Raw genomic sequence first — 72,089 nt, forward strand, 5'->3', positions numbered from 1 at the left:
GTCAAGACTGCAGTGCTCCATAGAACATTAAAATATGAGCATGATAAACAAATACTCCTTAGTCAATACATTCTTCAGGAATTTGATATCATCTTATACAAATTCTATATTTTGGAATCCTTAAGGATTTTCAAAAATCCTACAGGATTTCTTCTTCTGACAATCCTGAACGATGATTCAAAAATATATTAAACTCCTCAAAGAATATTTTGACTAGGGGTACACAATGCACAGCTGAGGTACAAGGCAAATGCCAAAAATCAATTTTGTATCCAACAACAGATATGAAATTTTCTTTCTCAATTATGTGCTATGAGACATTAGAAGAGTTAATAGAAAGCAAATGCGTGAATTCTCAAACAACAAGTACAATGGCTTTTAACAACTTATTTCATTTTGCAGCATTCTGATGCCTTCATGTGTTTTCTTGAAGTAAAAAGGATTCAAAAAGGTTGAAGGTAAAATTGGCATCATCGCTGTTCTAGCAAGCACTGAATGTAGAATGAGCCACATCTTCAAAGACAGCTTCGACAGCCTGGATCTCAACCTGGCTGAATAAGTCCACTAAGTGCAGGTTGCCAGTGGGGATTTCTCTCCTGGAATTTCTTCAGTACTTCCACCACAGCAACAGTACTGTCTTCCTTAATCAGCATGACACCAACAACCACGTCATACACACTGGTGCACAGAGAGAGAGAACAGAAGGAGTGAATAGCATGTGCTCCAGTATGTTGCATCCAGCAAATAGATATCTTGGCCATACATCAGAGGCATTTTCTGTTGCCTATCTGTCTGGCAGCACAACAGGAATGTCTCTAATTCTGTCTGTACCCTCAGCTGGAACTTGTTCTGTGGTGCCTCACGAGTCCATGTCTGAAACAGTATCTGTTGAGGAAAAAAAGAAAAGAAAAAAAAACAGAAAGGGCTGGATTTGCACTTGTCATATACAAAGGCAAAGTAAGGTCAATCTTTAGCCATTGAGATTGCTCACAGACAACTTTAAGCATCTGTAGAGTAACAGACATGTACATTTCCAAAAATATTTACAATATTTTTGACCTACAGGTTGACATGATCAATGTTTGAGGCCTGACTTTGTTCCCTTGCCTTTGATATTTCACGTTTATCAGTTGGGAAAAAGCATCTTCTGGCTAGAGATGGTGAACCTTGCTCCCTGAACACCTCCTTTCTCACAAAATGGGCAACATGGTACCTCATATCACTGCATTTGCAAACCCTTGCTTGGTGAGGTCTGATATGTAAACCTCAACTGTTTTGTCAAATGGTTCTCGCATACATGCTGAAATACATGAGAATACATGAGAAAACTGTAGTTCTATTCTAGTACAATAGTTAAGGAAAAGCTATACAGGTCATATGGCTCTTATGTGGATAATAGCCTAAACCTATACTTGTATCAAGTTGTGGGCCTACATTGTTGGAAATTTTTTATTAGGAATAACCCCTTGAGATGTACCATCTCGTTTTCGAGGGGGTCCTCAACGACAATAATACAATATAGACACAATTAGACAAAACATTCAACAAAACAAAAAACAAGATAATTAGGCCAAATGTGACAAAAAACAGTAAATATCAAATACATACAAATATCAACAAATATCAAAATATCAAAGACATACAAAGTCAGGAGATCATATTCCAGACAGAGCATTAAAAATGGATCATTCATTCATAGATTATAGAAAGGTATTAATGTTAGTGATAGCGTTAAGTTATAAAGTTATAAAACAAATCATAATTATAACTTAATTATAGATTATAGAGGTGTTATTATGGACATATACAACTGATCCTATAATAAGAAGACAGGGCATTTTTGAACAAGTTGAAAGATGATATAGACCGAATATTTACGGGTAGATTATTCCAATCAGAGGGAGCTTTAAACATAAAGGCTTTCTTAGCTATTGACTTAGAGACTGCAGGTACAGAAAAAAAGGGCTGTATAGAGTGTCTCAGTTGATAATCAGAGGAAAAAGGTACCATAAACTTTTTTAAAATGTTGACGGTAACTGAAATGTATACATTTGAAAATAAACTAGAGCCAATGTTGCTGTCTTATGATGGGAGAGGGCAAATTAAGAGTTTCATACATTGTACAATGATGAGTTGCGAAAGGACAGCCAAGAACAAATCTGCATAGTCTATTATAAACTATATTTAGTGGAAGAAGATTAATTTTCGATGCAGTCTGATATACAACATCAGCATAATCCAATATTTGTAAAATAAGTTGTAACGCAAGCTTCTTTTTAACAGTAAGTGAAAAGCAGTTTCGGGAGCGAAAAAAGAACACCGATAGCTAGAATAATTTTCTTCACAGTATAACTAATACGGCATTTAAATGAGAGTTCAGAGTCAAGCCATAGGCCCAGGTATTTGATGTGTTCAACTCTTTGCAGTGGCGTACCATCAAGACAGGCAATAATACATGAATAAGCTTTAGTTTTGTATTAAATGTTTAGGTGAGTTCCAAAAATCATAGTGTGAAATTTAGTTTTATTGAGTAGTAATTTATTAGCTGCAAACCAGTGTTGTAGGGTATTAAAATCAGACTGCAGAGCTGATTCAATCTGTATTAAGTTAGGTTTAGACGTGCGTATTACCGTATCGTCTGCATAAAGTTGAAAACAATTAGTACAAAATCGAGGGGAGGTCTATTAATTAATAAAAATGGAAAAAAAGTGGACCAAGATTTGAGTCTTGAGGCACACCTCGTTGCTGTACTAATGTATCAGATTTGTTTCCTTGTATAACAACACATTGTTTTCTGTTATGAAGATAGGAGTTGAACCAAAATAAGGCATTACGTGACAGTCCAACTGAGTGAAGTTTATCTAAAAGAAGGTAGTGATCAGCCAGCTCAAAAGCTTTGGTCAAGTCAATGAAAAATGCACCTGTTAATTTACTATTGTTTGATGCGCAAAAAATAGTTAATAAAGTTAGTTGGTTAGGCAGTAGTTATGGAATAATTAGATCGAAAGCCAGATTGAAAAGGTGATAGGGTATTGTACTTATTAAGATAATATGACAATTGATCATAAATTAATTTTCAAATACTTTTGCAGTAGAACAGATGATTGAAATTGGTCTGTAGTTATTGGGTTCAGGTACATCACCCCCTTGTGTGTGATACGAGTGATACGTGAACATTTCCATATGGCAGGTATTTCACAAGTAGATAAAGACATGTTGAAAAGATCACAAAGAGGGTACATGAGAATGTGGGATGATAATTTGAGAAATTTGGTTTCAATGCCATCTAACCCAGCATTACTATTTACTTTTAGATCATTAATGGCATCCGGTACCTCTACCTCTAAGTGTTATTCTCCTGAAAGAGAAGGAACTGTGACTAGACAGTAAATCGTTAAAATCACCACCAATAGAAGGATCAGGCATTATGGCAGAGCAAACCGAGGAGAAATGCTGATTAAATGCTCGAGCGACTAAGAGTGGATCATGCAGTATAACATTATTAACTCTTAACTGATTAAGTGAAGTTTTATCAGATGCATTAATTATTGTTTTGATTTTATTTCAAAATTGTTTAGGATTTTTAAAGTCATGAGCAAGAAATTCTTTAAAATAATTGGATTTGGCATTTCTAGTCATAGTTTTGCTCATATTCCTCAACTGTCTGTACTTTTCCCAATCAGCAGGATCCTTGGACTTTTGAAATGTGGCCCAGGCATTATCTCTCTGCCTAAAAATACTAAAAAAATAGATCAGAGGTTATCCAGAGAAGATGCCTTCCCTTAACTTTGGTAGTTTGCAAGGGACCATGTTTATCTATAACTTCAGTGAGTTCAGAATATAAAAAGTCCCAAGCATCATGAACATTTTGGTATTAGTTGATACCTGTCCCAATTAATTGAAATTAGGTCATTAATAAATCGATCTATATTCATTTTCTTATAGTGCCTGATTCTGATTCTGATTCTGGGTGGCAATTTGGGTAGTTTAATTTTCCAGATGCAGTACACAATTGCATGATCACTGAGATTTATAAAAACAGGGGTTATGTCTATTTGGGTGTGAGACCAGTATCCAGTCAAGCAGAGATTGGCTTGTAGGTGTAACATGAGTGGGCTCACTAATTAACTGAGTTAGGTTCAAACTTCCAATAATGTTTGTTTCTTTAGTAGAAGATTTGTCAATCCAATTCTTATTGAAGTCACCTAATATAATAATTTCATTTCTACAAGTAATAGAATTTATAGTAGAAATCATACAGTTAAAGGATTCAGCAGGTGCAGAGGGAGGTCTATAAATGTTTCCAATAGTTATGTACTTAGTCTCATGCAGTTACCTTTACAAAAATACACTCAAAATTTAAAGGCTCAACATCAGGGATAATTAACTCAGAAACCAGATTAGAGGACACATATGTGGCTACGCCACCACCCCTAGTGCCTCTGTGACATAATTTGTAAGTTTAATTTCATTGTTAGATATTCTGTTAGTGAGCCAAGTTTCTGATAAAGTAATAACATTAGGTTTGTAATGTTCAACCCATGCTCGAAATAAATCAATTTTTGGTATAAGGCTTCTGATATTCAAGGGAATTATTTTTAGTCCTTTAACACCATCCAGTTTGACAGTTGCGCCCCCCGCTCACCCTGCGCTCACACCGGCAGCGACTACAAGCAACAAAGCGGCCGGAAGTCATTCATTTCCAAATGTCGCTGGGCGAAACTGAGCGACATGGCGTGTCGGGTCGCCTGGCGACGTGATCGCCGCGACTTGGCGACTAAATAAAAGTTAAGCTAAGTTTAACTTTATGCAAATGAGCAGCGACAGAGTCGAGTGACGGCCAATCAGGGCAGATGTGTTCCTTCTTTCGCCGTGAAACGTTTTCTTACACTTTAGTTCCTATATTAGCATTTTACTTCCCATAGCGGCGATTGCGAATGCTATTTTGCGGTCCATGGTGAAACGGTAGTGTTTGAAGCAAGATCACACTCTTATAGGAAAATAAATTCCCTCCTCGTACCAGAGCCATGTAGCGAGAGAGTCGCGCCATCTCCGTTCTCTTCAATGGACCATTTTTTACAGCAATGGCGGATTGTGGAGCGATCAATAGTTCCCAGAAGTTAGCAGCAAATACTGGCAGCGCAGAGTTGCAGAAGAATAGACCGTTTGTGATCCACTTTTAAAGGGTAAGACGTTTAAAGAAACAGATTATATATTATCAGCACATCTGAATCAAATTAACATGTGCATAAAAGCATGTTAGTGGATTATCTCCCACTAAATTAGTAGATTTAGGGAGCGTTAACCGACAACAGATTAGGCTAGGTAGGATATTGGATAAAGTTAGCAACACATAACATTAACCGCGAACAGCCTATTAATTGTAAATTCCGTTCTCTTAAAGCCATTTAGTAAAATTGCTGAAAAAAAAAAATGAATGCCAACCATTTTTTTTCTCCTCTCTGTGTTAGTGGGGAATCCTTTCTCCGAGCGATTGTAGCATCCCCATGCAGCATAGCAAACCATGGTGGAGACCATATGCAAGGACAACACGGAGGAAAGGGCACAGTTTCTTAGAGATTTGTGATGAACTCATGACAATCATTGACAGTCACCTGTCGGTCTCCTTCTGTCCTATCTGAAAGTCATAGATTACGTTAGTCATTAAATCAAAGATTACTATTTAGGCCCTTAGTTACCATGGGATTACTGAAACCACCATGAATGAAAGAAATGTGAGAAAGTTAATCTGATCTGAATTTTGAAACATTCCTTCCCTTCCCCTCCCTCTAAATATATCAGAACACATTAGGATATGATTGCTCTTGACTACCATAGGCCTACAAGTTTAAGAACATCATAATAAAAAAAGAGAAAGAATTCAAAGCAATAAACAGCAGCACGCGCTCTACCCAAGGTAACGTTAGCCTAAAATATGTCAACACGGCAGGTAACATTAGCTGTTCACATTAATCCTCATTTAGTACTCAAAATTGCAGGTCTGTCTCTGTATTTACGCATTCAAATTGCCCGCCAAGAACTTCCTGGAACTATCTGAAGTCTAGGTGAATCGGCCAGCAACATGGCGAGCTCAGTGCACGTTACTTTGAGAGCTCTGCATGTTTGTCCCCCAAAGTTTAGAAACTAGTCCTTCTTTTTAACGCAAAACTTGTCTTATAGATATTGTTGTGCAAAGACTGAATTCCGACTTTTTATTTAACGTTTTTCTCGCCACCGTTTGTAATGCCGAAACCTAACCAGACGAACATTACTGCAGCTACAGCAATGTTCTTGCACAATTACTGTGGTAATGCTAGCGACGAGGACATGGAGACCTCATCCTCAAAGGCACGGCGCCCCCTGCCTAAAACCCCAAACAAAATTCCGGTCACACTCAAGAAATCAAAAGATGAAGCGGAAGTATCTAATGCCACCATACTTGCCACTGTGAACAACCTCTCTGCTATGTGTAGAGGAGCTGGGGTAATGATTAGAGCTTTGTGTCGACTACGCCACCTACTGGAGGTCTGATCACTATGTAGGAAATTAGCCTGGGTTGGAACTAACCACCGGTTACCAAATACAACCAGCTTCTCGTATAATACACACCAAGGCACACAGGTTTGTGCAAGGATGAAGCAGAGACAGGGTTCTATTAAAATTGTACATACACTTTATTTTATTTATATTATAGGTTACACTTTAATTAGTGGGGCTAAACACCCAGTTGGACAGAGGAATATTGTACTGATAACAGATACTAAAGGCGACACAGACACCAACATGGACACAAAATAAACTAAAATGAGCAGGAGCGGAGCTTACCAGAGGGAGACCTTGTCTGGAAGGAGGGTCAGAAGGACCACACATGGCTACACACACACTGCACTGCACACCCCGGTGACACTACACTGCAAATGACGGTGGAACAGAGACACAAATACCCACCACCAGGTGTCAAGCCTCCCTGCTGGATGTCCCCAGTCCTGCCAGAAAAGAAAAGAGAGACACAATAATGAGACAACATAGAAGGGCCCCACCAGTTAGGTCTGAGCCCACAGGGCTAACCAATTCGCAATTATGGACACAGGTGATAACACACATCCAGATCACAACAAATAACGCATCCCCAATGGGCACAGCAAGGCGCCTTAACCAGGCCTGGAACGTGTGAAAACTGAAGGTGAAACACACGGGCCCAGGAGGGCAGACTAGTCACAGATGGGGCCTAGCAACAGATGCAAGACACCCAAACCGAAAATAACAAACAAAAGAAAACAACAACCAGAACAGGTAACAAGGAAAAATATGTTTTACAATCCAACACAACAGTAGACCATTCCTCATGCTACCCAACAGGGAACCCCATACCCACTGTCCACACACACACACACGCACAAGCATGCACCTTGCACCAACACTGAGCACGTCTACACACACCCAGCACTCTCAACAATAACTCACACAATCACCTGCACGCACACACGGACCAACAAACACAATCACACGTTACCACTCGGATGCTCCGGCCACCCTTGTACGGTGCCGCCGTGGTAGAGCATTCGCTGCACAGGAGTCATAAAACGAAAAGAATCATTAAAGACAAAACAGCAGCCGGTGAACAGAATGCAGCCTTGATCTTGTGCACTTCCGGTAAACGACCCACCACGGCCAAAGACGAAAAGAGATGAACCCCCGTTGCGAGGTAATGACACAGCAAAGCAGCCGGTAACTTAAACAAGGACACGCACACACCGATTAAGTTGTACCCCAAATACGGCACACTGCGAATCACAATAGGGGCAATATTCCAAATGTTTTGCCCTTCACGGTCGAGACGTGGGCACCCAAATACTGCTCGACAGCGATAGCGACTGGAGCAGAGGACGCAAAATGCCAAATAGAGCAGAATTCAAATCGCCTACCTGGCTGCAGCACTGCCGGGCTTTTAAAGGAATCCCACGGCAAACAATTGGCATGACTAGCGTCGCATACAGTGACGTCAGTTGATGCGACACCGCACTGTTGCTGTTGCTTCTGCTTAAAGGTGCAGGCACTCCGTTACATATGCTACAAGAACTTAATGAGCAAATGAAGAACAACACTGTCATATTTGCAGAAGTGGCCAAAGGCGTGGAGCCAAAGCAATAAAATTCTGTCCAAAGCGCTTACTTTGGAAAAGGAAGTTACAAAAATCGGGACAGAGAATGCCAAAACTGAGAGAATCCTGGAGCTTGAGCGTGATAAACGCCGCTGGAATTTGAAACTACACAGGCTCAAGGAGCAAGAAAATGAAAACACGAGAGAGAAGGTGTCACAGATTCTAGTCAAGATCGACAGTATTGTTGACTCGGTACATCGGCTGGGCAAAAAGGAGGAAGGCAGGCATCGCTATGTCGTTATGCAGTTCATGAGGCACTTCAGAGATGAGCTCTGGCGTCTGACCAAGGGCTCTGCAGTATGCTGAATGTAAGCTTTGCATAGCACATCCTACCGGCTGACAGGGAGGCGAGAGCAGCAGTTTGGCCACAAATCAAGCAAGCCAGAGAAGCAGGTCAGCGAGCGTATTTCAGAGGGACGGCTGGCTACATTAATGGTAAAAGAATTGTGGTTCCCTAATTACCTATTCATCTAAGTTCATAACTCAAGCCACTTTATTGACCAAATACTTGGAACTTTTTTTTTCATTTCTAAGAAGGACATTTCAGTTCATTGCCTACAAAGGGACATTGCCTTATGTTCATATCCTAAAACAGCCTTTTCCTGCAAAAAACCTCAAGTTATTATTTTTACATTGTAAGCTGTTCTTTAATGTTCTCTGTTAATTCAATTTTGTTTCATTTCACTTAATGCAAGGGGCCTTAGAGACAATATTAAACGAAAGGCAATTTATCTTTTTTGCAAAAGCAAGAAACTGCACTGTGTTTTGCTACAAGAGACTCATTCTAATGAATCTGATGAAAAGTTCTGGACCAGCCAATGGGGTGATAAGAATTTATTTTGTCATGGAACCAATGGCTCTGCAGGTACTGCAATTCTATCGAACAAATTCCCTGGGAACATAATTACTTCAAAAAAAAAAATATTGATGGACACTGGATCCTAAGTGTTTTGTGAATTGAGCATTCTTTTATTATTTTAGGGAACATTTATGGATACAATAATATAAACCAGAATAAGAGTTTACTTTCCGAAATCTTATTAAGGATCTGAAACTTAGATACTAGTAATATTGTGTTAGGAGGTGACTTCAATATGGTGTATAATGAGTGGTTGGACCGGTCACCCACCAAATTTCATAACAATCAATATAATCCTTATCTAGTTAATTTTTGTAGTAGTCACAATCTGATTGACTCATGGCGCATTATACATCCTAATTTAAAATAATTTCCTTGGTTTAAGCCAGATGGTTCAAGTAGGTCTAGGATTGATTTTTGGTTAATTTCTGAATGTATAAAAGAATTTGTTGCTGATTGCTCTATATCTACCACTCCATTATCCGACCATTGCTTTATTAGTTTAACTTTGAAACCTACTAATGCTTACAAGCAAAATAAGGGTTATTGGAAGTGTTACATTCTGAGGTCTACTGTCAGGGGGTTATAGACATTATTACTGAAGTTTCTGAAGATGCCAGCCTTTCTTCTTATATCTCCAAATGGGAATTTTTGAAATTTAGAATAAAAAACTTTTCCATATTTTTTAGTAAACAACTGAAACAATCCACTCAGCTAGAAGAGGCCAAATTGACTAGAGAGATAAGTCTGTGCTGCAATAAACCCACAATTGATGATTCTGACAAAATGAAATTACTCATAATAATAACCAAATTGGATGATATTTACACAAGGAAAACAACTTATATTAGATCTAAAGCAAAATGGATCAAGGAAGGAGAGAGAAATTATTCTTATTTTTGTAGATAAAAAATTTTTTGTAGAAAAAAATATGGGAACATTGATCATTAATGTTAATGAATGCTCAGACCCAAAGAGAATTGCCAATGAAACATTTTCTTTTTGTAATAATATATATTCTTCTAATGTCTCACCTGATGCAGCAGAAATCTTTGATAAAATGAAAGATTTTACTCTTCAAATAAATAGTGATTTCAGAGATGACTGTAAGGCAGAGATCTCATATGAGGATCTAGAGAAAGCAGTACAGTGCTTGACTCCTGAACGCTTTCCTGGCCTAGATGGCCTTACAGCTAATTTTTATAAATATTTTTGGGAACATATCAAAGTGCTTTTATTTGAAACACTAAAAGAAAATATAGAAAATGTATCACTCCCATGGACTATGAGGCAAGGTATAATAGTAAAACCAGGTAAAGATCCCAAAGTATTGGATAACTGGTGACCAATAACGCTACTCAACAATGATTATGATTACAAACTGCTAACACACATATTTTCAAATCGTCTCAAAGAAGGGCTTTCTCAAATAAGAAGTGACACCCAATCAGGATTTATGAGAGGTAGATCAATACATAACAATGTGCGCCTAGTCTTACACTTACTTGAATATAGTGATTATATAAATGATGATGGCTTCATTCTTTTTCTTGATTTTTATAAAGCTTTTGACATGGTAGAACATCCTTTTATTTTCAAAGCATTGGAATTCTGTGGTTTAGGAGAGAATTTCAGGAATGTAATCACATGCTTTTATCATAACACTAATAGCCCAATATCTTTATCAGGTGGCACTTCCCCCCGTTTCACAATTAATAGAGGTATAAAACAAGGCTGCCCAATTTCACCATCACTCTTCTTAGTTGCAGCAGAAATGCTCTCAATTCTTATCAAAAATTCAGATGTTGAGCAATTGAGTCTCTTTGAGAACCAAATAGTCGTAAGTCAGCTGGCAGACGACACAACTTTGTTTCTGAAAAATGTTGTGCAGGTTCCAAAGGCTATTCAGATTATAGATTTATTTTCCAAAGCAACACACAACGCACTGGTTCACAATTGAACTTGGAAAAAGTGTGAACAATTACCTATACATGACTGCCACCTTGTGGCAGCTTGTGGTATCACCATTAAAACTGCGGTCAAATACTTAGGTGTGCATATTACAAAATATACTAAATTAAGTGAAACTTTGAATATCTGGAACAAAATGGATGAATGCAAATCAAGGTTAGACAGATGGTCAAATAGAGATCTTTCTCTTTTTGGTCGTATTTATATAACAAAGAGGGAAAGCTTTTCAAGGTGCATTTATCCAGCTTATTCTCTTCCCATATCTAATAAAGCGGCAAAGACCATCAACAAGTTAAACCTTGATTACATTTGGAAAAGAAACCCTCATTATTTAAAGAAAGCACCCATGGTAAAAAAAAAAAAAAAAACTATGAAGATGCCAGTTGACAGGCCATTGACTTTGACTGTATAAATGGAACCTTAAAGATCAAATGGTTAAGATCCTTTCTGGTAAATAACAACAGCCTTTGGTATTGTGTTCCCAGGGAAAATTTCAAAAAGATTGGTGGTATTGACTTTCTTTTATGTTGTGATTTTTTTGTTCATAAATTACCTGTAAAATTATCCTCATTCCATTCACAAATACTCTTATATTGGAAATTACTGTACAAACACAATTTGACACTGCATGATGTTTCCATCTGGAATTGCAGATTCATTCTTTTTAGGAATAGGTCTTTATTGTGAAATTTAATTTCCAGTGCAACCGTAAACAGTATGGTAAGGTTATTAAAATCATACCAACTTCTTTTATTTTGATGGCTAAAAATGCACTACCTGGTCCCCCCCCCCCCCCCTTAGCTTTGATCACAATAACTGTATTTTCTGTGATGAAGAAATAGAAACTACGGATCCCTTTTTTTTCTGTCTTTCTGGTGTACTTTCTGGCAGGACACGTATGATTAGCTAGAATCAAAAATCTTTTCTCTCTCCCATTTTACCAGAAATGATATTACATTTGGAGTCATAATGGAGGATAGAAAACTGAATTTCTGTTGAATACTTTATGTATTTTAGGTAATTTTTTATCCATAAATGTAAATGTAGTAAAAGCAATGCAAAATAAATGCAATAAAAGACACAACCCTTACTGGTGGTCTTTGTAAGAGAACTAGCACTGTACCACAAATCACTGAAGTATATGGAAAAGAAAACAGCAGAAAAACTACTGTACATTATTGATGCCCTAAAATTATTAGAAGAGACTCCTTAGCTATTTTGAGTCTCAACTGATGTGTCGGGTTTCTTTATTTAAGTTCATCTCAGCAACAGTTCGTTCAAACGGCAACTTAATTCCATATCGGCAAATCACCGTACAGCACCGTGAAAACTATATCCAAACATACAAACGACAACTTCACAACCCTGTACCACAACCAAACTGAAAATATCAACAGCGGCGAAGTTTATCTACATTGTACATCAATAAAATCGTTCACACGTTTCCATGGTTATACATTTTATGAAATAAATAAATGTCATACCTCGCTGCGCATACCAAGGAATGCAGACTAAAAATATGATAATCCTGTTTTCTGTTGTTAAACGTGCGTCAATTCTACTCTTTTTCACAAAGTGCAAATCCACTTTAGGCCCAAACATATCAGCGTCCCCCATTCAGACCCGCCAGCCAACTTTTAAAGCTCATCTCACCTGATGCAAAAAACTGTGGTGTCACCAGGACAATTTTCAATGCTACAGGTGTACAGTCAAAGTTTACACACACGCGAATCACAAAGACATTCAAATTACAAACATTTGTTAAGTTACAGAATAAATTGCACAAATATCTTATCCCAACCCATACTTATTTAATAATAAACAGCAAAAAAACAAATTGCAAGGAGCAACAGGTGTATATGCAGTGTGTATACATTCACAAACACTCCCCAATCACTCTGCCCTCCCCTCAGCCTGCATCCATCCTTTATGCCTTTTCTCACTCCTCCTATCCCAGACCACAATTTCCAACTCCTCCCAGGCTCCTCCTTCAAGATCATCCCATTTTCCATTTTAATACACCATTATTTAATTTTTAAGCTGTTACATTTACCCTGCCTGGAAAGTCCCATAAACTCCATAGTCATTAATTGTATATTATTTTTAAACATAACACCTCTGAAATTTCCCATTATTTTCCACTCCACACCTATATGATTTCTAAACATGATTAAATAATACAGAGTTAATTTTATTTTTTAGCATATATGCCTGAAATATTACCATTATTTCCAGGCCCACGTTTGAATAATAAAAAAGGTCAGATAACTCAGTTAGCCAGACAGCGGTGCTGCAGACTGTAAGAAGGCACACAGATATCTATGTGCCATAAGCTACAAGGTTAGGCCTTAAAACAAAGGGTTAATGTAAGAACTAGGCCCCGTCTGGACACGGCCCAGGAGATGGGCCACAGGAACAAGACAAAGAAGAATTAAACCCCGCGAAGGGGGGCCGTTGGCTCAACACTACTATGACGGGCAACTATGACAAATTGCAGTAAATCCACATACAGTTCACAAGCATTTGTCAGTAGATGTCAGCTAGGCCAAAGCTGTATGACTCCTAAAAGAAAATATAAAACTAAAATGGGATGCATATGTTAAAAGGAGGCAAAAACATGCTGACACGCTGTAGGGGCATGTCAAGGGGAGAAGATACAATAAGCGAGGGTGGCATGACTATGAGTCAGAGGAAGAAGATTCAATAAGCGTGACTGTAAAACAATAGGAGAAAGTGGCATGACTATGAAATCAGAGAAAAAAAGATACAATAAGCGTAGACCGTAAACAAATAGAAGTGAAGGGAGAGAAGATACAATAAACGAGGACCGTAAACCAATAGGAGAAGTGAAGGGAAAGAAGATACAATAAGCGTAGACCGTAAACCAATAGAAGAAGTGAAGGGAGAGAAGATACAATAAGCGTAGACCATGAACCAATAGGAGAAGTGAAGGGAGAAAAGATACAACAAGCGTAGACTATGAAACAATAGAAGTGAAGGGAGAGAAGATACAATAAGCGTGGACCATGAACCAATAGGAGAAGGTGGCATGACTATGGAACAGCAACATAGTGCACAAAGGTTCTGGGGTGACTTCCAGGGAGGGCAAATGCTGAAGGCAGTGTTCCTTCTCCAAGGTCACCCACTGTCCTGTAATAGCCCCCAAGATTAATCCCCTAGCGGTGTCTTACAATGGCCTACATGCAATGTTGGGGTACCTTGGGTAACCCCCCAGCATTACTTAGGCATGGAGTCACATCATATTACTTTTCAGTAGTAGTGCTTAATGCATACAATATTTTCCACTATACAAAGTATAATAAAATACATATTATTTAAGGCTAACATATTAGATTGCCTGGTTTCCTTATACACTTCCAGACCTCCACATCTATAGTAAAGATAAAGTAAATAGCTAATGTAATATATCAATAACTTCAGTCAATAACTCTGGTTAAAATCAAAAACTAACATCTGTTGGCAGGCCCGGCCCAAACTAATTTGGCGCCCTAGGCGAAAATTTAGGTGGCGCCCCCCTTGCATCGGAGTAAATTCGACTGCTGGTGTACATACTCACAAGAAACTGAATAGCTTTGTCTTCGACATTCTTTTATTTGCGATTGCAAAATCAAAACACTTGGAACAAATTAGAAAGAAATACAATAAAAATATGAAATGAATTTTTGAAATACAATATGAATAGCTTAAATAAAGTATAAGATTTAAATAGCCACAAAATAAAAAAAGTGTAAACCAGTGGCATAAAATAAATTATAAATACAATATAAATAAGGCACTGCACACAATAAGATGTTAAAAAAAACCCAGTATTGCCAAAAAAAAAAAAAAAATACAAGAATATCAATAAAAGGGGAGAAAGGGGGCTCTTATAAAGACATCTACTGGTGCTTTTTGGTACTGCATCAAAACTACACAACCACCTACTCAACCTCATATCACCTGCTGCTACAGCTTAACTCTCCTGCTCTTTCTTACAGCAAAGTCATCTATAACATCATCGTATGATAGCTTACTTGAGACCACATTATTTATACTAATGATGGCAAGTCCACTTAGACGTTCCTACATCATTGTAGCTCTCAAGTAGGTTTTTATCAGTTTAAGCTTTGAGAAGCTTCTTTCTGCAGTAGCCACTGTGACAGGAAGAGTGGCAAAGATTCTCAGAGCAACCCACATGTTGGGGTAAATTTCTGCCAGCTTCTTCTCATGCAGGAAGGTCAAGAGTTCCATGTTTGTCACATTCTTTGATGGCAATGGTGGAAAATTCTGCATTTCCTTTGCAAGTTCTGTGCCATCAATGTCCGGCTGGCTGATGCTGTAGATGACCCAAGATTTGCAGGGGTGGGACTGAGAAACCTTAACAGCGCATCTGAAGAGAGAAGAGGAATATATTACACCAATCTAATAATAAATATGATATGATACATAATATGATTTTAAGAATAAACTGAAATATGACAAATTAAAAATCTAACGGATATGTGCATGATGACTACGCTGTACATGTTTAATACTTTTCTGATATGCAAATGATATAAGATTCAATTTTTGTCATTACAAGGAAATGCTGATTAGCAGAATGCAAAGAAGTAGTAAACTGCACTATAATATAGAATGTAGGAATGCTAAGGTATGCTATAACAGGAATGATGTGCACTGTGCAGGCTTAAAACTATAGGAAAAGGAATAACACGTTAGCTTTTTGATTAAGGCTAATATTGCAAGCTAAGAAAACGTGAGCTAACCAGTTTTCAATAAAAATGTAAACAAGTTTTATTTTAATTTTAACTCTTGCTGACCCTATAATATTTACATATTTGGAAGCTGGGTGGGAGTGCCATTTTTCATAACAGCTTTGGTCCTTCGTAACATGCCATTAGCCTAACTGAAGTTAAAACAGTTCACGCTAGCTATTTATTGATTAGCAAACCATGTTTGGTTAACAACGTGTCGTTGTTCTCCTACGTACAAATAATGTCATGACATCACCTTTATTGTAACATTACCTCTGTCTTTCTCTCTTTTTTCCTCCTCTTCTTTTCTTTTTTTTTCCTCCCCTGGGCATCAGACAGTTTGGGACGTTTTGACATGTTGTTGTTGTCCTGTCGTCGTTGTCTTGTTGTCGTGGTTGCTTTTGGGGTCACGTCAATGCGTGCCCCCCTCCCCCCTCCGCCAGCAGGTAGAGCCTAATTAGTCCGGGGGAAGGGGGAGCATCTCAGGAAAGTAAAGTGTGATCATCATTTTTATTATTATTTTTATTCATATTTAATAGGGTTTGCTATGCAGTTAGATATTTTTGGCTCATTATCTTCCTATTAAGATATATAATACCAACTAGTTTTAAGAAGAGTAATTTTTTTTTCTCTCCCGTTTTTGGCGCCCCCTGGATGGTCGGCGCGTAACGTAACATGCCAGTTAGAGAATTTATTGTGATAACAAAATACCATCGCTAGCCACCTAGCATCTCCTGTAGCATAGTTACTCGGGTCCTTATGGAAGTCACTTCCGTTTCCGTCCCACAGCGTTACTTAGGTTTAGGTAGCGTTCATTTTTCTAAAGTGAAACAATACCACTGAATGAACTGAATTTAATGGAAGATGTGAAAGTTTCTTGAATGTTGTGATCTTGGGGCTAACAGCACAACTTACACGTAAAGTATAAGTGCCAAAACATTACGAGAACAAAGCCTTCAGGCTAGCTAATTAACTGTCTCTGTGTATTAGCTAACAATGGCAAGTCGTTATTCAGTTTAGCTATTTATGTAAATACCGGTGCAACACGATAAATAAGATTAGCGTGCCTAAGTCAGACCGCTAATCAACGTACTAGTTGGCCAGCTACAATACCAGTTACACACGTAAATGCGAGGCGACGGAAGTGAGCGACAGAAGGACCTGAGTATGTTTGTGACAGTAGGGAATAAATTCGATGGTGATTTTGGTGGCGACTCTTATTGTAGACCAATGATACCCCGACTTCATCACAAGAAGGACCAATGAAAGTGCCAGAATCTTGAACGGCTATAACTAACGTAACCGACGTAAGCATACTGCAGCAACGGGGTGGCGGAACATGGCGGCGTGCGTGTCCTTGTCAATGTTTGTTACGAGGAATGGGGCAACTTTAAGAAGTATTAGAAAGCTTCACTCGGTTTCTGTAAACCGGGAGCCTGTGTATCCTGTCATCCAGCCATCTAAAACCGCAAAAAGTAAATCTGCAAAGCGCCGAAGAGAAGAAGACTACTTAAATGAAGTACGATCCGCACAGACAGTGCAGGATAAGCTTCGGCTTCTTACTAAGCGGCAACGAAAGAAATACGTGCTATACCCGCAGACTTTTTCACTCAATGCGGACAGATGGTATCAGCATTTTACCAAGACCGCATATCTACCTGGGCTTCCCCATAAATTTTCTGTCGAAATAGACAAAAGTAGCCCCGGGGAGTCCAACCTGCCATTGATGTCAGTCCAGTCCTGTCCAGCTGCCGTTCATGATGATGTCTTTTCTGAACTACGATCCGTGGTTTGCAATTCGATTTTACAAGAGAACTTCTACTTGCTGAAAGCGAAACCATTTCTACAGAAGGGGATGCAGGGTTTTGTCGCACCGTTCCTGTCAAACCTTGTCTCTGGTGTCACAAGCACCTTAGTCAAACACAACCCTCTACTTCAAGTGTCGAACCTAGGTAAGTTAGCACAAATGCATCGCCGACCGATAGCAATTGTGTATTTGTCTTCTAATCATGAACGTGTCCACAGTTATAAACGCTTCATCAAACTCGTCATAAATGCGCTCACCGTTACGAAAGTATAACTAGTCGCTGGTCGATCGAGCTAATAGTTTTCAAAAGCATATTATATAGACTGGATACTTATGAGTTCGATAACTGAGCAGCAAAGCAGTTTTGCATAGTCATCAGACAGACAAAATACTTTATAACGTTTTAATACAAATTGAATCGATGTAATGTATCGAAGTAAAGTGTAGGATACTCGTGTGAAGAATCTATGAAAATAAAATACAGTATCTTGTGAGATACATTTCTTAGGAAGTGTGTTGAATGCAAATTGTCAAATACACGATAGTATTTCAAATATGTATTTCAAGTAGGTGTAATAGAAATACTGCCCATCCCTGATAACCAGCTAACAGTTAAATAAATGATTTTTTGGTTAACCCATACCCATATACAAAGTCACTACCAAATTAATTTAATAAGTGTGACGGCCACCTGACTGGCTAACCTTTTTCTAGATGTCAGTCCTCAAGTGAATTTCTACTGGATGAGGGGAGAATGGACCATTCCAAGGGGGCACCGGAGAGGTCGAATTGACCCGGTTAGGTTTCAGATCGACGACAAACCACACTCTCAAATCAGGGTGCCTCAGCAACTTCCTGAGGTAAGTAGCTAGCTAATCACTGAACAGAAGAGTCTTTCTAAGTTTTATAGTGCACAGGATTCTGGAAAAATTAATTGTGCCTTTTGTGTTTTTCATGAGGTGTTCTGAATGGATTACAAGCTTTGTAACATGTCAGTGTACTTTGGGGAAAAAGCAGGATACATGAGTAAACTCTTCTTACTGTAAACTTTTGGACTCTAGTCAGGCTTCGGTTAAAAATGACATTTTTACCAACACCACTACCCTGCCCCCACCCCCAAAACATGAGTTCATATGTTGTGCAAAGGTACAGAATCTTCATAATCTGAATTTGATCTTGATTGTTTCAGTTTTTTTATATTAAGGGGACATTGAGAATGCAGAATTTAATTAACCCTATAAAATCTTTGCCTCCAGTTTGTGCCTCTGGGATTGGAAGTTTCTGCAGAGGTCCCTGAGATAAGATACCCTCCATATCTGCTTCCCATGTTCAGAAGACAGTATGATAATAACATTTTCACAGGTACCACACCTCTAGGCATAAAATAATTTGGATATCTTAACCTGACAATGTTTTATAATCCTTAGTAATTTGTATGCAGTGTATCACATCATGGTTTTTGTCAGTATTTGTCAATCGGAATATAATATCTGTAGTATTAATATTTATTAACATTTACATTTATTCATTTGGCAGGTGCTTGTGTATATATATATATATATATATATATATATATATATATATATATATATATATATATATAATGTATGTGTGTGTGTATATGTCTAAATATATTTATTAATATAGACCAATAACAGTCTGATAGTCTATAGTATCTGGTTACAGACAGGCTGGGTAACAGCCATAATACTGAATTATGCTTGTGTGTTTATTTTTTATTAGGGTCCAAGCTTGCTGACCCATGCAGCTATGGTCACACACAGTTCCACATGTTTATGGACCAGTTTCAAAGAAGCAAACTGATTATGGCAAACCTTGTTGATCAGATTGAGGTTAGCCTGAGAGCCAATGCTATTGCCAGTCTTTTCGCTTGGACAGGAGCACAGGCTATGTATCAAGGTGAGTGCCATATTTGCCTGAAACACAAATACCCACACCACTGCACTGTGAATACTGTGGTTAGAAGCAGTGAGTGCAGTTTTCCTGAGGAATCCCTCAATGAAATGTAAAAGCAGCTTTTCAGCATAATTAATGAACCACATTCACAACACAAAGTACATATTCCAACTCTAGAATTTTGTTATATTATATTAATGTTAATTAAATGTTAAAATGTCATACTTTATTAAGCATTATAGGTGATCTTCCTTTCATTGGACAGAGCAAAGTCATTGTTCCCAAAAGATTACTTTTATTCCAGAAAGGTAAAGGTCACCCGATGTACTTTGTATTTATTCCTCCTTTGGCATGGATTACATGTAATAGATGCTTCATTTGGGGTTTTGTAAGGGTCTGGAATTTCTCAAGTTCAGACCGTTTATCCTGGCAAAATTGATGTTAGGTTCTTCAGAACATTTTGGTTTTCAGTTATGGACCACTTTTAGTTTGAGCCACAAATGCTGGATTGGATTGAGGCCTGGAAGTTGAGCTAGTTGCAAACATTCATGACCCATTTCTGAAGATGTGGATGAATGCTAAGGGCAGAAATGTCCATTTCTGGCCAAGTTTTTTTGGCTTAAGAGTCCTGAAAAATGAAGCATAATTGACCCTTTGCCATATTTCATAGTGGCCATGGATTTTTCTCAACATAAGCATCATTCACCTTTTTTTCCTTCTGCCCATAGAGTCCTTGCTAACCTTACACTCACAATAGTTTGCCATCAAGGGATTCTCAGGGACTAGGTACAGAGCTTTTGGGATATACTCATAGAAAGAACAAAGGGAGTGGCTTTGTAGTGTTTGGCTTTACAATGTTTGTGTTGTATTGTTCTGTATAACTAATTCAGCATCAAGCAGTACAGTTTTGAAATCACTCAATTTTATCTGTACACATCAAAAATGAGAAATATATCCTATCCTATCCTCTATGAATAAAAAAAACGTTTTTCAACAAACATGCACTTAGCACAGTAAGGCGGATGTAGGACTCTGACATGGCTAAAAAGCCATGTAACTTCAAAGCTGTAGGAGGAGAAGTGATTTATTTTTATTTTTTAGAAAATTGTAAAAATAGGAATATGTAGAAGGTAACCTTAAAGATAAGTCTTGGTGTGTTTCACATGCAGAGTAGAGTTATCAGCACATGGGATGTTAGGAATGACAAGGAAAACAAGAAAAACATCTGAAAAAGAAATCAAGTGAAGTGGGAGGTTACCCTAAAACAAACACCTTTATCACCTTCATAATTAGACTATCCCTTACAGTCCCATTGCAGCACTGAAAAAATATTTTTCCTACAAGACAGAAGAATAATTCCTGGCACGTTCATGAACAAATTATGTCTATAGAGTACTTCTTGCATTTATTTTAATAGATACCACAACTAAAAATTAGCAAGGATTGTAGTAAAATAACTCTTAAACGTCCATCGGCTTCCTTTATCATTATCTGATGGGTGATTTGGTCAAAATGGCTAGCATCTCTTACAGTCTAAAATGAATTTACACAGTCATCTTAAATTTACATTTAGTTGTTTGGCAAATGCACGTTTGCACAGCAATGTGCAAGAAATGCATTCAATAGGGATTAGCAATTAGCTGCACAGATACTGAATTATTAGTGCCATCCTTGAAATATGGTGCCATTGTGGGAGATCTTGCCATTGAATTCTATGATGACAGTGCTTTAGGGGGCAAATGTAAATCTAACGGCAACAATTTGAGATCTCCAAAGCAAGGCATCTACAGCAAACAAAGTATAGTAATGTACCATTTGAGGTATCTTGCATGAACATGGTATTCATGGCTGTGTTGCAAGGAATAAGCCTCTTTTGGAGGCAGACTACAAAGAGCCACCTTGTGAATGACAAGTAGCAGCATACACCGATGACAAAGATTTTTGTACCTAGGTTTTATGATGTTTGGCCTCAAAAAAGCATATGTTGCATATGTTTTATATTTTGGAGTCCTGGAAGCTTTGGTGCAGTGGTCCTCAACATAATCTAACAATTCGCCTCATCAGAGCACAGCAGGTAATGACACCAATCATTGAGTGAGCAACGTGTCGCAAACACATTTATATGCAACACAGAATTTAATTCCTGCATATGTATGTGTGTCTGGTGAATAAATTCACTAAATGCTGAAAAACAGTGCATTAAACTATGAAAGAAGAAATGTTTAGTTGTCAGTTCATTTGGCAATTCAGTTGGCAATTTTAGTCCAATTTTCCATTCTAGAACATGCTTGCCTCTTGCAAGCACAAACATGCTTGTAGGCACATCTTGGCAGACCACTGATACAGAGGGAGACATCATCTCCAGCATTTTCCTGGACATTTTGTTCATGATTCTGATCTCCTTTGCCAAGAAGCCAGCATGACAGTGACCCAAACCATTAAACCAAATCCACAAGTATATAGTTAAGTGATGACAACGGTTTTCAATATGTGAGACCAGACCTCAGTCCAGTTGGGGATCTGAAGAAAGCAGTTTGAATGACAATTCCTAAGGTCAAAATCCCACCTTAGAGGAGCCAGGAACACATAAAGTACTATGCAAAGAATCTTGTCATTGTAATTCATCCAGGAGTCACAAAACACCTGCTATGGGGGTGTGAATAAATGTGACTTTTGTGTTCTCTGGAATAAAATTTGTGAATGACTTGTCTTTGCTCTGTGCAATACTGTCAAGATTGAAGTATGAAAAGTTAAAAAAAAAAAAAAAAAAAGCACAAAGATATCCATTATGTATTTTTTTCCTGTTGCATTTGTTTGTGTTTTATTAGGGATATGAATAAGTATAGAGGACACTGTACCTCAGATAACAAAGTAGATGAGTTCCATAACTTACTCAGTATCAGACACTTAATATCCAGAGACAAAAATAACATCACATATACAGGACTCCAGAAAGTGGGGATGTTTACTACAGTTGCAAACCAAAAACTATGTTTGAGTCGGTCAAAGTTTAGAGTTGGGAAAAATGCTGGAAAAGATGGGAAATTGACACAAGCAACTCATGTTTGATCTGTGCACTGATATGGCTTAGCAGTACACAGCAGTTTGATACCTGCCTCAATGCTATAGCTACATCAACTGTATTTACAAGTATATTTACCCACATCTGGGCAGGTTCTGGAGGGTTTGCATGTTCTCTTAAACTATGTAGATACTAGGCATATGCTGATTTCGCTAGTTGTAGTTATGTTATATCCATCAATGTGTCATCAATGTCATGGTTATAGTTGGGTCAGAAAAACAAGAAGTACACAAAACCAATGCGTCCTGACAATTAACAGCTAGACAAAGTTTTTTTTTTTTTTTTTTTTTTTTTTTTTTATTAAAAACACTAAAAGAAGTTTTTTCCATTTGACTATTGCTTATGCAATATTATTATGCATTGATCTTATATGCAATAATTTGCCTAAACAAAAAATGCTGACAGAACAATTGCTCAGATTTGTTTCAGCTTGTGGATTAAATTTAGCTGTCATTTTTATTGTCCTCTTTTATGACCGTATAAGGGCATCCAAACATTGGGCTCTCCTCTTTGGCCTACTAACACTTAAGAATGCTTAACACTTAATATCCAATTGTCTCAAGGCTGTTTTGGATGAAGAAAGTTCCAGCCATGTCAGCTTCTCACCTCAGGTTGAGATCTCTTCTTTACAAGTCAAGGTCACAAAGTCATTTCCTACCTCTCTCAGAGAAATCACAAACTATACACACTTGCATGCTTGCCAGCTAACTAGCTCATTTACATTTACATTTATTCATTTAGCAGACTTACATAGGTTGCAGTTCTTTACAATGTTATCCATTTATGCAGCTGGATATTTACTGAGGCAATTGTGGGTTAAGTACCTTGCCCAAGGGTACAGCAGCAGTGTCCCAGCGGGGATCGAACCGGCAACTTTTCGGTTACGAGTCCTGCTCCTTAACCACTATGCTACACTGCCGCCCTGCACTACTGCTTGTGTAGTGTTGAGTTGAAGAATCCACAATTCAACCACAAAACAACTGCCACAGTACTCTTCTAATGAAAGATTTGATATAGTAAGATATACAGAAAATGAACTGAAATTACAAACTTGATGGATTAAGCAGTTTTCCGTCATCTTTGAAAAGATTCAGCTATGGTTTTCTTGAAAAATAGTCATTTCATAGTTGTCAAAGGCAATACCCATATTTTCTAACTAGCCAACACCTCTCAATGGATACTATATGACAAAGGTTCCTGGTATCAATATCTAAACAAGTTAAAGCAGTATCAAATGACTGAAATCATTCTTTTCTGTCACCTGAAAACAATACATTTGACAGGCAAAGTCCAAGGATTTGTGTTTCATACAGTAGTGGCACATGTATAAATAACATGGTCAACTTTAAATGATAATATTGGTATGCTTTGTAATACTTTTCTTTGCATATAACCAGAAAATGGATAATGTTTTGATCCCTGTGCATCTTTGTCATGACCTTGAACATACAGGTACCAAAGAAATAGCCATATGTTATGAATAACCATTTATGCCCTAAACCTGACATGCACAGATGTGTACATAAAATAAATGTGCACATTTTCTGTGTTACAGGTTTCTGGAGCCATGAAGACTTGACACGACCATTTGTTTCACAGGCTGTGATCACAGATGGAGTGTACTTCTCTTTCTTCTGCTATCAGTTGAATACTCTGGCTCTTACGGTGCAGACTGACTCTGAGAACCCTAGAAAGAACCTTTGCTGGGGTACAAAGAGCATGAGGCTGTATGAGGGGATAAAGAATGGGGATGTGATTGGATTCGATGACAGGGTCCTGAAGCTTCTGGTTCAGTTTTTGCTGAACCGGGCCTAGCCAATATAAATGCCAAGAAGCAGCAGCTGCTGTAAGTCAGTTACTGTAGATTCCATCTGAATGAAATGTTGTCAACACAATACATTGTGATATTCCAAGTTAATGTCAGCCCTTTTATTTACATATTTTTGAGGATATATGCTTATGAAATACACACAGAGTTGCAGGTTGACCTTGATTTCAGTACATTCCCCAGACGAATTTAAAATACTTTGAAAATATTTTGAAATTGTTGGAATGATTGTAATCTGGTGGTTTGTAATGTGTATTTCACTTTAATGACAAATAAAATGAACCACCAGAGACAAGTGTCAAGTTTCAAATGACATTTCATGTACCAGAATTCAGGTCTTAGATTGGGTTTATATGAAGTGTGTACTTGGTGGTGTTTTCCCCAAGGATCTGTTGAACATACAACAAAGTCCCCACTATATTACCATCTTCAATTTAGTTTAATACAGACTTGATTTCATGCCAGCTCTATGTGGTTAGGGGAAAGACCTGTAGCAGTAATGATGCACTTCGTCTGATTGAAGCAGGAAATATAAGATAATATTTTTTTTCTGTAGGGCAGATATTAATTGACTGGAAATTGTGGGTCAAGTACCTTGCCTAAGATTACAGCTGTAGTGCCCCAGTAGGGGAAAAAATTAGCAGCCTTTTGGTTACAAGCCCTGTACCTTACCACTGCGCTGTACTGCCAGTGAATATCCCATCATGCTTAGCATCATGTCTAAAAATGCTGGGCAAGCTGAGTTTCCCATTATTTGGCTATCATACCTATAGGAGCAAATGACAGTGACTTTGAGAGAGGGCTGATTTGGGGCATGTTTGGCAGGAGCTCCAGTGATGCAGAACACGAAGAATGTTGGTGTTCCACTAGGAACAGTGGCTAAGATGATGTTGGCGTGGAATTCTGAGGGGAAAGATATGAACTACGGACAAGTGGACAAGTGCCTGTGTGGAGCATGCCAAAAGAAACTGAGTGCTTGTTTCCTACAGTGAAGGTTTCTGGTGGCTCTGTTATGGTGTGGGCTGCATTCTTATGGCATGGTCTAGGAGAGCCACACCTTCCTAATTAAAGGAATATTAAATACAGGTGTGTGGCTGGAGAGCAGGAGGCTCACTTTTCAACTGTATGCACAGGGTGTTTTTGTTTGTTGGTTCTTAAAATAAATGATTGGGTTTTTTTGAACATTTGCTCTTTCTGTTCATTTTTGTTGGAAGTGTCAGCCAACTACCCCACATAGGTCTCACCTACTTAATTATGGTGCGTTTCCACCAAGCAGCACAGTACAGTTCGGTACAGTACGGTACACAGTTATTTGTGTTTCCATCATCAAAAGTTGCGAACCGTACCAAAATAAGCGTACCGTACCATACTGGTTTTTGGAACCCTTCTGTTGGGGTACCAAGCACGGTGGTACGGTTTGTAAAGGATGGAGCAACACCCACTGCCATCCATTGATTGGTCGACAGAGAGTCGTCACTTCCGTGCGACAACGTGAATACAAACTAGGAGGGCTGTCAATATATCTGGAAACTTTAACGTGTGTTAAAGTTGTGTGTTTAATGTTTTAACGCAAATTAATCATATTTTCATGTTTGACCGCAACTTCCTTCCGTAATTCCAGCGCGGATATCTACCTGGCTGAATTACTGAAAGGCGTGGCAAGCGCAGATTTTTTTTCGTGCAGATGAAAATCGGCGGTGGGGAGTACTAAGGCCTTGAAGTATGCTAATGTTTATATAGGAGAACACAGGTTTGTATTTATTATATTGATACCTTTTCTCCTTTATGTAGTCCTTTCTTGAAATCATCAATTGCACATTTGGCGTGCCTCCCCACAACTGTGTCCACAATCTCTGTAGTTGTGTTGGAGTGCTGAAGTGAGATGATTGTAATAATTTGATAGCTTTTGACTGTTTGCTAATGTATTTTTCACACAAGTCACAGACTGCACCAGTTAAGTTGATGTCAGCTGAAGGATAGACACCAATCCACTGATGTTATCAAAGTAACTGAGAAATCACAAGAAGCTTGTGAGAAGTGAGAACCTGGCCAAACTCCTCACCCCTATCCCCAATTGAACCAAGCCAGTTTTTTTATGGTCATTCTTTCCCCAGTCGGTCAGTCATTATCAGTAGATGAATTGGCTAGTTTTGAACTGTGGTCAGTATCTTGCTGATTGAGCGATGTGACGGGACCACCAGATGCCTTTCGGTAGCAGAGCGTGGTTGTTGGGAGGGAACATACGCTTGTAGTAGAGCGTTCAGATAGGTAGGTGCCGTTTTGTTGGTTGTTCTGAATGCAAGCGACACAGGCCTTGAACTTGATGTGGGCAGCTACGGGGAGCCAGTGGAGTGAGACAAAGAGGTGTAACATGGGCCCTCTTCGGCTTAATGGTGCATGCAGGAAGGCCAACCAAGAGAGCATTGTAGTATTCCAGTGTTGAGATGACAAGGACAAGTACCTGTGCAGCATACTCAGATAGGTAAGGCCTGATTTTCCAGATGTTGTACAGTGCAAATCTGCATGATCTGGCTGTTGTCACTATGTGGTCCTTAAAGTTTTAGCTGGATATCAAACACTACTCCCAGGTTCCTTGCAGACCTAGACGTAGTCAGTGAAATTGAGCCACACTGTACGGTGATGTTGTGCTGCATGGCTGGCATGACGAGGGCCTCCGTCTTAGACAGGATGAGTTTAAGCTCGTGTTTCTTCAACCAAGCTAAGATGTCTGAGAGGCAGGCGGAGGATGAGGATCCCTGCCAGCTGGTCTGCGCATGCCTTGACCACAGCCCCCCGGGATGCCGTCAGGTCCAGCAGCTTTCCTGGGGTTCACTGCTCTCAGTGTCCTCCTCACCTTATGCTCCTGGAGAGAGGGGGGGGGTGCTGAAGGTGTGGGGAGGCAGTGTGTCCAGGTGTGTGGTAGTCTCAAAGCGGGCAAAGAAGCTGTTCAGCTCCTCTGCCAGTGTGCTGCTGCTGCCGATGGCCATTGGGCTCTGGCCTTTGTAGTTGGTTATGGCCTGGATGCCCCTCCACATCTGCCGAGGGTTGTTGTCCATGAGGTAGCCCTCCATCTTCCTCCTGTAGGCCTCCTTGGCATGTTGGATGCCTCTCCTCAGGTTGGCTCTGGCAATGCTATACAGTGAGCTGTCTCCCGTCCTGACGGCAGAGTTACGAGCTCTGATCAGAGCCTGGACTTCATTCGTCATCCAGGGTGAGGGAGAGCATTTTCAGGCCAGGTTCTGATGGTTTGTGTGCTCGGTTTTGTTTGCTTTCTGAGGGGGGTGTAGGCCGGTATGAGGAGCAGAGAGAGATGGTTGGATTGTCCTAGGTGAGGGAGGGGTGTCGCTCTGTAAGCATGCTTAATGTTGGTATAGACATGATCAAGTGTATTTTCCCCCCTAGTAGGACACTTGACATGCTGGTGGAGTTTGAGGAGCACAGTCTTTAAGCATGCTTGGTTGAAATCCCTGGCGATTATGTGGATGTACGAACGCCATGCTAACGTTAGCATCGGGCGGGATATAGACAGCGGTAACGATGACTACAGTTAGCTCCCGTGGTAGATGGAATGGTCTGCACTGGACAGTCATGGCCTCTAGGTCCGGTGAGCAGTGGCTCAATTGCACAGTTCTCTTTATTGTCTTAAAACTAAAATCGCAACCATGCCAAAAAGCTGTTGCGTGGTGGGTTGCACGGCAAATAAGTAACTAACCCCGATTTAAGCTTTTACAGGATTCCAAGACGCAAAACGGAGCCAAAAAGATGTCATTTTTGGCCTCCCTAGCCACGGGACCTTATGGGATCTCGATACTATTCACTTCTGTGTGTGCAGCAGAGATTTTGTGTCGGTCAAAAAGTTAATTAATTCTCTATCTGAGAATTCGTTGTTTAAAAATTGTATATAATTGATTCCAATTCCCCAGATATATTCGTTTAGCTATTTAGCTAGCTATCTAGCTATGGTAGCTTGCTCTAGGTTAGTGAAGCCCTGTAGAAAATATAATGGTTAAGTTTCTTTTTGTGTTTTGTATGTATACATTTGTATGTACAGCAGACATCTACACAGTATTTTTGGAATTCTTTATTTTCGGTGAATTAATTTTATGCACAACTTTATAGGCAGGAAGAGACTAATTTGTTCTGTTTTCATGTGGAAAATGTGAGTTTATAAAATATTTCATTTGTATGTTTAATGCGTTTGCATGTCAATCCACCAATCACTGAACGGGGTGAGAGGTCATGCGGTGACAAAATATGGGAACAGTAGAGTTCTAAGTTCTTTTCGGCTGTAGACCATGTAGGAGAGAGCGCATTTTACAGAGTAACGTAGCGAACGCTACTTATGTTCTTTAGTGTACTTAGATATTGTCAAAGTGAAAATCAAAGCTTTACTGCACTTAAAGAACGTATATTGAGTGATATTTGGGCTAAAGTCTTAGTTAATGAAATGCTAGTGACGGTTAGCATCTCGCTAGCTGTGTGCAGATTGTACGTGTGGTTATCTTGCCAACGAGAGAGCCGTTTGCTGACACCGGGAGTGCCCGGAGGAAGACCTGTTGAGCTGCCGGGTTTAGGCCACTGACTGACGCTGCATGTGGAACTTGGCTGGCTAAGCCAAGACTTTGCCAGGACTTGCTTCGGGACTGCTTTTCAGAACCTGAGAGAGTTACTTTTTTTCTGCGCAGTTCCTGCGAACCGGGCTGTTTAGTTTTAAGGCCTCAACGCTCATTAGCATCGACTCAGGCCTGCAACGGGACATTTTTATTTGTAGTTTTTTTTTTTTTTTTACTTCAACAAGTGCCGGTTTAGCATTTTAAGTGTATGGGCCCAATAGGTTTATTTAGCTGTTAAGGAGAATTTACAGTATAAGGCATGTTAAAACATTGTCGTTAGTTATATGAATGTGATATCTGTAACGATTTAAGTTAATTTATTTTTTATTTGTGGAGATTTTTTATTTTTCAACACATTCAAATGTTTATATTTTGATGCCTGTAAGGGGGATTCTATTCTTGTAATATAGTAAATAGTTAAACTTTATCTCTTGTTTGAAATTCATTGTTAGTAAACTGGTTATTTGATAATGCTTAATGACCCATAAGGGATATGTGCAGGATATGATTTGATGTTTAGAGAAAATAATTTGTGGTTGTTTAATACATGTGAGGTTTAGATTCCGTATAAATAGGTTGTAAGTGTAAACCAGTGTTTCTCAAACTTTTTCAGACCAAGGACCACTTTATCATTAAAAAAAATCACGGACCACCTAACCCGTGGACCAGCACCCCCCCCCCCCCCCCCTCCAAAAGTCTGGAGTCTGGGCCGCCTGCGTCTCTCCCCCCCCCCTTCCGCTCTCTCTCCTGACGCAGGTATCCCGCGGCGCTGCGTCCCGCCTCCTTGTTCCGGCCTGGCCAACCAGAAACGGGGCGCCATTAAAGATGCTGGATTCTTGGTGTGCTCGCTCGCTGTTTTGATCCTTCGTGTTCAACATTTGCTTACAAACTTGCCTGTACTGTGTTTTTGATTTTGCATCGTTTATTTACTTCGATTGTGGATCTTGTCTCAGTTTTTTCACTGTGTTAGGGTGAGGTTAGAGGCGGGTGCCGCTTCTGTGTATTTTTGGTTAAGTTAGAGTAGGTAGGTTTTTGTTTGGCTCTGCCACCCCTTTTGTTTTTTGTGTTCAGTTGGATTTGTATAGGTATGCAGGGTTGGTTTTTGTCTTGTTTTGTTCTTTTCTTTGGCACTGTCTGTTGTCCTCCTTCCCCCCCCCCCCCCCTTTTCCTGTGAATGTTTGTCATTGTATATCATCTTGTAAATACTGTAGATATATCGTGCTCCCCTACATTGCTCCCGCGTCTGTGCTTTCTTTGCCCCCCTGCACTGTCCAAGCCAGCGGGGGCTGATTGTTTCCTGTTGTGTTGCGTCCCGCATCCATACCCCTGGACGCCATTACCCATCTGGGACGTAACACCCAGGCACAAAAAACTGCGATGCTTCCTTCCTCATGTGTTGCTTAAGCTCTTCATGTTTTCTCTCAAAAAATGCCACAGGTTTGCAGATGTAATCTTTGTGTTTTGTCTCTAAGTGCCGCCTGAGTTTAGCAGGTTTCATTGCTTCATTGGCCAATATGTCATAGCACAGAACACAATGGGGTTTTGGATCCTCAACATCCCCAGTCCAGAAAAATCCAAATTTTATGTAGTCGCTATGGTATTTTCGTTTAACTTTCGCACACGATTTTCCAGAATCATGTTGTGCTAGCTCCTGCTGCAAACTATCCTGGGACTCGATGCTAACAGAATCAGCATGTCTTTGCACCTCGTTGCTTACATCAAACGTTTCTTGAACTTTTCTTTTAACTGACCCTGTCTTCAGCCACAGATCCTTTGGCGTATTGTTAGTATAACTTTTGAAGTCAGTTTAATTCTAACTTGGTCACTCCTAAAGTTTCTGATTTCATATTCCCTTCACACTCAGAAGTCACTTTGATATGACAGTGCTGCAGAACCTAACTAGGCTGTATAGAGACAGTGTCGCAAAACAGTGGGTTTGTGTAATGTCAGACAAATTCAATAAAAGGCTACCGTCTCAATTTAGGCTACGTTTGACTAGTTTATAATTTAGAAAACAAATCTGTACTCATAACTTTGCTTTGGGAGTCAAGTGGGGGTGATTTGAGAAACACTGATATAAAATCTGATTTTTTACGACATCCTCTCGCGGACCACACTTTGAGAATCACTGGTGTAAACAAAGACACACAATTGACAATACACATTCAGTTTATTTACAGTTTATTGGATTAAATGATGTACAGTAAAGAGAACATTAGAAACATTAGATTTAATGAAAAGGTTTATAGAACCCATGGCATCACTTGCAGTACCACATATATGGGCTGGGGGCACTACATTAGCTAGCTAGATAGCTACCAAAGTACTCAATCTATGGATTGCGAAGTAGATGGGCTCCCCCTCTGACCCAGGCTTTGCTCAAGGTTTCTTCCTATTAGTCAGAGTTTTTCCTTGCCACTGTTGCCTTTGGCTTGGTCTGTGTATCAATACCGATGTAAAGCTGCTTTGTACTCGTTGTAAAAAGCGCTATATAAATAAACTGAACTGAACTGGTCGATCTTAATGTTTGCAATCACTAAATGGCTTATCCTCACCTGTTTTTCACTTCTAATAAAGCCTTCTGGAAAGTGCATGTGGAGAATAACATTGTAATCAGGGTTTGACATTAACATTAACAGCTACCAGTCACTGTGGCTAGTTGATTTTGAAAGTTAACATTAGTCGCCAGTCATCATGTTCACCAGCCAAAGTCTTAATGCCTCAAGTGTAACTGCAGTTTATATTTTTATATTCATTATTTTAGACCTGAGCATTTGATCTTACATGACAATATGGCAAGTTCATACGACATTGAGTCAGATTGATAGAGAACGAGGGTAATGGTAATAGTAGTGCTACTAATATGTAGCCTAATAGTAGGCTATAGACTTGAGCATTTTGATCACAACATTAGCTAACGTTAGCTATCTAGATGACAATATTGACTAGCTTAGCCTACCTTGTGATTCGATCAGGTAATGGTACAACTCAAAATAAGTGACGGCTGGCCACTTTGTGGGGTCATTTTTCCACACTGATTTTGGGAACCACTAGGCTAAAAGGGACACTGGGAGTCAAATCAGACTTAGTTTCTCTACATATCTGGCCCTTGCTTTGGGCAGAAAGGTATTGAAATAGACTGGTGTTGACATTTTATGTTAAAACTGTGTTAAGACGCGGTATCCCACAATTTCTCCTTTTACTCCCTTTCAACTTTGCGGAATTTTTCCCCAAAGAGGGGCGTGGTTTTCCCTCCGATGATGTGTTGCGCTCTGTCTCTATATACTGTGACTGTGTGCGCGTGCGTCTTTAGCTATGTTTCTCCAGAAAGTTCTTCACTTTAATGCATCTAGCTATCTATCTATTAATGTAACTTAGACTACATGCAAGATGATTTAAAGTAAAAGTGAATTTGCTTTGTGTAACAGAATACAAGCCTGGGTAAACTTTGTATTAGTAAAATAGGAAGCTAAGTGTGAAAATATGACAAGTGATTGTGTTTTCTGTGAGATATTTTTTGTATTTATTGTTAATGGAAATAAGGTGAAATTATATTTTTGATACATTCAAGGAAAAAGAACATTGAATATACAGTGAGATAAAGGAAGACCTAACAGTTCCTTGCATGGTCAAGGCAGGAGGTGCTCGTTCTGCCAGACATCGGCGTTTCACCTAGATCGCTCCCCAGTGGTGGATTGAACTCCCTGTCTCGCTACAGACAGCTTCTTCACCCTATTCCTTCAGACGGGGCCTGAAGACGCACCTCTTCAGACTCTACCTGGACTGACCCAGCACACAATTGCTGCCCCCCCCAATCAGTGCTGTTGTAAATTGCTGTGCTCTTTAAATTGTGCTTTTTAAATTGTTTCTTGTTGCCGCCTTTACCCTGACGCTCATTGTGCCGTTTGAAGTTATTGTAGTTTGCCGTTTGAAAGTGTATCGTATTAGTTGCCCTATAGTGTAGGGCTGTAAGGCACAAGTCTGCTTGGCAATAGGCTTGGTCAAGGGGTCGCATCCTCGCACAATCTCCCGTCCTTGGTAGCATTTCACATCTCTCATGCGCACTCCCATGCCACATGTCTTTGTGCACTATTGATTTAAACCAAACAAATAAAAAGACTTTGTTTTTCTTGGGTTGTAAAATCTGAATGACATCTGATAATATCATTATAAGAATTCAAAAATATGCTTTGAGTGGCTCCTCAAATGTATTAACGTGGCTCACCTCTGACTAGGGGGTGGTATACCACTTGAAGCATGGTCTCTCAAAACAGGTACTCTCCTCTGCTGGTCGCTTACTGGCATCACACTCATCCTCCTCATGGATCTGAAACTTCCCGCTTGTGATCCCAGCACATAGCACAATCCTCCTCTTCACACCTCGTCCGCATGTAGTGTTGCACTGTGGAAAAATAGGCTGTTTACAATAATGCGATGTTGACTTCCATTTTATACCTTTTTTGTCTTTATGCAACCCTATTTTTTCAAATAACCTATTGCATATAGTTGCAGGCTCATCTCACAGTAACAACTTTCTGTACTTGTTCAAGGAACACTGAGATGACACAATCCGATACATGCACATGCAGCCAACTATAATATTCACACTGCAAGTTACACAATTCACTACAGTGGAGTGGGCTGGGGATAGGTGCTACTCCGTTCACTTTATATAAGCTACTTGTAGGTGCTTGACTAATTAGAGTGCCTGAGAATACTAAGATCAGCAACTCCTGCCAATACATTCACTGCTATCCCAGGTGGAAAGAAGACAATGTATTCCACTGCTGTGGGCTCCCAGTAATCGTTGGCTTATGACATGGCTGGGAACTCAGGGCAAGGAGTTTAGCTTTTGCCAAATGCCCTAACCACTGAGCTACTCAGTATAACTATTCATCACAAAACATTGTATGTTTTTGTAAAAACTAAAACAGACTAATTTAATATGTAACAGCATTTTCATGCCATCATTATAAAATGTGGCATTGGTTTTTCCCAATTCAGGCTAATTTTGCTGCTTGCATTGACTTTATAACATGACTTATAAATGCTTGCATTTCACTATAGCATGTACTGGCAAGGCTATAAATTGAGGAGAAAGGTTCTGGAACCACTGACCTACAATGCTTTGCTTAGATATCAAATGTTTGATTGTGGTGAACTTTTACAGTTTTCACAAAGATGGCAAAATTAGCTTTTTAATTCTTAAAAGTCAACTGCCGGGCCAATTGGCACAAAACTTAGTATGAATAATCCTTGCATTAACCTCCTGCAAAGGAATACCTGCTGCACCAAATACCATGGCTGCTGCAAGCCCATGAAATTATGGCATTTACTAATTAATATGCAAATGAGCCAATCCCATTTACCAGTAAATCAATTGTTCTCATATCTTTTGTGCATAATGTCAAAGAAACAGCCACCTAATGTCCCAAATTTGAAATTGCATGTCACATGATTTGGCAGCCATGCTGAAACAGCTGTCAAACACTAATATGCTAGTTCGTCATGAACCGATAAGCTGATTGGGACAAAATGTTATATGTGTAATATTTGTATGTACATCTGAACTCGGTAAAAGAAGTCACTACACAAAACATCAGAGCTGCTACAAGCCAATGAATTACTGGCATTTGCAATAAATGTGCAAATAAGCTTATCTCACTCATTGTTAGGTCAATTGTTCTTGAATTTTGTGTGCAGTGTGAGAGCCACACATTAATAGTGCTGCATGTTTGAATGCAGTCTAGATTAGGTAACAGCCCCCAGGCAATTAGGCCAATTTGCTATAAATCACTGCTTATAGGTATATCTTTTATTTTTTCCACCACTTTTCTACCAATGGCTATAAAACCCAGAGTTAGGCTGATTGCCACAAACTTTGGCATTCACAATCCTTGTACTAAGCTTTATCTAATATGCACAGGCAAAGGAGAAGTAGCTACATGGAAAAAACATGGTTTCTACAAGCCAATAAATATGCAGAATTCTCTACCAAATATGCAAATGAGCCAATTTCATTCACCACTGAATCAACTGTTCTCAAATTACTTGTTCACAATATCAATGCTACATCCAAATGATGTTTTAAACTGAAAAACAATCCTTTGAAAAACATGGAGTCTACAAGCTCTTGAAAATGCACATTTTTCAGTAAACCTTTAATCTGTCCAAAATTACTTAAAATTCTTCTTGTGGGTCTTTTGGCTATGCTCTATGTAACTTGTGAAGGGATAGTTTCTACATTACATAATACTACAGACACATGCCAATCAGTTGATGAAGATGGTTAGATTAGTGTTTTTTAAACTCAAACAACTCCTCATGAACCTTCAGGGCAGTAGGCCTAAAATTTGATATACACAATCATTGTACAAAGCTCTATTTAAAGTGGAAAAGTTGCTGCATGAATAAATGATGATACTTGTGAATAAATACACAAATTAGCTAATGTTATTCACTGTTGGGTCAATTCCTCTTAAATTTCAAGGCTGAACATAACCCAATTAAAGGTATCGTCAAGAGAAGACATTCAGTACTCATAATTTTAAATAATAGTTCTAGATTAGAGAAATTGTGCTCTGGGAAGAGGCAGAGGGGATGTTTAATTGCTCAATCTAGACGCACACATTCCTAGACATCGTGGGATATCATCTGCATTAGGGGCCGGTGGTGCCCGGCCCCACTACTAGATGGTGGTATTGAGTTCTTTCATTGAATTTCTTATCTCTCAGGCAGAGCAGTTCAATGAATAAAATTCATGTTGAATATCTCATCCTTTGATAGATATTATCCGTAATATGTCTTTTAAAATGCACTCAAAGTAATAAAAAATGTTTGTGCTGTACTGTATGTACTGTACCCTAAGGCGCTTGATGCTGGCAAGTATCTGTCAGTGGGGCCAGCCCTATGACCCATGGCCCTGACAATATGACAGGGAACCCCTTCTGCGCATGTCATAATGGATTTTTTATGTTGGCCTGTGGGGCCCGATCGTCTCGGTCCCATGTTTTATAGCTATGTGTCAATTGGCTCGCTAGCTGTAGATCTTCTCCTGACTGTAGCTGTAGTAGCTGTCTCCTTACGATCGCGTTATTGATACGAGATTGCCTTAGACTCTTGTAGTAGCCTAGCTGTAGCTGTCCATAGCTGTAACTTTTCAAATAGCATATTACCATGAACGAGGTTGAAAACCACCACATTCAGTTCTATCTTTTGAAGAGAAGCTGGTGATCAAAAGGTTGGGACCCCACTAGCCAGAAAATATTAACATCACCCAAGGAGGAAAGGATAAAAACCGCAGTTTCAGTCCGGAGTGGTTCCAGTAGAAACCCTGGCTAACAGCTAGCACACAAAATCGCTCTTCTGCTTTCCTTGCCTTATTTTTGCCATTTTATCAATTGAAAATGAATACATTAATGGACTGACGGACTTCCACAGCAACGTTAATAAAAAGTTTGTCCACATGAAAGAGACCCGAGCCACATTCCTTTTCCAGTAGTGAGGTGAGTCAATAATTGCGCTTTATGGCTGTGTGCTCATCTTGCACAGTGTTGGCTATCTATTGCATTAGCCTCCCCGTTTGGTAATGCATGATTTACGATATTACATGGATTGGCCTCCCTGTTTGGTAAAGAAAGATTTACAGTATTACATGCATAAAACATTGTAGGCTACACAAGATTAATAGGCAAATAGGTAAGCAATATTACTTTAAACAAAATTAGTATGTTTGTTGTCCATAGTATGTCCGTCGCATTTTAATGACATTAGAGGAGTTTAAATTAGCCTACGTGTAAGGTCAACAATTGCATTGCAAAAGAGATTGTTTGGTGATGTACAGTATGTGACCAAGGTCCTGGAAAAGCTGAGCTGGGATTCCAAGCAGAATTGCAGCTGCACAGAGGCCGGAGCAAGTGACGTAGTACAAGGAGTATGTGGAATTTAAATAGTCCTCACAAAGGGAAGTTGGACATTGGGTAGCATGTTAATGAATGTTCCTCCCAAACTTACGTTTGAACCTAATTTATTTTAAATGATAGGCCCATCTGCGCTCCCCCGCTAGACTACTTTCTTGTATTTTGCAGGTAGCAGCTAGGCGTGATAGTGTGTTATAAGGAAAATGGGCCTACACTTTCCTCAGAAATGATGGTAACTGATAGAGCACACGCCTCCTTGGACCTCTAGCCAATCAGAAGTGTCCGGGCGCCAAGGCCCACCCACGGGTGAAAACAAAATATAGAGTGGTGATTTTATCTTGTCTCAAAGGGTGGGAAATGCAAGAACGAGCTGAATATCCATTTTTTCGTTTTTTTGTCCAAATCTCAAAAAACGAAAAAACAAGCTGAATTTCCATTTTTTTGTTTTTGACACACAACACAAAAAACGAAAAAACGACTCGTTTTCTCTTTTTTTATTGGGTCATTTGTGTCCAGAAAACAGACTAGTAAAACGTACCTTGGTCGCTGTTGTTGATAGCCACATTTCTCCCTTCATGAAACCTGTTGTGGAGATTCTAATCATGCACCAGATGTTGACCATAATGAAAAGTTAGATCTTTTTCCATGAACTGAGCTGCTTTTGCAAACTCACCCAAACATTCCAGTGCTGTAACCCAAAGAGAGTAATGTTTGAAAGTGCTCTTGAAACCAGGGAGATCTAGTAGAACAGGCTATCAAACTCCATGACCATGACTCTTGTGAGGACACATACAAATTCACTCCTGGTAAATTTGCCTTCATTATGTCCTCTTGTGTGAGAGTGGTAAACCAGCAAAAAAGATCTTGGGAAACAATTCAGTTTTTCATTTTTTTCTCCCCAACACACTGAAATCACCTTAAAATGTTTAATAACGCTGAGAGGCATACTTATGATACTGATACATGACCTATAAGATATTAACATGGTAATATGTATTTTCCATTCAATAAAAGTGTCACATCAGAGGTCTAATTTAAGGTGGTAACAAGATATGTTCGTAAAATTAAGAAATAACAGGATATTTAAGGTGACCACATGCATTTTTTGAGAGTTTAGACTATCTATGCTGTTGTTTGAAATAACAATTATTTTTTAAATCTTTTTTGCCCAAAACTTCAACTATCCATATACAACAATATTGCCCAACACATACAATGTGTTCACATGAAATTTAAAGCAACAAATTACATAAAATCTAAATCATTAATAAGTCATTTATTGCCCAAGAAAATTCATTTACATTCACAACCCACTGACTAAGTGCTAAGCACAAACAGGTACAAAATAGATTGTGAGTAGCAGAATATAATAATAATTTCACAGCACAGACAGTACACATCATCCCACTGCAAAGATAAAGCTTTGTAAATGAGCTTTGTCACATGAATTATTGTGTGGGTGTGGTCAGGGTGGGACATAGTGATAACCATTTCTCTCTCGTACTTTCCCCTTTGCTGATTTCAGCATGGAGGAGGTTCAGTTTGACAGAATTTGAGTTACATTTGCAACAGAAGAAAAGGTGGTCATGAAAGGGATCCAGGCATGGCAATGACTATGTTTACATGTACACAGTATTCTGGATAATGGCCCTTAACTGGGTTATGGTCATTTTCTGAATAAGATGTTTACCTGCACCATGAAATACCAATCGTTGCTAATTTTCTTGTGCACAGGATAGCCTTTTCCAAACATGCACCTAACTAGCAAAGAAGCTAAAAGTAGCTAGTTGTATGATCATGTTAGCAGCTAATGTAAACAAATATGACTTCAGGTTCACAGAAACTGGTACACTGGTTTTCATAAGAGTGCAAGCTTACGCAGCTTAGTCTGTATGGGAGACAAAGCCTAGTCAGATCAGAATGTGTGGGATTCCACAGCTAATGTTCAACAAAGTTAAGTAATGATGGTATGAAATCAAACATCTTCATCTTAACCAAACCCGGAAGAAAACACCAACTGTCTCATTGTAGAACTGTACACATCCTGTCCCCGGTCTGCCGCTATACTTGCTGTATGCACTTTTGTAAGTCGCTTTGGATAAAAGCATCTGCTAAATAAATAAATGTAAATGTAAATGTAAACAGTTGCACTTGCTGAAAATATGTTAAAGATTATTCCAGAGGATTCCGTGCAGTGAAGCCATGTCTCCTTGTCTGATCATTTATCCTCTGTATTATCAGGACCCTAATACCTGTTGCGCCAGTCTCAATGGCGCATTATTTATTTATTTATACATTATTTATGACTGAGTTTGATCTGATAAGTCTTCACTCACTTGAGCTCTGTCATGTTGATAATCAAATGTGTTCCAGTACATTCTTTTGTATTCATGTCTACTTTCTACTAGCACACCCTTAAGGAAAGCTTTGCCGAAGCATCAGAGTGTGCTGGTTTGTTCACCATATTGGAGTTTTTTGAAGAATTAAAGTTTTATGAAATTTTGTGTGTTCAGTTGTAATTTTTGCAATTGTTTTGAAGTATGCAGAATCAATTACCAGGGAATCTTGACAAGACACCCTGAAGGTCACAATGATGCTGAGGCAATTCAATAATGCTTTATCATTATGGTGGGCCAAATAAATGGCTACAGTTGTAAAAGATATGGAAAAGGTTTATTTTAGTGTCAGTTTGGCTCTTATGATATTACTATAACTCAGTTTCCCAAGCTGGCTTTTTTTTTGGCTTTTTTATGGAACTCAAATTTAAAATCAATCAGTTGTATACTAGGTTTGTCTCATTATGACATCCTTTGTGCTCATGCCACAACTGCCACAAATGCTGACGATACCTGCGGAAAATAGTTATGGAAGGTCAGAAACATTAAGAAGGTGTTTGTATCTCTGAATTTGTTAAATAGTGTGAAAATTTTTGTAACCTTTTTGTTAATTTTATGACAAAAATGTGTCACAATTCACAAATATGACAAAAATTGAAATCACAATTTACACACATTGTTGAAAAAAATCAATGTTCATTTACATTTTATAAAAATTATAGAAATTACCTTTCACAAAATTAATAGCATTTGACCAGTTATTGAGTCTTCAGAAAAGTCTTATGCACTTTAGCTGTTAATCTCTCATTTTAAGAGTATTTAATAATTGAATGTTCCCAATATTTTTTTGAATAGGAAAGATATAAAAATGACTGTGTATTACAATATTTGAAACTGTGTAACTTCTGGATATCCGCCAAAGCATTAACATAGATTTTTTTCCAAATAGCTTTTAATAGCATCACAATAATATTATATTAACTAATGTGTATGTGTAGGTTATCTGATATGACAAGCTGGTTAATATTAGGGGAGACTTGACAGTCATTTCATTGTGACCATGCAAGAAATTGTACACCTTACAAGAAATTGACTAAGTCAGATTAGTTTTATCTTATTAACTAGTTAAAAATTCAGTCTGAAAAACTGGTATGACTGAATAGTTTAGCTGGCAGGCTTGCTGTTTAATTAGGTAAACATGTCTGCTGTTAAATTTTTGATATTGCTGAATGCGTACAACAGTAACCCTATAGCAACTCTGTCCCATCATTGCAAATGAAAATGTGCTTAAATTTAGCAAATCCTAGTGCCATCATCTTGAAATAAGGCTATATGTTTAGGACAGGGGTGTCCAACATGTTGCTTGCAAGCTTCCCATTTCAATCCAATCAAATATACAGATGTCCCACCCCCCCTCCAACACAAAATGATATCAGCTGTCAATCAAATAATTTAGGCTACTGTGAAGTTTGCCAACACGTCGTCACGTCAGATAGCCTGTAGGCTAGCTACTGAGGAGTTTGGTGGTGTTAGCAAGCCAGTTTACCTTATAGCTTATAATTAGCCTATATAGCTTATTAAAATAGCCAGATTTATGATGAACAAAGAAAGTGGCCAGGCCAAAAAAAAACATGCTATTTCGATGAAGAATGGGAACGTGAGTTTTGTTTTTTTTTTTTTTCCAGCGAATGTGAAGGACAGGTGTGTGTGCCTCATCTGTGGTACCAGCATTTTAGTCGGTAAAAGATGCAACGTTCAACCACCACTTCAGGGACATTCAAAAGCACTTAACGTGAAAAGGCTTAACGATGGCTTAATGTTCCTAAACAGCAATCAATGATCACCAAAGTTCCCTCGGACTTGTCTTGTCATAAACACTTTCACCTGTCAAAAAATTAAAATCGAAATACTATGAGTATGGACGTTTTCTTACAGTAACCGTTTTCCTCTCTATTGACGCCCATTATGAGGAAAAGGCTTAACGTGTCTTAATGTTCCAAAATAGCGTCCAATGATCACCAAATTTGTCTGACATCTCACGTCATAAACACGTAGTAATGTTTTCTATCACTGATGTGAATTTAAGATGTTTTGATATGTGAGCGTGACAGAGTGCTGTCACTATGAGTGTGCACTCTGACTGCCATACCAACGAGCCTGGCTCTTTGGTGTCACGGTCAAGGTGCAGTTTGGTATCCCGTAGACCCGGGTTTGAGCCCAGGTGGGGTGACTGTTCTCGCCTTTCAGTGAGCTTGACACATTGAAATTTTAAACATGGATACAGAACATTTGACATATTATTGATGTGAATTTGAGATGCTTTTGATCCAAAATATGAGCTTTGGATATTGACATTTGATACATGTATATACAAAAAGTAACTGAATTCAGCTGGTTAATGTGAGTGTTTTGATACGTTGACACGTATGTGAATAAGTGCGAGTAATAGTAGACCTGAGTAGCTCTCCGCCACTTTAATTTTTTTCAAAGTCGCTCTCAGATGAAAAAAGGTTGGAGGCCCCTGGTCTTTTAAAGCTTTTTAAAGCAATCTTGTAATTTGACCTGGCTAAGGTCCTGACTCAGGATATTTCAGTATCAGATGAAAATATTAGCTGTTTGGATTACAGACTTGTTTGTACAGTGCATTAGTGATTGCACCATATACCTAAATAAGCCATCTGAATCTTTGTAAAATACTGGCTGTGTACAATTTCTTTGAGGTTGTTTTAAATGTCTGTTGCATAAAATGTATTAAGAATCCATTTAGATGTACAAAATTATCACAATGGGATTTCTGCTTGTGTTCATAACCACATGGTGTTGGCCAGATAAATGTTAATGGCAACCTTTATTTTCCAAATGAGATGTTAGCAAAGTGCTCACTTTAACTTGTTAAAGGCTGAGACTTTAACAGGCTGAACAGATAAAGTCTGTTCTTAAAGCAATAGTTTGACTTTGTTAAGTACTGTCTTTGTTCTGCAATGTATCTATAGGAATACATGATATGCTTGCTGTGCTGTGGTGTAAGATTAAAAATAAAACAGTGACTTCCATTTGGTCATTATCTGTTCTTTATAATTAGCTTTATAATTCTGGTAATTCTAGTTTAAAGCATTTCAAGTTACTCAGAACCAGTAATAAAATCTCAGTAACAAGTTATCTTATTAAGATAATTAAGGACAAAAAAGCTTGAAACAAGTGAAACGCTCTAACATAAAAACTGTCTGGTAAGAAGAAATATCTTGTCAGACAAAAAACAAGCATACATTGCCTTGATTTAAGATATTTCTTCTTACTTAGATCTGCGCTTTTTGAAGTGATAACATTAAACAAATCAGCTGGTTTTCAATAATTTTGCAATATACTTTTATTTTAGCACTAGGTCAGAAAACCATAAAAGTATATTAATGAAAGGCATATGACACAGACATATTGGGTTGTAGGGAATCCTAAAGACTTTATTAATGAATGGGGGCTCAGTGTATTCACGTCTACCCCCTAACAAACAAATTAATTAGTTTCAGATAAATGCTTTGTCTTAAAAAGTGTTGTTGGGCTTTTACTGCAATCCTGTGGGCTGCATAGGCAAATACCCACAGAACATTGAATAACAGTATTTGGGTGGAACAGTTGTAGTCCTTGTATATAATGTCAGACATGAGAAAAACAGCAGATATGGAAAAAACAAGACATCTCCCTAGCATAAAAAGTTTTAATCTTCAAAAACACAGGTGTCTTGTTTGTTGTACTCTTAAGGGCCTTGTAGGCATATACACTTTTGTCAGTGTTTGTCCAGACTTGGCTACAGCATATGTGGCAGAGCTGAAGTGAATAGCTTGTGTAAGCCCTGTGTAAAAGCCTAGGTAGCGGGTAGCAGGCCGAGTGGTTGCAGCGCTTATGTCACTCCCTGAGACCTGGTTAACTAGCGTTGTTGCCAAGAGGCTAGGGGCAATTTGCCTTTAGTTCAACTGGCAACGACGCTGGCCGTAAGGGGTTGGCAGCGAGCAGTGAGAACTCCGGTTCGAAACTCGCTCGCTCCCTGACCCTTGTAACATCTAATACACAATGCAGCAAAGATACACCCGTTACACATACAAGAGGCGTAGAAAAACAAGTGATCTGTCACCGGGAGTCTGTGTCATGTGGTGTGTAACATTTTTTTATTTTTGTCCTGCACGCAATCCAGATGGGGTTTGTTGCTGGGCTGTGCTGCAGTTGTCCTGTGTTTCTGATGTTCTGTTTTGCTTCTGTTCAGTCGGGCCCTCCTGATGATTATCCACTTAAGGGGATGAGTGCAGACAGGTGTGGATAATTGACCAAAGAATTCTGCACTGCGGGTTGGTCAAACCGGTAATTGGTATTGGAGAGACAGGGAGATAAAAGGGCTGACCTGAGGTGCAGCAGCAGAATGCTAAAAGATAAGAGACTTCTTCTGACCACATTCGCGTGTAGGCTGTGCTGGTCGAAGGCGGCTGAGTGTTGCTACTAAGGCTGTTGCTGTGCGGCTGCGGGGGGAGAACGATGAGGAGGAGGTGATGACCGTGTGGCCAACAAGTCTGTACAGCGCTCACAAACTTACCTAAAGGGACAGTGATCCCCTTCGTTCTTTTGTGGATGGTTATATTGTGCCTAATGTACTGTAGCCTACTTTTTTAGAATTTTTTTTATTGCCATCACTTGCGGAGCTGAGGTGGTCTGTCCTACTTCCTGGTAGTTGACCGGGGAGCAACCTCATCACGCCATTCCCACAGCAGCACCATTGCGCATCAAAATAAAAGTTAGGTACAGACTCACGTTTCCTTGAGTTGGAGAATCATGGGGGCGGCCCTGGTGGGACTGAAACGTTTTTGATCAGGTTACACCCTGACTGAATGGACATTTTTTTCTTTTTATTATTTTTTTCCTCTTCATTCTTTTTTTTTTTTTTAGACTTGTCCATTGAGCCTTCCCTTGTTTGTCCTGGCCATATGCATGGCCACCTTAGACTGAGGTTAGCATTGAGGGGCAATATGAATGAAATGGCTCTTGGTTTGTATAGAGTTTTCCTGCTTGCTTGATTTGCACGTTGTGGTAGCTGTGTAAGGGGAATGCGTGGCTTTTGTGAATAACTGCATGATTTGTCCTATTCTTGGAGTGCTTTCTTTGACCTAGAGTGGTGTGGTTTGGGGTTAAACTGATTTATAGACCCTGGTTGGACCAGAGCTACTGAACACCAGCTACTCCCCTCTGGCTACTCTCATCTGAGTTGTGTATAAGAATTTGTAATAGAGATCAATTTTTATCGTAATCTGGTCTGTGTTGTGGTGTGTACTCTGGGATTCCTGGGTCATTAAGCCGTAGTGGTTGGCAACATCTGCAGTAGTTGTAAATGCTATGTACTGTTTTCAGGGTAGGCAGGCTAGTGCTGTTACTAGCTAGGAGTTTTAGTTTTGTTAGTGTGTTACCACTGTGTTTTGTCGATCTTTGGCTAGAAATTGCTAGTTTTGTTTCTTATCAATCTCCGTGCTTAGAAGTGTTAATTGAAGTGCTACAATTGCTATCTTGAGTGGTACAGTTTTAGTGACGAGAAAGTGATTCACGCATCAGAACTTCTGTGGTAAATAAAAGGGCATCCTCAGCACTTGTAAGACTATATAAACTGCCAGGGCCATTTGTTACTCCAGGACAAGAACAGAATACGGTACTAATTACCACCTTCATGTGTTTGATCCAGCAGGTAGGCGTGTGTATACTTGCCTTGACACCCATCTAGAGAGAGCAGCTTAAAGGTCATGGATAGGCCTGTGAATGTCTGCCTCTTAGACCATCTGTGATGAGGGATTTCACCTGAGCACACTGAAACCCTGTTTCATTAATACTCTTTCTTTTGTGCCATACATACTATAGGTAGACAGTGGTGCCTATGTTGTCAATTGGGCTGCACTAAAGGAGAAGCAAGACTTGGTAAGGTGAAGCATTCAATTCAATCTCACTTGTTTTGGTGAGGAGGGTCCTCCTGTAGTTTGAACCTCCTTTTAATTGATACAAGTTTTGATTTTTTGATACAGTCCTCTATGTCTATGCCGTACAAACTGTAAGCAAGGCCGGCCCGCGCCATAGGCAGTATAGGCAAATGCTAAGGGCGCCGACCATCCAGGGGGCGCCAAAAACGGGAGAGAAAAAAAATTACTCTTCTTAAAACTAGTTGGTATTATATATCTTAATAGGAAGATAATGAGCCAAAAATATCTAACTGCATAGCAAACCCTATTAAATATGAATAAAAATAATAATAAAAATGATGATCACACTTTACTTTCCTGAGATGCTCCCCCTCCCCCCGGACTAATTAGGCTCTACCTGCTGGCGGAGGGGGGAGGGGGGCACGCATTGACGTGACCCCAAAAGCAACCACGACAACAAGACAACGACGACAGGACAACAACAACATGTCAAAACGTCCCAAACTGTCTGATGCCCAGGGGAGGAAAAAAAGAAAAGAAGAGGAGGAAAAAAGAGAGAAAGACAGAGGTAATGTTACAATAAAGGTGATGTCATGACATTATTTGTACGTAGGAGAACAACGACACGTTGTTAACCAAACATGGTTTGCTAATCAATAAATAGCTAGCGTGAACTGTTTTAACTTCAGTTAGGCTAATGGCATGTTATGAAGGACCAAAGCTGTTATGAAAAATGGCACTCCCACCCAGCTTCCAAATATGTAAATATTATAGGGTCAGCAAGAGTTAAAATTAAAATAAAACTTGTTTACATTTTTATTGAAAACTGGTTAGCTCACGTTTTCTTAGCTTGCAATATTAGCCTTAATCAAAAAGCTAACGTGTTATTCCTTTTCCTATAGTTTTACGCCTGCACAGTGCACATCATTCCTGTTATAGCATACCTTAGCATTCCTACATTCTATATTATAGTGCAGTTTACTACTTCTTTGCATTCTGCTAATCAGCATTTCCTTGTAATGACAAAAATTGAATCTTATATCATTTGCATATCAGAAAAGTATTAAACATGTACAGCGTAGTCATCATGCACATATCCGTTAGATTTTTAATTTGTCATATTTCAGTTTATTCTTAAAATCATATTATGTATCATATCATATTTATTATTAGATTGGTGTAATATATTCCTCTTCTCTCTTCAGATGCGCTGTTAAGGTTTCTCAGTCCCACCCCTGCAAATCTTGGGTCATCTACAGCATCAGCCAGCCGGACATTGATGGCACAGAACTTGCAAAGGAAATGCAGAATTTTCCACCATTGCCATCAAAGAATGTGACAAACATGGAACTCTTGACCTTCCTGCATGAGAAGAAGCTGGCAGAAATTTACCCCAACATGTGGGTTGCTCTGAGAATCTTTGCCACTCTTCCTGTCATAGTGGCTACTGCAGAAAGAAGCTTCTCAAAGCTTAAACTGATAAAAACCTACTTGAGAGCTACAATGATGTAGGAACGTCTAAGTGGACTTGCCATCATTAGTATAAATCATGTGGTCTCAAGTAAGCTATCATACGATCAAGAGCAGGAGAGTTAAGCTGTAGCAGCAGGTGATATGAGGTTGAGTAGGTGGTTGTGTAGTTTTGATGCAGTACCAAAAAGCACCAGTAGATGTCTTTATAAGAGCCCCCTTTCTCCCCTTTTATTGATATTCTTGTAATTTTTTTTTTTTTTTTTTTTGGCAATACTGGGTTTTTTTTAACATCTTATTGTGTGCAGTGCCTTATTTATATTGTATTTATAATTTATTTTATGCCACTGGTTTACACTTTTTTTTATTTTGTGGCTATTTAAATCTTATACTTTATTTAAGCTATTCATATTGTATTTCAAAAATTCATTTCATATTTTTATTGTATTTCTTTCTAATTTGTTCCAAGTGTTTTGATTTTGCAATCGCAAATAAAAGAATGTCGAAGACAAAGCTATTCAGTTTCTTGTGAGTATGTACACCAGCAGTCGAATTTACTCCGATGCAAGGGGGGCGCCACCTAAATTTTCGCCTAGGGCGCCAAATTGGTTTGGGCCGGGCCTGACTGTAAGTACACTAAAATTCCAATGTAGCTAGTTGGGCTGCAGTAAAATGCCAACAACACTTCATAAGACACCATTTTCAGTTCAAACTAACTTGTTTTGGTTGCAAGGCGTGCTTCTGAGTACATCCAACAAATAACTTTATTTGTGTTGCTACAACCTAAACATACAATAATGTGTATTATAGTGCCATATAAAATATCTTTAAAGATAATATTTCCCATACGTATCATTCTTCTATATTGTAGTTGCTAAATATGTTGGTTTCGTGGCAAAGACGTAATATTTGAAGCGTTTATTGTCCCATATGAGAACTTTTATTTTGACATATTTCATAGGAATAACCCGGATGTAGTCCTTATTGTTACTGGATTGACGCTATAGTTGATGCATATCTGTGATTAATTGCTTAGTTCACCATTCTGTTCCTTTGAACAGTTGGAGTGGTGTAGGATGAATCTTCATGCTTTCGTTCTTCTTGGTCTGACTGGGCTCTGTGCTACAGACTTCACACCACCAGTGGTCAATATTAGTTTGGATGTGTCGCCAGAAGAGAGATGGTTACCATTAACTTACATCTTTGATATTAACTATTTAAGGGAGACTGCTGCAAAAATAATTGAGTAAGTGATACTGAATTGCTACCACCAGTTTGCTTATTAATATCTAACAGTTGAGTTGTATATTGTATTTACGTACAGCGGTTGTGTTTTGATTGACGCTGGTTTGGGCTTGTTCCGATGTGGTCAAGTAAGTACCGTGTGATGCGAATTTCCTGCACTTTGTACTCACTTCTCTTAAGACGCACAGGATAAAAGCATCAGCCAAATAACAAAAAAGGAAATGGAGACTGGGTTATACTAAATCAATAAAATGGCCACCACTTTTCAGATTAGCAGCGTTTCAAGAGTGCATTAGGTAGCTTATGGCAATCGCAAAACTATACAGCGATTTTTTTGTGTTTTCGCATACGATAGTATTTTTGGCTTTAACTAAACCCTCAATTTAGTATTTATTTGCGTCTGGGCACTATGATCAGAGCAAGGCAGTGTGTATATAGGCTGGGGAGGCAGAAGGAAGGTGGAAAACAAGGCATTTGCTTGGATTTTGTAGTTGGGTGTTGGAAAAACTAACACAAATTGAGATGACTCATGCAAGTACATGCAAAGGGAAACACGAAAGCTGTTAAACTGACACTGTTCATTAATTCATTAATGTACAGTACCAGTCAGTCAATTTAGCGTTGTCAATTCTGTCAATTCCTCCTTTAAGCACTAAACAAGTGTATAATCGGGTTGTTAATGGAAGTGAATGCTGTTTTGCTATTGAGAAGTGGAGAGTAACATGAACAGTACACACTCACACACACACACATAGTACTGTGGGGTTCTGTATCATAGGAGAGATGAATTTGAATTGAACTGGTTTTAAATTATTTTGCTCAAATAAATGAATTTCATGATCAGAGCAATTTAATTATTGAATTTGAATTTCATATTTTGATGCCACAACTGTATATTGAAAATGTAAGCAATATTCAACTTCTCAGTTCAACTGCTCTGTGCATTTACTTCATTAAATTCAAATTTAAATTGTGAAAATTCAAAATGTGCAAGGGACATACAGGGTACTCGGAGAAAAGCAGTAGTACACAGATACTCTGCATCCCTTTCTTATGTCCAAATAAATATAAACAGCATCGCTATTAACTAGCTTTACATTGTTAGAATATCATTGCTGTAAATCACCCAGGACATTACCAACTTCAGCTAACTAGCTAGTTCCACAATGTAACATTTTCTGTTGCATAGTTTCTGTGATCAAAGGATCAATAGTCTTTGATGACATCAGAAAGGTGACTGCTGTCTGAATCTGGCCCAAAGCCTTAAAGAATGAAGATATGTCCAAGTTTGCCCCAGAGCCTCACAATGACACAGCCAGTCACCTGTAAGTCCTACAGACCAGATCCCAAAACCAGCATGACTACTATCTGGATCTTCCGGTCTTAAACCAGATCCGGACTGAGGCTGTTTGTTAGCAAGGATGTTAAGTTGTCTTAGTAGCTATAGCTATACAGAAATTTTCCATCTAGCCGTACAGTGAGGGTGATTCATTTAAATGAATAATTTTCACTGTATATTATAGCGCGAAAGTAGTTTAATTTTAAACCAGCCTTCAATGTAAAATTGAACATCAAATATCTCAGCAGTTTTTTCAGTGCTCTTTGCTCTCCAGTATCAAACAATTTACACTTAAAATTTCAAATGATTTGTACTGTGAATAGTAGCAGTGCCTTTTCCTTACTGAATAATGTTAGTGACTGTAGATTTTATTAAAGTGACTGACATGTTGACTTTAGTCCCCCATTGGATTTGATGGTGTTTGTATAGCAACACACTAACATTTTACAGTCTGAGGCCCCACACTATTAACCACAAACCCAGATATAGTCATCCTTTCTGTCAGACGCTGACCCCCAGATTTCCCCAACATCTTGCTGGGCCACAGCATGCCATCCTATGCCCATGGCCACTCACAGGACCAGCTGCAGACTCACTAGGCCCCGATTACAATGCTCACACCACCCCTTTTTACCCTGGGAGCCCACAGTTAAGCCCCCTCCCCAAGTATTCTTCTATGCACTCATGCAATGCTGCAAGGGCCAGCTGATCTTCTCCATGGACCCTGAGCCAACAGGTCCCCCCAGATTAGATAGCTATTTAGCTAACACAAAGTAAAGTCTTGATTCATAAATATGTAAGTATAAAGAAGACACATATTACAATGACTAATATGTATCATAAGCTAGGCTACTTGAACATTTAACATCTTTACAATTAACAGAACATTTAACATTTTAAACAATTGATGCAGTTAACAAACATTAAAGAAGGCTCTCCTTTACAAAGCAAAACACCATTTTTAGCATAAAAAATCTCTTAAGTGATCATAATGTGTCACTCATTGCTGTGTGTTTGCACCTAAACAGAAGACATGAAATGATCACATCAGGCAGAAAGAAGAGAAGCGAAACTCTCAATATAAGTTTAGGAATGGCTGGCAAGTGTGTCACTGTCAGTCCCTCGAAACACCGTCTTGCTTGTCACCTACGTACAGTACATATAGTAACCAAATACTTACATGGTTATTTTCTGTCTTCCACTGAAAGGATATATTTTGGATATATTTTGCTGTTTGACATAATGTTTAGTCCAAAACAATCTGCCCAGTACTGAGTACATGTTGTGTTAAGTAACTGTGGCTTTGCTAGCATTAAACTTGAATGTAAAAGTAGTTTTTGTTAATGTATATGTAATACAATTCAGTTAACTGTACTCTTTTGTTTTAGCACCACTGTACCAAAATGGGTACATCATGCCATCACTCCCATCGTTGAAGGCCTGGAGAAGTACATACCACAGCCGTATGTTAAGGAGATCCAAGGGATGGCCTCTTTCTATGGAGCTGGGATTGCTGATATTGTCCTCCTTAACTTTGCCTATGAAATAACAGCGTATGTATTTAATGTTGGAATTAGGCACTGTCATTCATTATTTTGTCCTGTTTAAATGTTAAACTCAGGGTCCCTCCTGTATACCATACATTTTTGTGTAATTTAGTGTGATTTAAAATGGAGCCAGTAATTGACAGTTTGTAATTATTCAGAGACATGTTATGAAAGTCTTGAGTTTCCTACCCTCTGTTACCAGCTGGATCACATCAAATGCATTTGTCTGCAAGGTGAACAAAAGACAGTGGGCATACTATTTTTTCTGTGTATTGTCATAGGTTCTGTACCAGTGTTGTGGCACAGGACACAAAAGGACATCTCTACCATGGCAGAAACCTTGATTACCCACATGTGGATATTCTGAGAAATCTCACTATTGATATTCTTTTTATCAAATATGGAGAGGTATATGATTCCCCAGGCAATTTCTCAGTTGGCATTGTGTTTGTGCTGCTTTGAGAGTTTTGAATTTTTCACAAATTAGTTGATGAAACAGAATGACTGATATACTAAGTTGTGTATGCCTGGGTTCTTGACTCATAGTTGGTACAGGTCATGAATGTACTGGGGAGTGTTTCCATGTTATTGTAAAGGTCACCACACAGACCAACATTTTAATACATTGAAAATGATCACCTTAATATAGAAACTCAAGCACACTCATATGTATCAAAATGATGCTTGGGGTGGGGAGCTTAGTTGGATGCTTCAAGCAAACAGTCAAGAGTTCTGAAAAGGTTTGATCTTGGATTTCATTTTGAATGGGTCCTCCAGGTGGCTTTCAGAGGAACTTCTTTTGCTGGTTATATTGGTCTGTGGACTGGACAGAAAGCAAAAAAGTTCACTATTTCTGGAAATGAACGCTGTAAGTGTACCTGCCAAAATGCTAACCCAATAATATGTGCTATATCCATATAATTGTTACCTATTGCCCTAATACCAGTATGCTTGTAGCTCAGGGGCATTGGTGGGAAAATGTGATTTCAGCCTTCCTGTTGAAGAGTTCTCCAGTAAGCTGGCTTGTGAGGGAGGTGAGTTTTATTTAGAACTGTGCATATGTCTTATATAGAGAGATATGAATGTGCTGATAGTGTCCATTTTCACATTATCAATATCCATGGTATATAGAGTTTGACCAGTGTTTCCCCATCTCACTGCTATTAGGCACCCTGAAATTTGTCTGGAAGTTGCTCAAAAGTATGGCCACTTCACTTGTTACACTTTGATACACTTTGGTATGATTTGTTCTACATTTGTTCTTGGCTGGATTGTTTTAGCTTAGTTTTTAAATTGTTCATTTCATTATTATTCATTTCACTACAGCTTTCCTGCAAGAGTGCAGAGGTTGTTGGAGTGAGACAACCCTAATGCACAATTGGTGAAAGGGAAGGGAAGAAAGGGAAAAAGCAGAGAAAAAATAACCCAGGAAAGGGTGTGGTTGGATGCACCAGGCATTCATAAATGAGTCTTTTAAGGACCATTGAATGTGCTTGGCGTATTTAAATAAGCGCTTTCCACCATGCTTCATTTCCAAATTCCTAGGAAAAGAAAACTTAATTAAATTCAAGCCTCTATTAGATGTACATGGTAAACGATAATTAGAAAAATAAAGTCAATTTATTTCATAGATAGGTCTTCAATCTATATCTGTGTTGTTTTTTAGACTCTGGAAGAAGCAGAAGACTTTCAGGATGCTGTGATTCGTCTGTCAAAAGTGCCCATTATCACTGATGTCTACTACATTGTGGCTGGAGTTTGGCCTGCTGAAGGTGTAGTTGTGACCAGGAACAGGAGGGGTCCTGCTGATATCTGGTCCCTAGACACCTTGCATGGAAAGTAAGTAACTATTTCCATTTTCTCTTCATCTTTACTATTGATGACTAAATTGTGAACCAAAAATCTGAAAGGGGGGATTGGTTGATACTTGTGTTCTTTAGTGATTCATTCTATATTTAAAGGCATTATGTGTCCCTACTTATGCACTTGTAGTCTGCAATGGCCTTCTTCATCAGGACAAAGGAGTAACATCTGACATTATTTCCTATGAGATGTTTCTGTTGTAGCCCATCCAGATCTTATCTTTTTGATGATTTGATGATCTTTTTGCAGATTGCCATTTACTAAAGTAGGAAGGTTTTCATGTTTTTTCTGTTTTATCTAGCTTTAAGTACTTTCAATATACTTTTCCAAATTAGGGTACTTTTTGAAGCTGGTTCTGAGAGTACTTTTTTAATATAAATTTGAGCATTTGGTTTTCCAAGGAAAAAAATGCAAAAATTCACAATGCACTGTCCAAAATGTATGATTGGAAAAATTATTTTCCTTCGAAATTACATGTAACTGATCATTTGTATTGCAGAAATGTGTATTTGTAAATTTGACTTCAGATTTTTTTTACAAGTAAATGCATTACATGATAATTGGTTAATGAAATGATTTATCTTGGTACACTGGGTATTAACATTTTACATTCAACTGCACAGAAATGTGATTTTACAGAGAAATAACTTCAATTTAATCTAGGTGTTGCTGTCAGATGACTTAGTTCAGACTTAAACCCTGCTTAAGTGCTTCCATAGAGGGTCGTGCACCACTTTTATTATTATTCTGTGTTGGTGCGCATTTGGGATGGAGTTTGCCCACAATGAGGATGTTTTGCTGAAAATGAGGGTGTGTCTCATTATTGTCCAAGTCAGGTAGACAAACAGGTAGACAAACCCCACACTTAATCCTGTCTGCTCTGCAATTGTCACGTCTGTGAAAGTCAAGAAAGTCATGTGCCACAGTAACAATTGTGTGTAACAACACTGTCAGTAACTGGACAGGCAAAGTGCGGTGAAAATAAGCATAGAAACCCAAGATTATATTTGACAAATATTGCTTTTATCACAATTGATAAAATTGTCAATAAAACTGTGAAAGTTTTAGCAAATATTGCATAATATTTACTCTGAGGCCTGAAATTGAGGCACAGTGGGCAGATGTATTGCAGTATTGACATGCACTCCAAATAAATTCCAGATACACTGGCTTTCCCTGGCAAAGTAAAATGATGTGGACACCAGATGCAGCTCAAAACCATACGTCTTAGTCCCCAAAAGTGGTGGTAGAATTTTGTGTAGCTAGCGAGTGAATTGTTCAGTGGTTTGCCAACACTTTCGTACTAGGGCTGTGCAATATGACCAAAATCTCATATCCCAATATACAGTGCCATGCAAAAGTTTGGGCACCCCTGGTCAAAATTTCTCTTACTGTGAATAGTTAAGTGAGTAGAAGATGAACTGATTTCCAAAAGGCATAAAGTTAAAGATGAAACATTTTAAGCAAGATTAGTGTATTATTTTTGTTTTGTACAATTTTCAAGTGGAAAAAAGGAAAGGAGCACCATGCAAATGTTTGGGCACCCAAAGAGATTTGAGCTCTCAGGTAACTTTTACCAAGGTCCCAGACCTTAATTAGCTTGTAGGGCCATGGCTTGTTCACAATCATCGCTAGGAAAGGCCAGGTGATGCAAATTTCAAAGCTTTATAAATACTGACTCCTCAAACCTTGTCCCAACAATCAGCAGCCATGGGCTCCTCTAAGCAGCTGCCTACCACTCTTAAAATTAAAATAATTGATGCCCACAAAGCAGGAGAAGACTATGAGAAGATATCAAAGCGTTTTCAGGTAGCCATTTCCTGAGTTCGTAATGTAATTAAGAAATGGCAGTTAACAGGAATGGTGGAGGTCAAGTTGAGGTCTGGAAGACCGAGAAAACTTTCAGAGAGAACTGCTTGTAGGATTGCTAGAAAGGCAAATCAAAACCACGTTTGACTGCAAGGAAAAATGGGCGAAAATCTCCCAAACAAGAATTGAAAGACTCAAAAGTTACAAAAAGTGTTTACAAGCTGTGATACTTGCCAAAGGGGGTGTTACTAAGTACTGACTATGCAGGGTGCCCAAACTTTTGCTTCGGGCCCTTTTCCTTTTTTGTTATTTTGAAACTAAAAGATGGAAATAAAAAGTAATCTTGCTTAAAATATTAAAGAAATGTGTCATCTTTAGCTTTATGTCTTTTGGAAATCTGGTCATCTTTTACTCGCTTAGCTATTCACAGTAACAGAAATTTTGACCAGGGGTGCCCAAACTTTTGCATGGCACTGTAGGTCATTTCATATCCCGATAACGATACATATCACAATATAGCACATTTTCTGTAAATTCAATGAATAAATAGTTTATATAAAACGACCACATGGAAAGGCCTATTTCTTATTACATTTTGAATTATATACTCGACAAATAAAAGGTACTTGAATATTTGATTATTTTTCTCCTTTTATTTAGAACCTTTGTGCAAATTTTCAATTAACCCTTTCGCGCATCCAGTCACACCAGTGTGATTAGCCGTTTAGCGCATAGGCCCTATGCTAAAACCGGTGCGATTAAAACACTAGATTGGAAAAATTCTAGCTAACTTTCGCTTTGAGAAAAAAGCAATTTAATGTTAAAAATTATTGCAAATGCTAACTGAAAACTATGGGAAGCTTAATAACGCTAATGAAAACCTAACAAACCATGTAATGCAACATGAATAAGTTACGTGCGAAAAGGTTAAGTATGTAACAAAATATAAAATATAAATGTATAAAATATTAAATGTAGGGTTGTCAAAATAACCTGTTAATTTTGATTAAAAATTATAGAAAACAATAATGTGTCAAAAAATTAACGCAGATCGCACTCTATGATGCCCCGTGACCCCATATGTCACTTTGCATTTAAGCATATATCATATCCAACTGCAGGCTAGCTAGGTTCTTTTATATCATACACAAACATATCCGCATTTGCGCTGTCGGTAAATGCGAATTAAGTTCGCATTGGTGTAATCAATGATTGCATCGGAACATCTGTAAAGCAGAGTGATACATCTATAGTTAAAAGTGCCAGTGTGCTGTTATACTGAATATCATCACTCATGGAATGCCTCTTGTCCAATCAAATTACTTCCTTGGAACTAACTGTTGCATAAAGCACAATTTGAACATAAAATGCTTCTCACGGCAAATATTGATATATGCGATTAATTTAGATTGATTAATCACAAAGCATGTAATTAATTAGATTATTTTTTTAATCGCTTGACAGCCCTAATAAAAAGGTAAATACAAAACACTTTTCAACTATAGTTCTGTGTCACATTCACTCTCCTCCATGTTTGTTTATGTTGCCTTCATGCAAATTTCCTGCCTGCCTGCAAGCCATGTGGAAGAACGCAGTGTCATCCAAATGACGAAAAATATTGCCGTAAAGTGTGTGATTTGCGACAAAATGAAATAAACGATAGAGCATAATATGAAACGATATGTTTTTCTATCGTCACGCGATGTATATCGTCATATCGCACAGCCCTATTTCGTACTGATATGTCAGTTATCTTGCTGTGCTCTCTAAGACCATACTTCATATGGCTGTTACGTGTATACAAAAGCAATAAACAATATTAATCTTCTAAATGTATATTATGAGGAAAAACCTGTGAGGAAATAAGCACATTCTGGTATTTTCCCTTTATTAAAATATTTGAAACTGACATTTTAAACTTGTACTATGTAATACTATACTATGTGCTATGTACTAGTAATACTGTGTAATACTAATACTGCTTTATTTTCTCAGAAGTGTCAGATCAGCTTTCATAATTAAAGATTATCTTAATTAAAGAGTATCTTATGTAAACATTATGTACATTGGACTAATAACTCAGTGTAAAGATCAATAGATCATCAGGCTTTGGGCCAGAAGGAGTGGATTGTAGGGCAATTTACATCTGGACCAAAACCCCTTAGCACTCTTAGGCCTGAATTGGCCCCTTAAGTACATCAAGATGTTGTTGTTATGGTAGATTGTTCAAGTCAGTCTAAATCAGTCAGTACATCCAAAGCAGAAGAATGCAGTGTGACTGTCACAATACAGAAAGGTATTGCAGTGCAATCCAACTCAAGACGGCAAAATTCTTTTAGCTAGATGAAACATAAAGAAGGGTACCTTGCTTAAATGTTTGTCTTAAGTAGGGCTGGGTATATGAATTTTATTATTAATTTTCCGATTCCGATTCTGATTCTGCTTATCGATTCCCTGTTTCGATTCCAAAATGATAAAAAAGAGGTCCAATGTTTAGATAACAAAAATATTTTTATTCTTTTAAGCGTTAACTGAACATTCACAAAGTAAACAGCATTTACTATTTACTAATATTTACTAAATGCTTACAATAAAAACATGGTCCACAGACCTGTGCGTTAAAAAAACTTAAATAATGAAGATCAATCTAGAGCTGTTAATTACACTAACTGCTAGTTGTTTTGGAGAGACTATTTTAGTGTTCTGGTGACAAACACATGCATCTTTATTTGTCCTATATTTTACTAGTGTAAAAGGGATTATTCTTAGGGTTGGGTATCATTTGAATTTTATCGATTCCGATTCTGCTTATTCTTGCTTATTGCAACACTGTACAGTCTTTCAGATCGATGCTGTGCTGCCTTAAATGTTTGGACAGATTTGATGTGCAACCTGACTTGCTTCCCACATGCATTGCACTTTGCCTTGTCATCATTTCCTTTTCTAAAGTGAAGCCATACTTTTGACCGTTTGCCACGGTCCATCTTTCACACTGTTGTGACGTTAGCCATGCATGCTAGTTCGTATTTAACCCTTTCGCACGTAACCTATTTTTATGCTATGTAGCGCGCGTGATATGTTATATGGTTCATTATGTTTTCATCAGTGTTATTAAGCTTCTCATAGTTTTCAGTTAGCATTCGCTATATTTTTAACGTTACATCACTGTTTCCTCAAAGCTAAAATTAGCTAGAATTTTTCCAATCTAGTGTTCTAATCGGACCGGTTTTAGCATATGCGCAAAACGACTAATCACACCGGTGTGACCATACACGAAAGGGCTAAACAAATGGACACGCTGTTGCACTGATGCGTGATGTAGTCACGTAGACAAGTCCTGGCAGATATGTAGCCTTTGTTTGCAATAATAAAGTGTTATCGTGTTTAGGAACCAATAAGCAGAACCAAAATTCACTTTTTCTTATGGGTACCCGGTACTTGGCATTTTGGATTTGGTTCTAATTTAGAACTGAGTTTCCATTCCCAAACCTAATCTTAAGTGTTTTTCAAAAATGTAAAAAGCAAGTATCTTCTTGTTAGTGTAATCATGTTTGCTTTGAAGAAATGTCATGATCCAGAGCATCTCATTTTCCAGCCTCCAGATCATATTCTGAAAGCCAGCTGCAAGTACAGATTAGTGTGCAATTACTGTTAGGAGCTAGTAGACCTGACTGCCAGAAAACCAAATGCTCTAATTAGTTAAAAAGGTACAATTGCAGTAAGGAAGCTTGGTTTTTCTCTCAGTCTGATAATGCTGCCAATTATTGGCTGTCACTGAGCCAGTGAGCTAGTCAGATGGGCTGCATCAGCCAGACAAGCCTAAATCTTGAATCCTGAATTAACTACCATGTGAAGTGACCTTAACTCGAGGATTGCATATCAGCCCACTGAGTATAATTTTGTCTACAGATTCAGTAATCACAGAAGTATTAATTCATTGCCTTGTGTTTAAAAACCAATTTATTGCTTCTAAAAATCAATGACAATAGATTGAGGCTCCTTGATGCTTTTGTTTGACATGTTGTGACTTGTGTCAGGTGGTACAGAGTGGAGACAAACTATGACCACTGGATACCACCTCCACATGGGGATGACCGCAGGTGAGTCTCACATTTAGGTTTCCAGCATTCAGTCACAAGTAAAACACATCTTAAATATTGACACATGATGAAGTATCCATATTATGTATGCTAAGATGGTCTATCCAACATGTGATAAGAATTTTGTAAACAGTCTCATTATCAGTTTAATTCAGTTACTTTTAAGTTATGTGTTGTTTTAGTGCCTTAGTCTCTGACATTACAGTGGCTCTTAGTCCAGAGCACAGGAAAAACATTGATACTTCAGGGCTCCAGACTAACTTTTCCACTGGTAGCACTGGTGCTACCAACTTTCTCAGCTGGTCACCCCAGCACATGATTTGGTCGCACCCTTTTTTTGGTACAGCATGGTATTAATCAATGACGTTGCATGCTGATGAATAGTTGTCTTAATTTGCATACCCTAGTTTTGCATTGATGTAAAGATTGACAGTGACTCAAGACTTGATATTTGCAAAATATTTTAATCTGTACATTAAGTTTCCCTCGTACTGCGTTAGTGGTTTGTTGTGGTAGTGGTTGAAAGTAGTGGGCTACTTTTTCTTCTTCACTGGCTCAGTCGGTCTCTCCCTGCCTGCACTTGCACTCTCATCATCAGTTGTGTCTGAGTTGGGACCTCTCGTTGGCTCTCCCTCTCCACCAGCCTCCTCCTCTCTCTCCTCATTTTGTTTTTTAACCCTTCCCCGCGTACAGTCACACCGGTGTGATTAGCCGTTTAGCGCGTATGCCAAATCCAGTGCGATTAGAACACGAGATTGGAAAAATTCTAGCTAATTCTGTCTTTGAGGAAACAGCGATTTAACAATAAAAAATATAGCAAATGCGGCGGTGAAAACTAAGAAGCTTAACGTTAATGAAAACATAACGAACAATGTAACAACGAGCACTACATAGCATAAAATAAGTTACGTGCGAAAGGGTTAAAATAATCAGCTATAGACTGCTTCATCTTTGGAACGCGGCAACAGCTAAATGGATTGTTTCCCGCATTTCATCATCAGTGCGCGTGTAAGGCAGGGAGAGTGCAGGTAGGGAGAGACCGACTGAGCCAGTGAAGAAGAGAAAGTACTACTTTCAACCACAATGGCTAACGCAGTACCTGTGCCGGAGGGGCACCAAAACGGCCTAATGGTCATCATGCACTCGCATGAATGCGACCATTTTAGTCGCAGTCTGAAGCCCTGTACTTTGTAGGTATTGTACAGGGAAAGAGAAATTACTTAAGTACAAGAGAATAGGACTACAACACAAACTCTCCTGCCACTTAAATAATTTATTCACCCTGACCACCCATTCAAAATGGTTAACACTAGTTTAAAGCAGTAGGAAAAATGATTGCGTGAACTGGTCTATGGAGTAGCTTGGGGCACCGAATCACCCTCTAGAACCAGTGTAGATCTAGATCATTGTGCTGTGGAGAGCATGCTATGAGACCATGAAATTAAATCTCCCACACACGTGTCTGCTCCTTATACGTTCTTTGCGGTGTTTGCAAAAAACTGGAAGACAGAGTGAATTATTCAACTGATGGGACTTTTGTTAGATGATATGAATTATATTTACTGTGCTTTTTTTTCCGGTACATTCCAGAACACCAACCATGACAGCTTTGAATGCCACTGGTCAAGAAAATATTGATTTGGATACAATGTATCAGGTTAGGAAACAGACTATACTGTCTGGCACCCTTCTTTTGTTTCCACTATATGTCGAAGCTCTCTAATTAGTTTCATCAGTACTTTTTCCATGACAAAGAATTTGCACATTTTAGTAATACCACTTCCTAGATTGCTTGTGTTATGTATATCTAGCTGTATCTTCCAACAATTTAAATACGAATACAAATTACAAATATTAACACTAATGTAGTTTACAAATACTCTCTTTTTAATTCATTGTTATATATTATCAGTGCTCTGGTATTGAATCTTTAGGTGTGATTGTGTGTTACAGGTTATGTCAGGCACTCCCACATGCAATGGGTAAGGAGGAAGTTGTTTAAATTTTATTTTATGGCTTTTCAGGCATCAGTTTCATTACATGCCTGACTCATATTTAAGTTGAGGCAATTCTCATCTAAGGTTTTCACTTAACTGTGGTCTGCTCATCACAGCAGTCATTTTTATCAGTGTTGTTTTAAGTGCCCCTAAATGTTGACAAAGCCAGAAATAAGAGAAATTCAAGTATGGTATAGTAGTAAATGAGACTGTATTCTATATGGCTTAATTTAAAAATTAAAAGTTATTTTTTAATGAAAAAATTAAACTCAATATTCGCTGGGTCAGTAAGGTTGGTTGCTGAGGTTTTAAATGTCTACACATTCACATTCATGATCCTGTCAACAATGCACACATTTTATATTAAGATCAAGCTTTACCTGGTTTTCACTTTTTATTCAGAGGCATGTCAACACATAAAATGTAGGATCAGCTGAACTGATGTAAATGTAACTAGTAACTGCTGTTAACATTACTTAGTAAAGATTACTACTTAAGTTAGGCTAAGACTATACCTTAACCAAATAAAGGAATATGTACCAAGCTTTATAAGCAATGTTAGTATGACATTTGAATTCAGGCAGGTTGTTGAATTTGAATTCTACACTATACAGTCATTATTTATAATTTTCAACAGTAGGTATGTGTTTTTTTTCAGGATTACAGTTTATACAACAGTAATGAGTGCTGTCACACCAGAGAAGTACAAGACAGTTGTCAGAGAGGTAAAGAAAACTGATATGTTTCTCTTACCCCTTATCCTACTAGTTGTAATGTAGAGAGCAGTAGACAATCCTCCATGTTAGTGCATGAATGTACTGCAACAGGCACAGAGGAAGTCTATCTGTACCACTGTATTTGCCATAATAGGATTGCATTCTTGTGCAGAAAACATTGTAAACTTCAGTAAAATAGCATAGCACCAGACCATCAGTAAAAAAATGGACAAAAACAAAGAGGTGCAGTGTTTGAAGCTATTTGAATGGCAGGTAGCCCTTTTTCTTTTTTTTCTTACAGAAATAACAAAGAACGCTGATGTCTGACCCATTATAAATATTTACTTTTGTGCCATCTAAATGTAAAGAACCAGAATCTGCACACAGCCTCATACAGCCACACAATAGTCATCCAGGCTTGGATATTTTTCACTTCCTTATCCTATTCTTTTTTCCATTTTGGGTTTGGGGAAAAAGCATTAAAAAATCCTGGCAATCTTCTTCAGGATGATAACCTCTGATTGTGAGCCAATAACATGTCTTAAAATGCCACTCAGATGCATTTCTTCTAACAATGTATTTATTTTTCACCATAATTGAATTTTGCAATGAATGTGATGTAATGTGTAATCTGATTCATGACTTGTTTGTATTGAAGAAAAATATGCCGGACATGTCATTTCTGATTCTTTGTCATTTTTTCTTTTGTCTGTAGAAATGCCATCACAAATGAACAGTTTGGCGAAGTGAAGCGTTTTACAGCCCAACCATAATATCACCTGGGGATTCTAGTCAAGGCTGTTGACTTATTTTATGTATTGAAAATAATCATGCATTTATTATTTTTTAATGATTTGTCACCTTATATATGTGTGAAATTAAAAAAGTCCATATATGTAATTTAAAAGTAATTTTATATGAATAACAAAAGAAAATTTTGTGAATTGTATTTTAACAATGTCTTAACTATAATATTTACAGATTTGCAAATGATTTAAGACCATAAAGAATTAAAATAAAGAGCAATCTGCAATAAGTCCACTTTACAAAACAACCATATATAATCATGTCTTTACATTATGAATGCAACATAAGGGGCTTTTAAAGAGTTTTTAAAATATATATTTCGTACTCTCTGGCTGTGTATTGAATGCCATCAATATGGCGCTTTCGAGTTTCAGCTGTAGTGAGGCAGCAGAAATACATCATATGATTTAGTCTTGTGTGATGTTATCAGTTATAACTTTTTATTTTCAGTATTCAGGCAAGATGTAGTGATGAATACACACAAGCACTTGAAGTACATACCTGCATGTATATACACATAGGCAGCTAGATGCTGTAGTCTATTTTTGATACTGAATGTATACTGGTGACATGTCTTTGATTTCTCCAAAGGTCAGTGCATTTCACAATAGAGTATTATCAATTACACTTGATTAATTAGTTGCAATTAATCATATTTTGTGCATATGTACAGATTGATCCTGAAGTTAGGAAATAGCTACACTGGCGTAACACTACGTAACACTGGCAGGCAAGGGCAGTACAATGTGGCTTTGTGGGTAGGTTGGCCAATGTTCTCCTCTTTCTCCACTCTTAGGCACCCTGCAATTCATCAGTTGCCCTTGGGTAGCGCCTGTCCATCAATGAGTTATGTGGTGTGCTGTGTGACTTGAAGCATGAAAATAGTCATTGGTTGCATGAGCATATCAGAGGACAGCATGGAGAGAACCCTAATATACACTTGACAATTCCGAAATAGGATTGTATAAAAGGAAAAAGGGCAAAAAAAAAGAAACCCTGGAAACACTTAAAGATCAGAAAAAATGTGTTATAAAAAACTACTGAACTGGATTTGGCATTACTTAGTTGGTTATTAGTTGGTTTGGTTTTTAAATGCTTTAAAGACCTAGAATAGTTGAACATAAATCCAGATTACCCTTTTGTTTATGAAACACATATGAACAGAAATAGATTGAAGAGTTGCAAGGTGTAAACCATTGTTCACCAAGAGAAACATCAAAGCTCGTTTCACATTTGCTAAAAAGCACCTGCATGATCCCCAAGAATTTTAGAATAATACTCTATGGACAGATGAGTCAAAAGTGCAAGTCTTCCTATGTCTGGCGTAAAGTGAATACAGCATTCCACTCTTAAGAATATCATATCTACAGTGAAACGGGGTGGTGTGATGCTATGGGGATGTTTTGCTGCCTTGGGACCTGGACAACTTGCTATCATTGAATTTGCTACCTGCTGCTCGTCACCTGTTTCCCGCTTCGCACTTCCTGAACGCCAGACGCCGATCTGCTTGGACCCAGCCAGGACTCAAACCCGGAGTATTTGCGGATTCAAACATCTTCACAAAGTAAAGGCTACAAACGTACTGTAAGTAGCCAGCTAAATTATCTACAATGACTTCTCGCAGCTCCGTTTCTCCTATCCTTAGTTCTCCTCCCTCTCGCTGTCTCCCCTGCTCAGTGTGCAGCATGTAGTTACTCTTTCTCCGCCAGTATTGCTAACTTTATTTGTGATAAATGCGAGCTAAACACTAGGTTGACGGAGAAAGTAGCAGAGCTAGAAGCATGCATCTGCACCTTATACAAGATTAAAGGCAGTGAAAAGGGGACATTCTAAAACGCTTACCGTGAAAAACGCTTAACGTGGCTTAATGTACCTAAACGTCGATCAAAGAAGACCAAATTTCTCTCACACATCTCTTTTCATGAACACTTTCACATAACAAAAAATCAAAACCGAAATCCAAGGAATATGGTCGTTACCTTACGTCAGTGTTTCCCAAACCTCTCCTGGAGGACCACCTGTCCTGCATGTTTTAGATCTCTCCCTGCTCCAACACAGCTGATTCAAATGATCAACTCGTTATGAACTCCTGAAGCTGCTTAATAACAAACTGATCATTTAAGCTGTGTTGGAGCAGGGAGAGATCTAAAACATACAGGACAAGTGGTCCTCCAGGAGAGGTTTGGGAAACGCTGCCTTGTTAAGCGTTTTCCTCTCCATTAATGCCCATTATAAGGAAAATGCTTAACGTGGCTTAATGTAGATTGTAGAACGTCGATCAAAGAAGACCAAATTTCTCTGAACTTTTTCCATAAGAATCAACAGGGATGGACAAAAAAATATAAAAATGTATTTTAAATGAAATACCAAATACCTGACTTGTATCAAAATAAACTACAAAATACAAATGCCACACCATGTATCAAAATAAACTACTGTATTTTGTATTTTGAAAATACAAACCCCCCCCCCCCCCCCCCCTTTTTTTTTTTTTTTTTTACTTACTCAGTGACAGCTCATTCAACTGAAGGCACTTTTATAAACTCATAGTGCCCATTTTAAAATGTTAGAGGTCAGGTATGATTTAAACCAGATGGAATTTTTAGCCATTTTCAGTAATTTAACAGTATTATTGGTATGTTTAATTACAGTACAGTTGCATAGTTTAGCAGCTAGGAAAAAAACACATTTGTGTGTGCACTACTTCTACCAATAAATTAGGATTCAAGCAGTCCTATGCACATGTATCATCCTATTAAACAACTACAACCATTTAGTAATCAATTAGGCTTAGTTACAGTATAAAACATTTGACAGTAAATTAGAAGTCAACAATAATTACATGATCAATATGTTCCAATTTTAAATGTAAAAACAGGTTAGGTAGAAACTGAATGTCAAGTAGTAAAAACCCAAATCTAACCACTAAAACAATTGAGAGGATTTAGAGAACACAAATTCAGTTTAGAAAAACACTTATTACACCTCCAATAAGACTATTCAATACAACAAATAAGAGACCCCAAAACAAGGTATTCAAAAAAACAGGCAAACTCGTGTGAGAGTGGATCAGTAAGTAGTGAGTGTATGGATATGTGAGAGCAAAGAAATGTAAAGAATGGGTGGGTTTGTGCACTGTAGCCTACACAATACAGGGGTATACTGATGTCTCTTTAGTTGATGCCTTTAAGGACAACTAACTTTTCAAAGAGCTTGGCATTCAGACGACGGCGATGGGGCCTGTTAATCAGTCCAGCAAAGGAAAATAACTGCTCTACTGGAGCAGAAGATGGAATGATAGTGTTGAACCTTACAAAGAGATGTTTGATGAGAGGATACTTGTCCAAGGATGGCAAGTCTCTCCTCTGGTCCTCGAAATAATGGAATGACTCCAGCTCAGCCTTGCTGTGAGTTGGCTTCTGGAAATCTTCCACATCCTCTGTGAAGATGAAGAAGTCATCATCTTCCTCTGTTGCAACAGTTGAACTTGAAGCCTCACTCTTAGTCACAAGCCCAAGATCTGTGGCAGCCTGAAGCATCAGTTCATGAATTCTTCTTTTTTTACTTGCCATTTGTGGAGGCAGCCAACGCATCTTGAAGTATGGATGTGCCACACTTACCAGGATTGCTTCATTGACTTCTGGTCGTAGCTCTAGAAAGGGTAGAGTAATCCCAGGGTAGGGATTAGTTCTGCATAGTAGCGGGGTGACTGGCTTTGCAGTCGGTCAATGGCCACTGCAATTGGCCTCAAGACTTTTGTGTACTCCTCTATGTAATCCATCTCAGCATCCTTAAATGCTGGAAGGTTCAACTTTGTCATGATGCCTGCATGTCTCTCTCGCATGGTAGACAGCTGACTAAGACTCATAGAGAGAGTCATAAAGAGAGTTCCACCAGGTCGCACAACGTGTTATCAAGCTGTATTGCAATTCTTCCGACAGCAGTTCAGCAGTTTTGGGCCTGCCTGATGCATTTCATAGAGCAGAATATTTTCCCATTGTCGAATTGTTTAGGCGTGCCAGACCAGAATTCTCTTTCATTGCCTTTTTGGCATCTGTTGTTGCCACCAAACTTAGACTATGGCATGCACACCGTAGATGAGTGGGCAAAATGATCCCAGCCTCATTGTCTTCTGATTCTGAGGAGTCAATTGTGACAAATCAGAGATCTTCCTCATCATTTTGACTTTCCTCGTCTACACACACTGCTGACATATTAAAGTCCTTGAAAGCCTTAATGAAGTTGGCTCCATTGTCTGTCACCGTAGCAACAACACGTTCATGGGACAGCCCATATTCAGCATGAATTTCATCTACACTGTAAAACCAAATAAGTTCAGAGTACTCAAAACTTTTTTCATAACCGATTACCTAAGAAAATTTAAGTACCTGTTCAATTTTTTTAAATTACACTTTAATTCAAAAATATATTTTCAGTTAACTCAATTTCTTTCTCTTTTAATCAATTTAAATTTCTCTTAACTTATATATAATATTTACACTTTATAATATTTTTAATTTCTACATACTAAATAAATTAACTTCAATTATGCTAAATGAAACTAAGTTCCACCAACTTAGCCTTAACCCAATAAATTTAATAGTACACAACTTATTGCCTTTGGGAAAATCTACTCAAAAGATCAAAGTGTGTTAAACTCAAACACTAGTGGAAACCTACTCAATATAATTACAACTAATGGATTTTAAATTTAAGATACCAAATTTTAAGCAAGTAATTCTCAAAAATATGGATAAACTCCATTGTTACAATTCAAGTTATTTATTAAGTTATAAAACAGCCTGCCTTTTCAAAGGCATTAACAATCATGTTCAGGACATGAAACATCCACTGTATAAATTAAAATTTGTACATATTTGTGCAATTCTGACATTGCTCTTTCAAAGGCACTAACAAACAAACGAGCAGAAGACCATAGTTTTGGTTTCAGAAAATCACAATAACAATTTTTCATCTCCTGACAGCAGACCAAACAATCAAATAATTTTTGATTCCAAACAACAAACAAGCATAATTAGTAACTGTTTACAGTCAACTGCATTTTTAAACATCTACCACTTGCAAACTGTATCTATCAGGGCAATGTTGTCACATGTGCATTCAAGCTTGCTGCTTGGTTCAGTCTTTCAACAAATCATTTTTCAAATTCAGTAGGCATGGTTTCAGTGGTTTATTATCATCCAGACACATCAGTATTTTCTGTATCTGAATGCATAGATCAGGCCAAACAACAACATGAATGCATCAGGCAACCTGGGAACATCACTCACAATAATATCCCCCTCAACTACAACAAAGATGCTCTCGGGGCTGAAGGTGTAGTGAGGAGAGCAACTGGAGTGTCAGTGATATCTGGCTCCTCTTCCTGCTGCAAAATACAAACAAATACAAACAATCCAATTATGAGGAGAGTTCCAGCAGCAAGATTACAAGTCATGAACTGTATGCTCATCATTGCTCCCTTCACACTTGAATAGGTTTGCATTTTTTAAGTCTGTCTTGATGCACCACACACTAGGCAATATGTATATTGAGGGTTAATGGTGGTTGTAATCATATCTCCTATCCATAGTGGCTGTGACATGATCCTTTACTAATGTGACATTCACATTACATTCAGGTTCCATAGAAGCTACAGTATAATGTAGGGATGCACCGATTGTGAAATTCTGGGCCGATACCGATGTTTAAAATAACAATTTGGCTGATAGCCGATGCCGATACCGATGTTAACTATAATGTTAATTTGGTAGCTAGCTAGCAAACAGTACAAAGTTGTCAGAACAGGTTTCTTGCAGTGTCTGTGTTAAAATGAACTATTTGGTCAGAAGAGATGTGATGAGGATTTATTAGTTTGATGGCTAGCTAGCTCATGGTAATATGACAGCTGAGCAAAGTGCGTGAAAGCCAAATTAGCTAGCTATGTTTGTTTGCAAGGTGATATTTGTATTTGTCAGCGGAATGTGATAGTAGCTAGCTAGTTACGTTTATTATTTTGTTTGTATTGTAGCTAGCTAGCTAGCTAGATTTGTCTTTGTAAGGTGGTATTTGTACTTTTCAGCTGAATGTGCAAGTAGCTAGCTAGCTAGCTAATTTGGCTTTCATGCACTTTGCTAGCTATCAAACCAATACAGCTTCATCGTGTCTCTTATGAACAAATAGTTAATTTTAACATTCATACTGCGAGCCAAGGTATTGACTTCTGATCTTGACTACCGTTGCTAGCTAGCTAGCACCTTAACGTTAGTTAGCTAAATAGCTAGCATTAAGTGAGCCAGGTCATTCATTCATTAGTGGATATAACTTTAAATCCAGCAAATGTATCTCTTTTGAACTCTTTTAGGGATCTTTCTTGAACCCATCTGGCCATTTTTGTTTTATTTCTTCAAAAGGTAGATACAGACACACATCAAACTTTTGGTCCACCTTGCCATAGATGCTGACTGAAGAGTTGCCCTGCTCCCACCCTGAACGTGACGTAAGAGCAAAATGGCCGCCATGTGAATAAGACTAATTATAGTACCACATATTGGATCTTGTCCGAATCTGCAGCTGGGTAGGCTACTGTTGTCCAAGTCAGACCGCAAATAACAAACACAACATTTAGCCAATGCAAAATGGATGCGACACAACAGATAAACATCGGCCACCGCCATTGGTGAATGTCATCTTATTTGCCAATAGGCAGATGGCAGTCAACAAGGCGAATATCGGCCAATACCGATGTACGGCAGATAAATCGGTGCATCCCTAGTATAATGAGGCTGTGGAAGTCTGTAGAAGCCTTATATTAACCTCAACCAAACCTTAAGGAACAAGGGCAGTGGATTTGTTCCTAATTTCTTAGGTTGGTTCAATTCTTCAAAAGGGACAAACGATTATAGCCACCAATAACTCTTTATTGTACATATGGCATCTGACCATTGTATTAAGATAGACTTGAAAAACTACAAAACTATACGGTAATCATTTTGATAATGTGAAATGCTGGAAGATGCATGCAAGTTTGTTTACTTTATGATATGTTTACACTGTATTAATTGATATTAACACATCACAGTGCTTACGTTGCAGGTCTTGAAGAACTCTGAGTCATCCTCGCACAGGTAGACAGGAAGTGCACGAAGGGACAAAGTGTGTCTCACAGTGACATCATGTTCTTCCTTGATTAACAAATCAAAAGTAATAATTATTGTACAAATATTTTTCAAGCACAAATTGGATCTACCTATGTATTTTCTATACAACAAATAAATAATTTATCTCTCCAATTGAATTATCAAAAACAATTATGTATTATCTTAAATATGTAAAATTGAAACCAACTCAATCACACAAAGAATGAGAGAAAGGTAAACAAGACAATGAAGGGGATTTGGCAGTAGTCAGTGCAGTGGTTCAGCTTTTTTCTTATTTTAACTTCACACATTTTAAAATGGTTATATTTTTTAAACATCCATAGTTGTCAGAGCCACCTTTTTGGAACTGCCAACATTGGCTAATTAATTAACAAGTATTGGTCATATTTTAGCAGAGCACAGTGTCACATGAGCACTGTACTGTATGTATATCCTGTAACCAGAAACAAGGTTGAATACTTTTGTTAGTGACAGGCTTCTTTACTCTTGTAGAGGTCTTTGGCTGGGTTGACCCTAGAGACAAAACATCTTGCTAGCTTGCTAAATGACAAAGTATAAATCAGCTGTAGCAATTTATATCAGCGTAGAACACAGTGCCTGTGTGATATAAATGGCATCACACATTAAAACATTTAGGGAGACTGAGTGTGGGTGGGATTTTGTAATAAATGTTTGAGGATGGGCAGACTAAGAAGAGTACAGTCGTTACCTGTGACTCCATTCGTAGGGCTGGCCAGCTTTTCAAAAAGTCCCTCACCAGTAGATCTCCCTTAACAATATCTTGTCGACAAAGAGCAAAGGTTGTCTGCATGAGTTTTTCTATCAATAACTGGTTTCTCTCAGTCTTTTCAACTTCTTGTATGATTTGTAGTCTCATCTGTTCCAGAGTACCCTGGTTCTCTCCTCTCGGAAAGTTGGGAAGGAAGTTAACTTCAGAACGTCGGGCTCTTTATATGTTGGAATGGGGGTGCTCACTCTCTTGGTTGTTTTTGCTCCTCTTGCCTGCATTGACAGACACCTCTGCACACCCAGATCTGGCCAGCTTTGTACGATAATTCCCCATCTTGAACTTTAAACTGACGTTCCATCCATACCATCCACTGTCACTTCCAAGCTCTCTGAGGCATGAATGTGCAGTAATTAGAGTTTCAGCTGCCTTACCCACTTCCCTGTCATTTGTGTATGGTTTGAAGCTGTGCATTGTTTCAGCCATATTTTCCAGGATGTTGTGCTTTTGGGATCTTGTCAATTTCAGTGTCTTTCCAGACCTGTCAAAAACACGGTTTCCCAAAAACACAGGCCAGCTCTTTTGTCGCTGTGTTAAAAGTATATGCGGGAGTATGTCTGTGTCAGAACTTCCAGTTGAAGTGTCATCACTTTCTGATCTCATTACATTCAATGTTCCCTTCTCCGGCAATTCCACAATGTCCACAAGTACGCTAAGTTGCCCATCAAAGTCAGGATCCTCACACTGCAGGCTGAAATCACTGTCCAGTCTTGCCTTGAACTTCTCTTGCATTATGCTCTTTAGCTCTTCTGACTTCGGTCGCTCATTTAGAGTGAGCTTCATGGCAACATCTGTGGCAACATATACACATAGCACAAATTTCTGGGGAGCAGCCATCTCCTTTTTCGTGCCAGCATTCTGTTTTGCACACACTGAAAAATTTAATGCAGTTTGTTTTAAGACATTTATATATACACTTGGACAAAGAAAAAGAGCAATAGTAATTGTGTCCCTTCAAAGAGGCATTATCCTCTATCAATGTAAGCTATCTCTATCAATGTAAGCTACCAATGGAAATATATGTTGTAAGAAGTAATATACTTTTCAGCGGAGTAATATGTATCGTTTTGGTGTTATGAGCAGTCTTCCTTGTGTGTTGTATGCAGAGAGGTGGTGTGTCATTGAGCTCTGATATGGTGTGAACTGTCAAATTCCCTGATAAAAGTTCATAGGATCACAGGTGTTCAATGTAGTATGATTTGTGTTCTCGGCAAAGAAAAACGACCTGGTTGTTAACAAGAAGAATCTGTTCAATTTTGCAAAACAGGCAGTTTTTCCTCCTGTCCCACAGACACAAACATTCCTACATCATAATTAGTTCCATCAATGTTGACCCTTGATGTGCTGTAAATTATATTGCTGTCTGTTTTTTGTGCAATGTATGCCTTTGCAATATCAGGAAGCACTGAAACCATCACAGAGGAGACATTAGATGTCTGCTGGTGAGGTTTAAAGAATGATGTGGCACTGAGATAGTATGCCACCATGTATTGTCTGCTTGCTAATGTCTTTAGCACATTCTTAAATGTCTTTAGCACATTCTTAAAGTTTTGTGTGTCATGAACAACACACTTGAAAAAGCGATGTTTGCCCTCAAATCTCATTGTCCACAGGTGGACAAGTGGCCCAAAACAGTGTATGAGATCAGGGTAATGTTCAATGTAGTGATGTTTAGGGCGGAGTGTGAAATGAGGAAAAACTTTCTGCAGCATTTGTCTATGGTCCTGTATCTTTGCAAATACTGGATAGCTTCCTCTGTAAATGTCAACTCAACTACCTCTTTCAAATCCATGAGTACTATCCATGATCCATCTCCCTCAGGAATTCTATCACCAATAATCAAAGGGAACAGTCTAAGCAATGTAGCATTTTCATGACCATTGCCACCAATTGTGTTCTTTCCAGCAAATGTCTTTGGGTTTGTCAACCTTGTCTGTGTGCTGGTATGGAAATGACACAATTCTTTTGTTTAAATACTCAAGAGTAAAGTATTTGCAATGGATCATCTCCCCAATACACAGGGCCAACTCTACAGGCACAATGCCCTCAAAAAGATCATG

General features: G+C 38.4%; 2 protein-coding genes and 1 long non-coding RNA gene across 4 annotated transcripts; 2 read left to right on the forward strand and 1 right to left on the reverse strand.

Moving 5' to 3' along the window:
• Nucleotides 1-222: 222 nt before the first annotated feature.
• LOC118775998 lies at nucleotides 223-8,477 on the reverse strand. Its single transcript, XR_005004906.1, has 3 exons — nucleotides 7,514-8,477; nucleotides 6,949-6,986; nucleotides 223-885 (listed from the first exon to the last, which is right to left on the reverse strand). It is a non-coding gene; the product is annotated as an uncharacterized LOC118775998 (long non-coding RNA).
• Nucleotides 8,478-16,400: 7,923 nt separating this feature from the next.
• On the forward strand, nucleotides 16,401-25,321 carry mrps30 (mitochondrial ribosomal protein S30). Its single transcript, XM_036525896.1, has 5 exons — nucleotides 16,401-17,697; nucleotides 18,267-18,412; nucleotides 18,809-18,914; nucleotides 19,296-19,472; nucleotides 24,107-25,321. Exons 1-5 carry the CDS (start codon nucleotides 17,085-17,087, stop codon nucleotides 24,364-24,366), a joined length of 1,302 nt encoding a protein of 433 aa, XP_036381789.1. The 5' UTR covers nucleotides 16,401-17,084; the 3' UTR covers nucleotides 24,367-25,321.
• A 22,382-nt stretch (nucleotides 25,322-47,703) lies between these two features.
• LOC118776652 (N-acylethanolamine-hydrolyzing acid amidase-like) lies at nucleotides 47,704-62,067 on the forward strand. 2 transcript variants are annotated; one of them, XM_036527130.1, is made up of 11 exons: nucleotides 47,704-47,905; nucleotides 50,632-50,796; nucleotides 51,072-51,198; nucleotides 51,568-51,658; nucleotides 51,748-51,824; nucleotides 52,457-52,629; nucleotides 58,500-58,562; nucleotides 60,153-60,219; nucleotides 60,516-60,544; nucleotides 61,218-61,284; nucleotides 61,991-62,067. In XM_036527130.1, the coding sequence occupies exons 1-11, from the start codon at nucleotides 47,736-47,738 to the stop codon at nucleotides 62,006-62,008; spliced, it is 1,047 nt and encodes a 348-aa protein (XP_036383023.1). In that variant the 5' UTR covers nucleotides 47,704-47,735; the 3' UTR covers nucleotides 62,009-62,067. The 2 variants fall into 2 exon arrangements, with proteins under 2 accessions (XP_036383023.1, XP_036383024.1); XM_036527131.1 differs by lacking the exon at nucleotides 60,516-60,544.
• Nucleotides 62,068-72,089: the final 10,022 nt, after the last annotated feature.

Source organism: Megalops cyprinoides, chromosome 4 (assembly GCF_013368585.1).
Source record: "Megalops cyprinoides isolate fMegCyp1 chromosome 4, fMegCyp1.pri, whole genome shotgun sequence".
Lineage (NCBI taxonomy): Eukaryota > Metazoa > Chordata > Actinopteri > Elopiformes > Megalopidae > Megalops > Megalops cyprinoides.

What these genes read in the sequence shown, in the direction of transcription:
- mrps30 (XM_036525896.1), top strand. Translation starts at nt 17,085, where the DNA reads ATGGCGGCGTGCGTGTCCTTGTCAATGTTTGTTACGAGGAATGGGGCA. An exon ending in TGCCTCAGCAACTTCCTGAG is followed by an intron (nt 18,413 to 18,808) that starts GTAAGTAGCTAG and finishes CTTTGCCTCCAG; the next exon opens with TTTGTGCCTCTGGGATTGGA. An exon ending in TGATAATAACATTTTCACAG is followed by an intron (nt 18,915 to 19,295) that starts GTACCACACCTC and finishes ATTTTTTATTAG; the next exon opens with GGTCCAAGCTTGCTGACCCA.
- LOC118776652 (XM_036527130.1), top strand. Translation starts at nt 47,736, where the DNA reads ATGAATCTTCATGCTTTCGTTCTTCTTGGTCTGACTGGGCTCTGTGCT. An exon ending in TATTTCTGGAAATGAACGCT is followed by an intron (nt 51,659 to 51,747) that starts GTAAGTGTACCT and finishes GTATGCTTGTAG; the next exon opens with CTCAGGGGCATTGGTGGGAA. An exon ending in CTAGACACCTTGCATGGAAA is followed by an intron (nt 52,630 to 58,499) that starts GTAAGTAACTAT and finishes GACTTGTGTCAG; the next exon opens with GTGGTACAGAGTGGAGACAA.